The sequence below is a fragment of the Chelmon rostratus genome, chromosome 3 (assembly GCF_017976325.1).
Source record: "Chelmon rostratus isolate fCheRos1 chromosome 3, fCheRos1.pri, whole genome shotgun sequence".
NCBI lineage: Eukaryota > Metazoa > Chordata > Actinopteri > Chaetodontiformes > Chaetodontidae > Chelmon > Chelmon rostratus.
Genome location: NC_055660.1, coordinates 25,379,838 through 25,436,998, shown reverse-complemented (window position 1 = coordinate 25,436,998; position 57,161 = coordinate 25,379,838). Strand labels below are relative to the sequence as shown.

Sequence of the window (57,161 nt, the reverse complement as noted above, 5' to 3'; positions counted from 1 at the left end):
ATACACAGATGCTAATTCATTCACACGAATTTTAAGAAGAAGGCAAAATGTTTCTGTCTTTTTAAACTCTTGGTATTAGTTAATTTGTTAATTAATGTAGAACATCCTGCTCAGGTAACTTGGCCTCTCTCATGAAAAAAAACAGAAACAACTTTTTAATAATTGAAAAAGAAATAAGTAATATAATGCTGTTCATTCTTTATGTAAATAAGTAATATAAAAAAACAAATATGTTGAAGAGGTGTGACGTTGCACACACATCTTCTCTTTGAGCCTGACACTATTTTCTGTCCATGTATGCGACATCTCCAATAATCCCTTATTTATTTCCTCTCTACGTCTCTCTGATCTCAGCTGTTCCGATGCTGATGTAGGCTTGTCCTCAATCCTCTGCACTTTGAAGTGCTTCCCATTGTTTATTACATTTGCCGTATGGGCCTATGCCGTGCGTGTACAAGCACACAAACGGCACACTTCCTACATGTACAGGATGATTACACGCAGCAATTGATACGAAGGAGAAGTGTTTGCTCGATTTGATTTGGTACAGAATAGGTGGAATAGTTGCAGAATTTAAAAGTAAACATGAAACTGAATGACAGTTAATATAAACAGGACACACTTACTACAAAAGTCAAGAATCCCACATGTACAGTTTTTTAAAATGACCATAAAAAGCATGAAACACATAGAAAACATGTAAAATAGATCTAAAATGATGAAAAGAGCTGCACAATATTTGAAACAAAGAGGATGAAGTGCGCACAAAATATTGACCAAGGCATTTTCACAGTATAAAGAATATGTGCAATGTACAGAGAAAAAAAATTAATGTAACACACTGAGTCAGATTTAGAGGTTTTGCTTCAATGTAATTTGTAGTGTCCACAGGGCAGGATGAGAGTCAGCGTCAGTGGGCGTCCTGAGAGCGAAAGGACTCCACAGATGCAGATGGGGCTGTCTATAGAGTGTTGAGCTCCAAGTCGTTCTCTCCTCACCAGGTCACCAAATGGTCAATCTCTCACCTGTCAGTGAGCTCACTCCCACTAGAGATGAGGGAGGTGTCACCTGTAAATTTATGGAGCTTGATGCATTGATGATTGGAGGTGCAGCTGTTCATGCAGGGAGAATTATAATAATAATAATACATTTTATTTGGAAACGCCTTTCAGAACACTCAAGGACACTTTACAGAGCGGGTAAAACACAAATAACACAGGCTAAATAAGAGGAGAAGAGGTGAGGGGGACTCAGTCTTGAGGGGAACTGGTGCTGATATTCTAGGAGTCTGATATGTTTCCTCAGCTTTCCCTGCTGCATCTTGTCAGAGAGGAAGTCTGTGAGGCCTCTCAGCTTGGAGAACTTGTTCTGCAGTAGAGCTGGAATGATGGCGTTAATCGTGGGAAAAAGAAACCAAATGACAAAGAGAGGAGGGAAGGGCTCAGCAGAGCAAGAGCTGACAGGTCAATATGAAAAATAGTGAGAAATAAGTAGGATGTACTGTTTTAGGTGTGGTCTGTGTTCCAAAGTGAAAGTAAAAAAACTGATTTTTCCCTTTAGAAGAGAATCCATGAGACACTTTTGACCCAATGCGATACATAAATTACTACATTATTCTAATTGCAAGCAAATATATACATTGTTCATTAACTACAATTTTACATTCTGTATTTGCTCTCTAGCATTTACATTGCTGTTATTTGGAAAAACACTGGAACATGATGCACTTTCCAAACGGAAAAAATAACTGTCAATATTCTGTTGGTTTGAGCAATACGCCTATTTCACAGAAGACCTTATGTTAACATGTAAGCTTAGGTTCAGCTGGGTGGTTCAGTCTGTACCACCCAATGAATTCACCAGGCCTCTGCATTCCTCCTCCTGTTGTCTATTGATACACCCCACATGGGCAATCATCAGAGAACTTCTAAAGGAGGCCAGACTCTGAGTTCTAGCTGAAGCTGGAGGTGTAAAGAGTAAACAAGAAGAGGGAGAGGACATGCCCAAAGCTACGTGCCCATTTCAAAAGATGTGCTGCAGGACTCCACACAGCTGCATAGCACATACTTTAAGCACCTCCACACTCATTTAATAAGGGCCTGTAGCCCTGAGTGGAGTCTTTGTTGTCCCCTTCTTACCAGGTCAGCTGAAGAGATCTACTGAAGATCCTCCATTTCCCCTCATGACCGAAACGAGATGCTGCTTGTATCTCTTCTTTGCTACCCATCACTTAACCCCCTCTCTGCAGCCATGGTACTTCCTCCTCCAGCTTCTCCTTCGGTACTTTAGCTGATGTTTGGGCCAGGAGTTGCTCCCTGGTGTAAACAAAGGAGCTCGTCCCTCCACTGAAGGTGCTCTTGTAGAAAAGAGTGTCCCAAACTCCAGGAGTGCAAGAAAAACTTGATGAAGTGCATTACGGTAGACTACCCTCGAACTAAAATAAATTAAAATAAAAACAAAAACAGACAATCAGAGGTGTGCTGCCGCATGGGATGGTGGCGGAAGCACATACTGTCTTTAGAGCTTCTGTCCACACAAGGTTACCAGATGGTCATTCTCCACCATTCCCACCAAAGATGAACCCGATGAGGGTGGTGTCTTGATGGACTGATGACTGGATGTGCAGCTGTTAGAGTGGAGGGGAAGGGATGCAACGTTGAGGGGAACTGGTCCTCATGGTCTGATATGTGTTTCCTCAGGTTCATGTGCTGCATCTCGTCAAACAGGATGCCTGTGATCCACCTGCAGGTAGAGTCAGGCCCACTCAGCAGGTTTTTTCTGCAACACAGCTGACATGATGGTGTTAAAGGTGGAGCTGAAATCCACAAACAGAGTGCTGGGAAAAAGAAAAGAGAAGACAGAGAGAGGAGGGAAGGGTTCAGCAGAGCAAGAGATGACAGGTCGGTATGGGAAAAAAAAGATGAATAAGATGTATAAACTGTTTTAGGTGTGGTCTCTACTTTCCAAAGTGAAAGTAACAACCAAACTGGTACCTACAGAGCAGAATCATGTGATCCTGCTTTAAAGACTGTCACACTTGACCTCTGTTACCAATACGATACATAAGACACTACATTATTCAAACTGCAAACAAATATATAAATATTCATTATCAATAACACTTTACATTCTGCATTCACTGTCATTGATGTTATTTGGACAGCAATAAAAGAGGGAAAACACTTCTCAACTGGGACTTTCTGGGAGCCAAAATGTCTACTGTGAAAAAGACACTTTGCTCAAGCCAAGAGAATAATGATAGTTTGCCGTGTAGCAACTGAACACAAATATTTCACAACTGCGACTGACAACGATGCAGGGCAAGCTGTCTGGTTTACCCAGTAAACGATCTGTTTATTCAGATTAAGATGTCTGTACTCTTTGTTATTAGAGCTTGGATTCCTTGCAGGTGTTTCTTTTTTTGGCCTTGCACTACTGTAGAGAGAGACAGAAACCATGGAGAGAGCAAGGGTGGACAAACCATGAATGCTGTGGTTATGTGATATTCACCCTTACCATTAGGCATCAGGGCATCCTGGTATCCATGTGTTTTTCAATACCTTAAACAATACAGCATCAGGCTGAGAGCAGTTAGGGCAGATGTATCGATATAAGTGAAACTGCGATCAGAATTTCCAATTTGAGATAGATTGTGTGGATTTACTTTGGGGCAAATGAAATTATGTTAAGTCTTTGTGAAATCCCTCACATCGTTTGAGATACTAGCAGGTCCCTAAGGTTGCATACTCAAAAAAAGCAGGCTGACATTAACTAATGTTAACAAACTGGATATTACAGTGTAACAATGAAAAAAAAAAAAAAGATAGTTGACCAGCCACTCTGGTGGCTACAACGGTAAAGCTAGCGCTAAAAAAACCCAAAAAACTTTGAGTTCTGGGGCATAGACGTTTATTTTTTTTTTTCACTTTAATGTGAATGCTGTCCCTGCCACAACCCCCACTCAGGACTCTGGATGTGAGCATTGACCTCCCTCTCAATCCTCTCACATTTCACACCTCTCCTGCCCCCGCCTGAACTCGCTGTGTATTTGTCATCCCCTGAGTCAGAGTCCTGGCTGGAGCCGCTGCAAATCACCTAAATTTGTAATTTGATCCTGGGAGGCAGCTAAGCCTGGCTCTGCTGCCCGCTCACCCGGATCCGGTTCTGGTGCCCACCTCAGTGCCAGCACTCCCACAGATCTACCCGGCCTGAAAATGTCCTCCCTGCTTTGGCGTTTGAATTCAAAAAGTCGCCAATTCTTACATACATGTATCTCCTTTAAACAGAGATATTTTATGAGATGAAATAACATTTTTCCCTTTACAAATGTAAAGGTGAATTCACAAGCAATAACATGGAACCCCTCTCAGCTGAGTACATGCAGGGGTTTTGCAGCTACAGCCGTACCTGGCCTGGTTAGACCTAATGTTAGCAAACTGCAGATAGGTATTGCTGTGTAAGGGGCATTACTGAGTCAGTTCGCTGACTATGACTCTTCTCTACTTTTGCATTACCATTATGCCCCAATTGACGCTTGTAGCTACAGTGACTGAAAAGTTACATAGGCTTGCATTATTGGTATTTGTGGCAAGATATCTTTGTATCTGCATATATCATCATCTTTATTTTAATTGCTCATTCCTGATTAATTCTCAATCAGATGCTGAATGACTCCATAATTTCTCATTATGTACACTGAAGTTATTCAAGTGGTGCATCATCCCATCCAATTGACAAGCAGATATTGGGAATGCACCATTACACCAGGCAAAGACAGCACTGTGTAGTTCACCCACATGATGCCCATTAGGCTTTAATCCTTACTATCCAAATCAATAATCTGTACATAAAGTCGCCGGAAATCAGTTCATAATAACCACTAAATAAAATCTACCAATGTCATTATATCGACTGATTCTTAGGAATCAATATGTAGAAGTCCATAAGTTACATAAGGTTTGTCAGTATCCTTAATCAAGTTAACAACAACATCAGTATGTCACAATTTGAGTCACAGTGAACCAGAAACAGAACACAGTACCAGTCACAGAAATAAATAAACACTGTTTGACTTTCTGGGTACCTGAAATGTATTAACCACGATCACTCCCATCTCCTTAAAAATGTTATTAACAAGTCACAACAGCAAACAAATTAACATGCTGCTGCATGTGGCGTAACAAAGCAGTGTGGTATTCTTGCCAGCACTGACAAACGTACCGACTGCCTGACAGTCTTGCCCTCAGATATTTAATATGAAAAGGAGAAGCATAGCAAAGGACAGCTATTGTACTGGAATTTCCTCAGAACCTTGAAACCAAAACAAATCCTGGTCCTGCCTTGGAGCCCAGGGGTAAGTGCGACACTAAACATTTGAGTCATCACATGTTCTTTCTTTTTACTGTATCAGTTCATTTATAATATAAAGGGTTATTTGTGTTTATCGCCATTCAACAGTCAACCATGATAGATGAGACTCTTCATTAATACAATGTTGTAATTACAGACACAATATACAGTATGAATGTGTAAAGATTCACATTCTGTGATAAACTTTATGTATATAAACCATGTAAATACTTGCAGTCATAATAGAGAAGAAACATAGCACATGAGTTGAGGTTTATTACACTCTTCTTCTATCTATAGAAATGTAGTTTGATCTCTTTTTGCATTGACATGATACATGCAAATCCAATTTTTGTGTGCATGTGAGGTTTTTCTGTACAAATGCAAATGCAAATGCATATCTTCTCTGTATGTGTATGCGTGAGTGTATACTTCAGTGCATGATGTTTAATCACTGACGTGCGATGCGCTTTCGTTTTGTAGTCAGCAGCTGTCAGCTGTAAGCAGTGGAAAGCACTGTGGCAGTGTATTAAACCCTTTTAAAGCAAAACCCTCCACATACTCTCACTTTCATTCCTTCCTTATCTCTTATCCGTACCAACTGTTATCATCATTATCATATAATCTCTGTGACTCCATCGCTTTCAACATATGTCGTCAGTGTTCTCACTGTTCTCCTGCGGTTTCATTATCTTTTTCCTTATCTGTGTGTTTCCTTCTTCTCTGCTGTTGAGCGTCAGTGTACTCTCATCTTTCCTACATCATTCCATTCACATCTCCTCACAGAAATTCTATAATGATACCAAGAAATATTAAGACTATTCAGGTGAGTCATGTTTGTTGGCCCTATTCTTGCCTCTTGGATTTCCTTCCTCCTCCATCCACTCATTACTCCATCATTTAGGGACAGCACAAAAATTGTTGAAGTGGGCAGGTAGGTGAACCATTACAAAAAAGCAAAACCCTCCCCAGAGTTCACAATATTTTCTTCAGATCTTATTTAGAATTGGACAAACACATTGTGATGAACTAATTACATATAAGATATGACTTTATGTGACATATAACTTTTTGTACTTTATTATGAAGGTGAGGGTGATCTGTGTAGAGATTTATGACATAATTGTAAAAGCTATATGGTTAGGGTTAACCCTCCAGCTAAATGAACCCACACAACACTTCCCCCAAATAATAGTACGGTGCCTTGCAAGATCCCTTCAGACTATTTTTTTTTTTTTTTTACATATTCTTGTTCTGCAATGCCCCTGTTTTATATTGCTGACTGTAAAAAAATGTATAAATGTACACAGGATGCATGTCAACCTCTGATGACACTTTTCCTTGTGTAATTCTTCCTTCCTTTCTTCCTCTTTCTTTCTTTCCTGTGTCTTTGTCACTTTGAGTTCATTGTGTCTTTGTTAGCTCCATCAAACCAAAGCCAAAAAGACATAAAGAGAGAAATAAATAAATACAGAGAGGGAGAAAATGAGAGATACTCCCAAGGGGAGGGAGAGAGAGAGATAATCTGCTGGAACTGAATGGCTGAAGGGAAAGTGGAGCTTTGTATGTCAGTCTGACCCGTTAGGTTTAATCCTGCTCTGTCTTTATATTCTGAATCTTCACTCTCTGATATTCTCTCCAAATTACAACTACGGTACCTCCATGGTAATCCCACACTGCTGTGGCCTACATTACACCTCATCTTATGTGTGTGTGTGTGGGTGGGTGTCCAATTGAGTGTAATGGGACCAGACAACTGTGACGGCGGTGATGAGACAGTCAATCAAAATGGATATCAGATATGATAAAATCCAATCACTCAGGAATGTTCTCAGACGTTCAGCAGTTCAGATTCTAATGTGCTCGTAGATTATAGGACCTGAAAAGCATAATCCTGCTTTATCGTTTTTACCTGTTTATGTAATCAGAGCTATGCTTCCCTCTGGTGGCCAAAAATTGTACAGCATGAGCCCAGAATCTACAGAACGCAAAGATTTTGGATTCAGAGCCATGAAAAAGTTACTTGAATACGAACTGAAACAATAAACCTAATTTTGTTGGAGTAGAAATCTATTGTGTGTTCCTTTCTATCCCTTAATTCATCTCATGACAACTCAGATTTATCTTTTCCATATTTTCCTGTTCATATTTACAGTTTACTGTGGGAAGGGGAAAAAATAAGGAAATTCAGAGCACAAGAATCAGATGACAACATGTTAGTGTTGAGTGATTGAAGTGCCTGCAAAACCAAACAAACCAAAGCGGACCAATAATTTCTGTTGGTACAAAATACTTTACCATTTAACACTGTAGCGATACAGACAAACAGAAATAATTTCATTTATGAAAGTGAAGCAGCTCAATGTCATGCAAAATATTTTTGACAAAATTTGAATATAGACAAAATGCAAATATTGGGGTGAGTTCTGAGACATGTAGTGCAACAACACAGACAATGCTAACAGGCTGATGTTTAGCAGATATGTATGTTGTTTTCCCTGTTCACTGTCTTAGTTTTAGATGTTTGCATGCAAACATTTGCTCATTTGAATGAACAGGGGGGGATGTGGTGCATGTTCTTCTAGATATTTTGTTATAAAGTGTTGAACAAATTTCGACCTGATGATGGCACTAGATGGAAAGGGATCACCAATTGTTATTACAATTGATCCTAAGGAGGACATTAATATCTGTGCCAAATTTCATGGCTAACCCTAACACCTCTAACCCATCCAATAACTATCGAGACATCACCCTTAAAACCGCAAATGTCATCATCATCGTGGCGCTACAGGAAAAATCAAGAGACCACCAAGGTTAGTGATCTTCACCCATGAACGATGTGGTTTGAGCTAAATGCTAATATCAGCATGCTCACTATGGCAATGCTGACCTTGATGTTTATCAGGTACAGCTGCGGTTACTGGGGATGGCATTAGTTTTGCAGGTGTTTGGTCAGAAACTAAAGTACTGGACAAAAATGAATGTTTTGAATGACCTGACAATAGCACTATTTGTTAAGCAGAGGTTCATCAAAGTTATTACATTTTATCCTCTGGGGAACATACATATCTGTGTCAAATTTCTCAGCAATCCATCCAATAGTTTGCAAGATATTTCAGTAGACAAACATTTCAACCTTATACCAAGTTAAGGTGACCGAGGTCAGTAAGACCACTCTGTGGGCACTGTAAATGTCATAGTAGTCGGTCCTATAATTGCTGAACAGCGGTGTAAGGACCGGCCAGCATATCAACATAGCCATCGCTAGAACCCATAAAGATACTGTATCAAGCATTGTTACTAATTCCTGTTCCAAATGGTGGCTGCAGTTTTTATGTGAATGGTCACAGGGCAATCCACTGAATTGGGCATAAAGACACATGTAACATGACTAATGATAAATTAGCATTAAACTAAATTAAACGTAGAGCCAAAAATCCAGTTGCATCTAGCATGAATGTTCCACATCAGTTTTTGACTCTTGCCTTGGGAAAGGGGCTGCACATGAACCCTTTGGTGACACTGGTACTCCAAGGCCTGTGTCTCGACTGTTCTTCCTCTTAATATGTGCTCTTAAACTTCTCCCTGGTGCCATCAGTAAACCCCCTCTCTCTTCTACCAGACCGTCAAACACTGCACCCAGACTCTGTCGAATCCTGACGCAGAAGTTTGGGCAGCTGAAGGCATACAGAATAGGGTTCAACACTGGATTCAAGAATGCAAAGGTTGTGGCTATGGGCAGCCCCACCTCCACCAGGTTGATATTTTCGCTCCTGTACTGGGCTGTCACTTCGATTATGCAGAAGATGTGATATGGAGCCCAGCACAGTGCAAATGCTGCAATCACAAATGTCACCATCTTGGTGAAACTCTTGGACAGCTGGCTGTGATTGTTCTGATTGGAGGTAGAAGGGGACAAGGCTGTGGGTGTCAGGGATGAAGATGGACCGGAGGCTAGAGGCTTGAGAAAAAAATTAGTGGTTTTTGTGGCTGTAGGGGCATTTGTAGCTCCTGATGCCCCATCTTTGTTTGACACAATAAGTGCATCAGTAAACCTACTGGCACTCTGCTTCCTCCTTCTGCTCCTCTTCCTCAGGCTGAGACCAATTTGGATGTAGCTTCCTGCAATCACCACCAGGGGGACCAGGAATGCTAGCAGCAGCTTGGAGATGGCTGTTGCCGCCTGCCTCACATTGCAATCTCTCTCCAGAGTGGCTTGAGAGGATGAATACAAGGCAAAATTATGGTAGCACAGCTTCCTCCCATCCTCTTTCTCAGTCACTGAGCGGAACAGGAAGTAAGGTAAAGTGTTCATTGCTGCCCAAAGCCAACCCAATAGACACACCTTCCATGCTCCTGCCACTGACCGGTGGTTCTGGCTCCACACTGGCTTGGCGACCAGTAGGCAGCGGTCCAGTGAAATGGCTGCCAGCAGGAAGGCCGACACAAACATGTTCAAGAAGAAGATGGATGCCTGTGTTTTGCAAAGTGGGCTGCCAAGCTCCCAGCTATGTGAGGAGTCCAGGTAGAAGGTGAAGAGGGGCAGCGTCAGCGTTGTCAGGAAGTCAGACATGGCCAGGTTGAGCACCCAGACGGAGGCAACAGTGCGGCGCCGCAGGCGGAAGCCCACCACCCAGAGGATCAGGGCGTTCTCCAAAATCCCCAGGCAGGAGACCAGACCGTGGATGCAAACCACCACCAAATTGGCCTTTGAGTTGTTGTTGAGCCTGTGGTTCCTCATTATCTGTAGCTGGGGACAGATCAGCTGTCCCCCGAAGGCATCTACGGTCAAAGTTGTGTTTGACATCAGTGCTCTGAAAGACAAAAAGAAGTTAATGGAGACAGATTGAAATCAGATTTCGGGTTAGGGTTTGGAGGTGCACACATGCTGGTTCTTGTTTGAAAGCTAAGTGCTTTGTACGTCACCTTCTGCCCTAGCTGATGTTTTTTATACATGTTCTTGTGTACAGTGGGAAAGCTATCTGAGAATCATGCGTTGAACGGTGATGGTGCTGATGATGGTGATGTTGATGATGACATGACCAGTAGGCTTGCCCTTGCTTGTAGAGAGCCGATAAGTCAACATCCCCTTTTCTTGTGTACAATGACTAAATGAGATGAGCACCATAATCGTCTGGCTTGTTAATCTTTATTGCTCAAGTAGTAAATCTACTTTGCTGCTGAGGAAACTGCAAAGAAATCTAATCAAATGAAGTCTCAGAGGGTTACAGTTTGGGATTTTGGATTGTACAGTCACGCCATAAAAAAAATAAGCAAGAAAGACAGTTCCAGGACATTTCACCCATCATATATTCATGTCCTCCTCTACAATCTTTGAAATTGCATCATGATAAGCAAATGCAATGACTGCCCTTGGGATACACATGCAATTGAAAATTTCTGCCTGCTGGTAGGTGTGCACCATGGTCCTGTAATCCACCCAAAACACTATAATATAAGGACGTTCAATTTTTCCTTTAATCATCATTCTCTACCAACCCAAATGAGACAAACACACTTTCCACAGTATATGTTTGGTGAGAACAACATGCCAAAGCATGTCCCTGTGGTCTAGCCACATACCAGCAACTACAGATGCTTAGTTAAGCAATACAGGCAGAGAGAAGGAGATACCAGCATGCCATTGTCAGGATTAGTGTTTATCTATGTGTCTATCCATCTCTCATGGAGATAACCACTGCATGTTATTCTTCTTGGGTCAAACTGCCGGGACACCTAAGTTAACTGAAAGTGCAAGTAATAAAGTAGTCAAACCTTTTTACTAAGATGGTGTCTTTCTGCCCCCTTTTTCAAGTCTGTTTATGATGCAAAGCCCATCAACGTCACCCCATGCCAGAATGTTTCCATAGTAATGTAACTGCACCCATTTCCCCATGTGCCAACAGACCAAACCCTAGTCTGGACTCAGGGAGCTGGCAGCATTGGCTAGCGAGCAAGTCACCAGAACGATGAAGACTGACTTGCTGGGCTGCATGGTTGGCAGTAGCTGTAGGTAAACACTATTTTCATTACTGTGGAACCAGTTAGCTGAGAAAAAGTTGGAGCTCATGTATCTGCTTACAGGAGCTTATTAGCAGTGCTAACATACAACAACACAAACTGAACAGTTAAACCAATGTGACCCCTAAACATACTCGAAAGAAATTTAGCTCAGCGCCACTGTTACATCCCAGAGTTACAATGTATGGTCTGATCTGTCAGACTCTGTGACCTGATGGGGAGCTTCAGCTACTTAGATTCCCACTGCCTTATCCCAGTACTCTTCTCATCTGCAAATTCTCAATTATTTCTCCAATTCTAGATGATATTTTTATGTGACACAATCGTGTTAAAACCGTATTATTCAGTAGCTCAGTTAAGTAATGGTTATAGGAGGTATGGCATTAGCCTATTTGCAAGAAATAGGAGATATGCGGACGTCTAATTATATAAATATTTCAGAATAAAAAAAAAATTGACTTCAAATTAAGTGTTGCCATTGTATTCTTACAAACAGCCACGGAAACATACTTAGTCACATCCCCTTATCCTCGTGGCCTAGATGAGGTAAACACAGCACCGTGTCTCCACACGAATACAGACGCATGAGCAAACGTATCCATGACGCAACACTGATGTGACTCCTTCCCCCCTCAAGTGTAAACTGCATATATGGTCTCAAACAGAGGGTGTTTTTGTGTGAATAAAATTTTGATTTCTGAATGTCTTGGTGTGACAGCTGCCTTTAAAGTTACAAATTGAGAGCACGAATAAGCACAATTTGGGAAACAGAATCCTGAACATACAGAACAGAGGAATAAAGGTCAAGGTGAGCCAATAATACTTCCTTTTTATGATTTCAGTTCCATGAACAGTGCTCAGTGTGCCTGACAAGCTGTCAGTGTTTAGCAGTGCACTCTCATGTAGGAGGTGATTTTAAAATTGCAGCTGGCACCATAATCCTACTCGTGTTTGCCTCTGTAATTGCTCCTTATTAGCTGCTCTGCTGTTTGATTGCTTGTCAGCATTTTTATTTGGTAAAACCAGCAAATAGTCAGTATACAATCATTGATATAAATCAGGTGGACAAGATGTTAGAAGCACCACTAGGTATCAAGCAATACAGTTCAGCAGCACTATAAAATACAGCCTCCTCAGGGGCCATAATGCTGAATAAACACCTCTCTAAACAGCTTCAAGAGCAAACTACACATTTTAGCCTTCCTGAAAGTGTACCTAGTACCTGGCAACTGAGTGTATATAGTGTATATACATGGAAAACTATATGATATAGTACCAGTTTGTAAATGAATTCCTAATATCAATATCTGCAGATTCCAGCTGTACTGGAGCGTAATATGTGGTGATAAGAGACAGTATCTTTCATGAGAAAAGAACCAGCGGTTTGTGTTATAGAGCTGTATGATGAAATGAAGCAATAACCCTTCCAGCATGCATGACCCATGAATTAAATATATTAGAAAAACATACCTGCTGTGGGAGTATTAGGACAGCATGGGCAAAAAGCAGGTCTACAACAACAACAACAAAACCTATTAACAACTGCAAGTATAAGTATAATAGTGTAAAGTACAGTATAGTAAGAGGTACACATTCAACATTAACAAATGCTTAATAAAAGTAAAAGTAGATGGAAACCATGAAAAGTCAGTAACATCATAACATGCTCTCATGCACTAATGTGATTGCGGCTTCATACGATCATCATAGTGCTGTGAACTGTGAATTCGTTTTAAAGCATTTGTAACACTCACCTGTCGGGTTACTTTCACAGCAGAGGGAGAAAGTCACAGTATTTCATTCCAAAATTCCTGTTCTGTCTTCCTCTTTTGTCTTCTTGTGAAAAGCACTCATCCCCCCCAGTTCTGTCACTTTCTACAGCCCTCTTGTTCAGGAGACGCCCACTGAAGCCCTGACACACACACACACACACACACACACACACACACACACACACACACACACACACACACAGACATACCTCCCTTTGCTCCACCCTATATGCAGATAAGATTTGACTCACTGATGGGTGAGGGAGGCTTTAACATTGATGGAAATGGGACTGAGCTTTCAGTCAGGTGTGGGAAGAGGGAAATGTAAGAAAACTGCATCAGAGAAAAACAAAAAAACAGGCAGTCACAGAGCGTGAACTGATATGCTATCTGTGATATGTCATCATCTGTCCTACGTGACCGATTACCATGCTTGTGCTGGACTTGTGTGAACTTGTTCACCTTGTTAACCTGATTCTTTAGTTGGAAGCCCAAGAACAAGCCAAAATATCTTTAGATCACAGATGTAGGATTTATTTAGGTCACAGGTAAGGTAAGGCAGCGCTGGGCTCAGAGTGACAGAGCTCTTGCAGGATCTCTGTCAGAAGGAGCACTGATTTCCTGGTGGGGTTCACAGTTATCTTCTTGGGCTGGGACTGCACCGTACAGAGGTTGGACCTGCATGGACCGAGTCTCATTGGCCAGTTATCTCTGACATGAACAGGCCAGCCACTGTTCATGCTAACTTACTGAAAAGTGATATAAAAAATGAGTGAATGTTGTCATTGAGGCGTGTATCTATTGCAACAAACCTGACATGACAGATTAGAGAGGCCTGCTTATCAAACTTAAACGTGACATTGTTGATTAAATGAGAACATACAGTAAATATCATTAGTTCAGTGAAAAAGTGCAAATCTAACGGGAACAGAGGTCAATTATAACACCCTGATGCTTCATACTGTGTCGTAGTTTCCATGACGATACATTGCATGAATACAAAGTATATATCTATGTGCAGGCAAATTCACACTCTTTGTACAGTTAACATACCAGTCCTAATCTACATTTAACTAGAGCCACATTCAAATATGGCCTGCTGGCCAACTCACCGTCTATCAGAGCAAAGTGTGAAGAGGCCAAAACTGTGTTTTGCTTAGAAGTTACAAAAGTGTCTGTCGCCATCTGGTGGTGAACACGACTCAATACAGAGGATTAAAAATTAACCAAGAATATGTCAACTTCTGTTGGAGTAATGGCATCCCTCAGGGTATAGTCTAACCACTACTGCAATGTAAAGATACTCCATTACAAGTAAAAGACCTGCAGTCCCAGAAAATGTCACTTCAGTGAAAGCTTAGTATCAGAAGCAAAGAATAAGTCTAAAAAGCAAATGTATTCATAATGCAGAAAAACAGGCCCCTGTGGGTGATTTGTTGGTGATTGGGTATTATTACTAATGCATTAATGTGTTAATAGTGTTTTACTGTTGTAGTTGGAGGTGGAGCTAGTTTTAACTTCTTCTTACATCTTACTGCTGGGTTCTTGGATGTATCATGGCATCATATTTTATAGGCACATCACACGTTCATATGTAAAATCTGAATTTTCATGGTATCTATAGTTGTTAGATAAATATAGCGTAAAAGTCCTCACTCACTCACTTGCTCTGCCACTGCTCCTTCCTCCCTCGCTGCTCTTTGGACCTGTAGATTGGGGTAAGAGGAGAACTTGACTTTTCTCCAAGAATGATGTTGAAAGGAACTGCACCGTCTAGACCCTTTGACGGTAAAATGATAAGTTGTTTGGGTGGAGATGAATCAGGTTGTTTCCGACCAGTTACCAGGTTAAACATTAATCTGAGATGTCATACTATAACTTGTTGCATAACGCCGTACAATAAAATGTGATTTCAAAGAAAAGTTGTTGTCTCATAAACAATTCTGAGAAAATGTCAAACTCTGACCTCAGAACAGTTAAGACCATAATCTGTCCCAGGTCCCGGGAAAGCTTTGGCTAAGTCGAGTGTATCCTGGATACAGAGCAGGTGACGGGAGGAGGGCAATTCATGGGGAAACATTTCATGAAAATTTAAATTCATACCCAGTCTGTACAGCAGTTCCCTTGTCAACTGACTTGTTGAAAACAAGTTGCAACCCTGTTTCCAAAAAAGTTGGGACACTGTGTAAAACAAAAATAGAAACAGAATGGGATCATTTGCAATACACTGAAAACTCATATTTAATTAAAAAGCAGCACAAAGACAACATGTCAAATGTTGAAACTGAGAAATTTCATTGTTTTTTTAATTTGATGACAGCAACACATTTCAAAAAAGATGGGACAATGGCAACAAAAGACTGGAAAAGTTGTGAAGTGCAAAAAGAAAACAGCTGGAGGAAGATCTCACCATGAATGAGGTTAACTGGCAACAGGTTAGTCTAAAAAATCTTTCTGCAGTAGAGATGGGGAGGGGTTCACCACTCTGTGACAGACTGCGCTGACAAATAGTGAAACAATTTAAGAAGAATGTTTCTAAATGTAAAACTGCAAAGAACGTGGAAAAAGAAGAATTTAAGATGGACTGAGGCGAAGTGGAAAACTGTCCTGTGGTCTGACGAGTCAAAGTTTAAATTCTTGTTGGAAGTCATGGACGCTGCGTCCTCCGGGCTGAAGAGGAGAGGGACCGTCCGGCTTGTTATCAGCACACAGTTCAAAAGCCAGCACCCGTGATGGTCTGGAGGGGCATTAGTGCACATGGCACATGTGTGACCTGCACACTTGTGAAGGCTCCATTAATGCTGATCCACATATAAACTTTGGAGATTTTGGAGTAACATTTGCTGCCAAGAGACTATGTTATTTTCAGGGAAGGTCTTACTTCATCGAGACGAAGCCAAACCACATTCTGCTCGTATTCCGACAGCACGGCTCTGTAGTAAAAGAGTCACAAAACTGACAAACTGACCTGCCTGCAGTCACCCATTGAAAATGTTTGGTGGATTTGGAAACATAAAAAGCTGAAATCATCATCAAGCAAGACTGGGAAAACATTCCACTTTCTGACTGACAGCAGTTAGTCTCCTCAGTTCCCAAACGCTTACAGAGAGTTGTTCAAAGAAGTGATGCAGCAGAGCTGGATATGATTTTCAAAAACCAATGAAATTTCAACATTTGAAATGTTGTCTTTGTGCCACTTTCAATTAAATGTTTCAGTGTTTTGCAAATCATCACATTCTATTGTGTGTCGTGTAAATACAGTATTATCAATTCAAAGTCTAACCATGCTGGTGGAGTCATTATCTTCTATTCCTCCACCTCTAACTTGACAGCTGAGAAGAATGTATCAAGTGGTCTCTGAACTTGCCCCACATTTATTGGAACCTCCACAAGAAGTAAAAACCTGCGAATGAAAAGTAATTATAATTATGTGTCATTGCACTCAGTTACAAAAATGTGGGAATGTTCCTCAAGATGTGACTTAAATTATGAGTGTTTTCACTCCTTTTAACTGTTTACACCAGGTTTCTATGGGGAAAACCCTTGCGTCTAATCAGATACTACCTCTGTTTGACTGATAACGGCATTACAAGGAAGATAGCACGCACACACCCAAACACGCATACACACCTGGTCCCTTTTGAATGTTCAAGTCTCCACCCATCATATACAAAGTGCTGTATATAATCAGTGGCAGAGAGGTGGTGGGGTTGCACGTTACTCTTCTTGAAGAGTCACTGGAATCATCACAGCCGAGAAGTTTCAAGGTATGATTGTATTTCAAAGTTCAGTTCTGTTCATTGCAATGACATTAGCAACAGTTTTTCCACATTGCTGAGGAAAGTCTGAGGTTTTTGTAGTACAAAATAAACAAAAAACAAAATAAATTCTATTCAGGTGTAGAATGTAGAATAAGTTCTAGAGGAATCAGTGTTAAAAGATGTTTTCTTTTTTTCCAGTTCCAATAAATCCCAGCAATATTGTAAACTACTTTTTATTTATTTACTTTTTTGTATATAGGTTATATATTCATATTGTTGCTTTTACATCTTATTTTAATGTTTTATTTGACAAAATGCAACAGATTGTTGCAAACTTTACATTGGAAGCCATTATGGCTTGTAGTTGGGTGTGGCCCATCAGAACATCAGGTGTATACTAGATGTGAGTCTGCCTTTGAACTCATCATGTCACGTTCAGTACGTTGAATAATTAGACTGGACTTCTGGACTAGAAATTCTTATTTTCTGTGAAAATTGAAAGAATGAATAATGAAGGATGAAAGATAATTGAAAGAATGTCACAGACTAAGCCTCTAAAAGTCAGAACAAACACATGGTGTTTGTTACGTGTTGGTTTCTCTCACCTTTACATTGTTACTCTGGATTTGCCTAATGAAAAATCTCATACACGGCTCAGGATTTAAATTCTCTGGTTCTGAAAAACTAACCTGTACCGAAGCTAATTCCGACCTGATGACTGATGCTTCAACACTTTTCTCTCCCTGTAGATTGATCATGACTTCAGTGCTGGGCATAGCAGTGCTGGCTCTGGCCCTATCAGAGCTCACCGTGGCCTTTGTTCCCATCGGGGGTGGGACATCCACTCACATCAGCATTACGGGAACGGCTCTGTTGCAAAAAGTGACAGAGACATGTCAGGCAGTCGCTGAGGCAGCTGGTCATGAGTTTAAACCCACGGTAGGATGAAAGATAAGAAATCAGCATGCGGAAACACACACCTAGTACTCACTCATACACATTCACACTGATTTTAACACCTCTGTGTTTAAATTCAGCCTGGATATTAACATGAAAAACATTAAACATGAAAATCAACACTCTACTTGTTGCACTGAAACAATATAGAGTGTTAGGGTGAGGAGAGTAGTGGGGGCTTATGGGAGTTGTTTCTATATAGAGTCATAGGCTCCATAGACTGACCGTGTGCTCATGCTCCTGAAACTATTGGAACATGACATGTTGCATAGAAATTTGTGGCTCCCGAATTGTTTTCACCAGCAAATATTTATTGCAAGTGGCAAAGCAGAAAAATCTCCACTATGTAGTAATCCACCTGACATGAGGGAAAAAATCTTTTGACTGTCCTGAGAAAGCAGGACAGCTTGTAATCACAACAGGTTTGATGGAGCTCAGGTCACATCCTGAGGACAGCTGCACTAGTCCAGACGATTTTCCTGTTAAATGTGGATTTCAGTGATCTGTGAAGTTGCTGCTACTGTGCCACTTATGTGCAAAATTGCATACAGTTCATATCAGAAAATGTAGATGAAAGGCACGAATCAGGGAGCCTTTGTCCTCTGACCACAGGGCTCGTCTCCCGAAGAGCTGGTGCAGGCCTGCCTCGGCCCCACAGCGACAGGAGAAGTGTCCGGTGCCAAGTTTCACTCTGCTCTTCAACAAGTCTACATGCAGAACGGACTGGTAGACCGTGACTTTGTCAACAGGTAGGAGAGGGTTCAAAACAATACAGTGAAAAAAATGGCTATTTTGCTTTAATAGCGACATTAAAAAATAAAGGGATGGTGTGTTGCTAAGTTTCAAACTTTATTTGCTTGAACACTTACTACTTGTGAAAATTTGTTTCCAGTGCTCCACACCACTTCAACTCAGAAGCCTTTCTGGAGGGACGTGGCCTGATCATGGAGGGCATGGTGGCCATTAAGGCTAACATCCGCGAGGAGAACTTCCAGGCCGCCAGGGAAATGCTGGGCAGGATCCTTCATACGCTGCAGGTGAGAGGGCTGCAACGAAACAGCTGGGCATAGAGGTCGAAGGGCCAGAGGAGGAGGCAGAATGGGAAAGAAATGAGACTGGAAGGAGGAATGGTCCTAAAGTCTACTTTACTCTGTGTCCTAAATGTGAAATCTTAACTCTGTGTGTATGTATGTAAGTTAGATCAATGTGTGTGTTTCCATGCACTGTCAGGACTTCTACAGCCACAGTAACTGGGTGGAGCTGGGATACACGGAGCCATACATTAACCTCATACGCCCAGACCTTCCACTGGAAAATCTGGCAGGTGTGTGTAATACACATGATTAGGAGGAGGACTACGCATATATTTCTGTGGGATTTATTATCAGTTTGGTAAAAGTCCATCTGTGAGCATATCTAATTTATTACTTGTTTCTGATTGGCAGATGGGTGCATAGTTATGTTTAGATATAACCTCCGACACAGCACTCCTGTCAGTGTTCTGACATGTACCACACAACAGAAGTCAGTCTGATGAAACAAGGTGATGTTTACTTGTCTAGGTTCGGAGTTAAATGTGTTCAACTCGTCGTGCCTTTTGCTTGTGTAGATGTCGACACAGCCACCTGCAGAGACTGTGCCAGTGGAACATGCCCCAATTCCATCCTCCCCAACATCCTGAACGAGAAGAAACTCACATCAGGCTACATGGGAATCTTCTCAGCAGCCAAGCCTAAAGGTAGGCTACCAGTGACAAACATATCTCCAAAACATATTCAAATACCACATTAGGACCACATTCATTCACAGTCACAAGCAGCAGGACTGGCTGTGAGGTCACATGCTATCACTAGAGCCTGAGGATTGTCTTTCAATTGCTCTCAAAGAGGAAATGTAAACGGAACGCCTATGTAAACATTTCTATTGGACCGTTATGACTTGGACACATGATGATAGAACGACATTAAACGTAAGTGGTCTGAAAATTCTTTAAATCCTTCATCGACACTGTCCTGGAATCGTGCAGGCAGTGTGTCATACTGGGTCGGTTTGGAGTTCAGTCGGACCCATCAGCTGCATACCTGGCTCAAAGGATATTGCTGCAAAATTGGAATTCCTTTTTTTGGCCAATTTTTATTGCCTCCTCCAACCCCCTTTGCTCATGATTGTCTGCACTCAAACACAGAGGTTAAACCTCTTAGCTGTAACGTGGAGCTCACACTGAAGTCTAAATCAACAAAAAACTTGGAAAAATCTTGGAAAGCAGGAACTGACTTTGGTTGTTTTTTCAAGTCTGATCACACCTCCACTGTCGTGAGTAACAACTGACCACTTTCTGCTGTTATTACCCATTACAACAATAAGGAGAAATGCTGTCATGCGCTCTACAAAATGATTTCTGTTGAGATGCTGCATAGGTACCCTGGCCACGAATTGAAACGCATGATTTTGCACAGCGTCACAACTGCTGATCGTTATCACAGGAATCTAAAGAACCGTGTGAAAATTGCCTTGATTCCATCAATTCCTGCTTCCCCCAAAACCAAACTGATAAAGTTAGCGCTTTTGAATATCTGATCCCTCTCAAGTATGTTTTTATATTAATGATTTTATCTCATGGACTTGGTTTTCTATTTTTCACCAAATGTTGGCTTTCCTCAACTGCCTCTGCCAAACTATTAGAGTCATCTCCTCCAAATGATGAATGTTTCCTGTACTCATGCAGACCAGATGGAAAATAGGAGGAGGAGTTGCCAGTATCTTTACTTGCTCAAAAGTGTTGGAGACTTTTTAAGCTTCTAACGTGTATCTTTTGGTTATTAATTACATAAGTGACTTTGCTAAGATTGCATTTGATCAACAACATGATCATGTGATTACGAATAATATATTGGATATATTCTAGTACGGCTAACAAACCGACCATAGCACTGGAACTGCTTTCTTAAAGGGAGTAAACAACCTGAGAATTTCAACCGATTCAGACACTGGCCGTCCTCTTTTTGCGAGATTTGAGTGCTGCATTTGACATGACTGCTCATGGCTGTCTGGCACAGTGCTTGAGTGGCTTCAATCATACCTGTCAGACAGAAATGTTTTTGTTAGTTTAGGTGACTTTGTGTCACAGACGTTTGTTATTGAATACAATGTTCCTCAAGGAAGCGTTCAAGGTCCTATTAGCAATGTTAGCACCTCACTTACCACTGTCACGCTGATGATACAAAACTATATATCTCTGTTTGCCAGACCACTGCTGTTCTTTAAAAGCTCTTTTTACTTTTTGTCTTACTGATATTACCATCTGGTTGAGTTAAAATGTTATTTTAAAGAAATGAGCAGAAAACAGAAATACTACTTTTAATGTTGTATTGTGTTTTGGTCAAATTGTTTTTTTTTTTTATTGCTATTATTTTTTTGCAATGTTTTAATCTGATCTTGTTTTGCTGAGCACTGTGGCTTACATCTTTACATTAAAAGGTACTATATAACTAAAGTTATTGTGATAGAAATACAGATAATGATATATAATGATGATTTTTATTTTTATTTTGTTTTATTTTTATTATAATTTTATATTTGTTATCAAGATTAGATAAGAAGATCAAAACCATTCTATCATCTGTCAGTTTAATATGTAGCAGTCACTTCCTGGAGTCCTGTTGTCACCGTGAGATTGCCAGGAAGGGAGTGCTTCTGGCCAAGAAGCAGTCATTTAGATATAAAATGTTAATCAGTGAGCTTTATAGGTGGTGGTACATTTGGACAGGCGAGCCGTTTCCCTCATTTCCAGGCTTAAGTCTCTAAGTTAACTGGCTGCTGGCTTTATTTTTGTATTTACTGGACAGATATGAGAATGGTGTCAATCCTCTCATCCAACCCCCAGCAAGAAAGCAAAGCATATATCGTTAAATGTCCACCTTTTCCTTTAATGCCCTGTAAGGAATGTAGATTTTATGCTTGACCATTAACTGACATGCATAACATGCATAATGCATAATAATAAGTGCAATACTCACATGCTAATTGCTTGAAAACATGTTTGTTCTACCTGGGGTAAAAGACATGATTCAGTTCTGCCAGCTAATTCAGTCTACCCCGAAAAGCACATTTGAGTACACAAGAGGCACAAGTCCACTTTCAATAGTTATTTGAACCAAGTCCCAGTTTGATGTGTTCCTTCTGTCCTGCACCAGGTAAATGCAGCCACGGAGGTGAAGCTGACTTGACGAGCGCAGCAGATCCTCGCGGAGGCATCAACAAGGACGAGCGTCGCTTGGACAACGTGGCCCTCCACACTGCTGCTGTGAACGCAGCCACAGCTGCCAGCCTGCAGCTGCTGGAGGACATCCGTTTAGCTGCAGGGGACAACGCCTTTCTGAGGTATGCCATTCAAAAATGAAAAACGTCTCAAACTCGATTTTCCAGACCTTCAATTGTTCACTCTCGCTTTCTTTGTCACAGAATGATGGGGATCGCCCGCTCCTCTGTCGTGTGCTTCGTTATCGACACTACTGGCAGCATGTCAGATGACATCGATGAAGCCAGGGCAGTTGTTTACGAAATCATTGACAGCAAAAAAGGGACGCAGGATGAGCCATCTGAGTATATTCTGGTGCCCTTCAGTGACCCCGGTATGAACCTTACTGCTCATGTTTAGGAAACCATTAGTGGTGTTAGACCCCTGGTGTGTGATAATGCCATAGACTGTTGTATACGGGAGGGTTGTAATAGTAGTTACATTACAGTGTATGATCTCATGCAGAGTAGATTTAGTGTGGCAAAGACAGTACATCTCCACAGAGTAAGATCTGTGAGATGAAAAGTAATTTGAAGAAAGGTAGATTTAGTACAAAATACTTCACACTAAGCCCCTTGTCTGTGCTTTTTGTGTAGATTTTGGACCGATGATCAGGACAACAGACCCTGATGAGATGAAAAGAGAAATCTCTAATCTTAAAGCAAGAGGAGGTGGTGATCCCCCTGAGATGTGCCTGTCAGGACTTCAGGTATCAAATCTACGCCTTTTTCCAGATTATTACAAGGGTGTGTTAATACAGACTGTGGTAATCCAGAATGAACTGATTGGTTTCATTATTTTATTCCTCCAGTTGGCTCTCACTGGTTCCCCTGCCTACTCCCACATCTATGTTTTCACTGATGCTACAGCCAAGGACATCAGCCTCAAGGACACGATTATTGCTCTTGTCAGAAGCTCCAAGTCAACGGTAAATACTGACTGACACCAATGCCCTGTTCATTCAGTTTATTTTAGTGAATTTACCTTAAAGGACTGGGCGTATAGTCTCCACATTAAATGATTCCCACAGGTGTCATTCTTCATGACTGGGGTCACTGGTAGGCGTCGTCGGTCCCTCAGAGCTTCTTCCTTTGAAGACTACAGGGACCTGGCTTTAGCCTCTGGAGGACAGGCCATCCAGGTGTCTAAACGACAGTTGCCTGAGGCCACAGATGTCATCCTTGACACATCCACTTCAGCTCTGGTAAGTTTTAATTGTGCATCTGTACTATCTGAACCATGTACCAGGCCTTTAGTGGTTGGACCAATTAGTTAACAGAGATGTAAATAATCCATTTTGCTCCTCTTGTCCGCCCAATCAGGTGACAGTTCTTCAGCGAGCAAGGAACCTTGGGAAGGAGGAAACGTTCCCCTTCACATTAGATGAATCTCTGAAAAATATCACTATATACATCACAGGAAAATCCATTACTTTCACACTGAGTAACCCTGCAGGTAACACACACTTGATAAGTGTCCGCTTTTTTGTTTGAGAATGCCATTTGATACATATTCATGACTAATGATGCATGTTACCAAAATCCAGGTGTGACCCAGAGCCACAGTGAGACCAGTGGTAAACTGGGGACCATACAGACTGTGGGCAACCTGAGGAGAATTCGTCTTAACGCTGACATGCAGACAGGAACCTGGAAGATACACATAAAGACCAACCAACCATACACACTAAAAATCACAGGTCAGAAATAGTTGAAATGATGTCTTCTTGCATATACACTTAATTTGCTGCTTAAAGGAGCAGTTCAATTTTCGGAAATTTGCCGATTCGCTTTCTTGCTGGCAGTTAGATGAGAGGCTCAGTACCACCCTCACTTCTATCTGGTAAGTACAAGGCTAAATCTGGCAGCTGGTTAGCTTACCTTAAATAAAGAATGAAATCGGGGGAAACAGCTAGCAATGCTTTATTCAGCGGTAGTCACTATGAGGTAGCAAGAAACCTAACAAAGACCAGTAAACCATGTAAATTAATTCTGCATCTATTGCCAAAATAACGTAGTGTGTATCTGTATTGACTCTAAGTCTGGTCTTGTGTTTCCAGGCCAGAGTACCATTACCTTCATTTATGACTTTGTGGAAAGCTTCAAGGGACCTCACCCAGGTTATGCCGTACTCAGTGGGCGTCCACAAGGAGGTACAGTAAATCAATAAAGTCATTTTACTGTTTCGCAATGTTGTAGGTTTATATGACCTTTGGGATAATTACTAAAAAGTGGCAGTGTAGTTAACTGCTGCACACGCGTTGTCTGAGGCAGGTGCCACAGTGTGCAGTCGAAGACCATACGGTAGTGATGATGATGTTGATGCTACTCGCAACTGGTTTTCCAGGTTTGGGTCGCTCAACCAATACCTGCATGTTGCATTCAGGGACCACTCGGAAGGAAGAAGAAACAAAGAGAAAGTTAAAATTAAACGAACACAAATGGCAATGTTCTTGTTTCAGGCCTAAAAGACCTCCTGTGAGCTAAACCCAAAATAATCAGTATTTGATAGTATGGCCCAATCAAGCACTCAAACTTTAGAGAACTCTTTCACCACCCATTCCTAAAACTACCCAGTGTTTGCTGTTAAAATAACCACTTGTTGCCATGAAAATAAATTTTCCTCTTCCCATGTTGTGCTTCCTCATTTCTTTCTACTGGAAACCCAGGCCAGCCAGCCACCCTGATGCTCTCAGTACTTGGCAGGAAAGGTCCGTCCTCAATAAATGTTGAAGATGTTGGCCTGGTAACTGTATCTGGTCCTGAGACTATTAGCAATAGCACAACAACTGACATGGGCAACGGAGACATCTTAGTGACTGTTGAATCAGTCCCTGAGGGGGAGTTTGTAGTTTTTCTGAGAGGAACTGACAAAGTGTCGAACAGCAACTTCCAGAGGCAGTCTACCACCCAGATGTCCGTCTCCAAAGTGATTATCCAGGTTGGTCTCTTCACTTCCTCTTCATGTCCTGTGTACAGGTTCAGATTTTTTTTGATTCAAAGTAAAATAAAAGAACATTTACACTTTTGTGGAGCGCTTTGAACTTTCTAGGGGCATAACAACATTATAACTAGTCTTCACCTGTTTTATATGCTTCTTTCTCTTTTCGATTTCCCTCTAGGCTGTGGTAGACAGCAGTTTGGAACCAGGAAAAGCCTTCAACCTCACCTTCAGTGTCATGACCCAGGGCTCTGATGGTCAATACTCCATTGATGCCAGAAATGACAAAAACTTCCCCATGTCCTTCCCACACAAGTAAGGAAAAGCAACTACAAACAGTTCCTTTGTTAAATATCCTTATCCATACTGACAGGTCTCAGATAAAACACACCATTCCCACTGCCTCACTGACTGAAGTTTAGGGCAAACTTACATCTGGGTGGAGTAACGTGCAACACACCTGTTAGAGTAAAGTTATGGTCATACTTTAGGTGCCAGTATACTCACAACTGCTTCTTGGACAGTCAGATAGCTTTGGAAACCTCCTACCCTTACACCTTTCTGACATGGGATTGGGCGGGTTGCGTCCAAACTTTTTCTGTAGCATTCACACCCACTTCACAGCATGATTGGTCGGTTGTGTAGAGATGGGAACGCAACCTGAGTTTGACCTTTGTGCTATCTTTTCTTTATACAAAACCATTTTGGTCAGTTTTCATGTGACCTACACCATGAATGCCTGCCAGTTAAAGGGATTTGGTATGTTTTGACATATAGTATGTGTATGTACTGTATGTACTGTATGTATATACTATGTACCATAAAATGTGGCACAGATACAGGTGGTAATCACAATGACTTTAGTGATCCTCCTGAGTCTTCCTGTTATCCAGTGAAATATCTCACCATCTACTTGATGACTGACAAAAATCTGGTGTACACATTCATGGTTCCCACATGCTGATTCCTCTAGTAGTGCCACCATGAGGCTGACATTTGTGGCTTTGAGTGACACTGGATGAATTTATCCAGCACCATCACTGGGTCAAAATTTCGATTCCTTCAATACTTTGGTTTATGACTAAATACTAATATATTAATACTAAAAATCAATGGCTTTGCCATTGGATGTACTTGGTGTTTACGTATTCACAAATATCAGCATGCTAAAATGATGAACATGGTAAACATTATAATTGCTAGCATCAGCATGGCATTATCAGTGTTAGCATGCTGACATTAGCATTTAGCTCAAAGTATCACTGTGCCCAAGTACACTCTCACAGAGCCACTAGCACGGCTGTAAATTCTTGTTGCTATTTCAGTCAAACTCAAACGCATCAATTATTCACAGCAATAATCATGAAATGTATTTTCTCTGCTCTTATCAGCATCATCTTGACATCTGGAGAATATAGTAACGCGACTTTGACCATTACGCCACCTGCCGACACACCGTCAGGCACTGATGTCACTCTGACTATGGAAGTGAAGTCGTCCAATGGTGTTGACTCCAATTACGTTGTTTTGAGATTCTCTGTTGTTACCAAGGTAACCAGACACATTCTGGATCACACTGTTGGAAGGAGTGAAACGCATAAATACAGTAAAAAGTTTATGAATATAGTCACAATCATATGTTTTACTGAGGAAGTTCTTCACATGTCATGCAAGATCTAAATTGGTGTTTGGTTCTCACTTTCATTATCCTGTTATCTGCCCAGATTACAGATTTTGTTCCACCTGTGTGTGAAGTGGTCAGTGTGCTAGCTGGTGATTGCCCTCGAGATATGTCTCAGTGTGGACATTTCCAGTGGCAGCTCTCAGCCAGCCTTACTGATGGAAACGGCACTGGGATAGAGAGTGTTTCCCTGCGTCAGGGCGATGGAACACTCTCATACACCCCCCTGACTGCTCCTGTCATTATGGCAAACTACACAGCCTCCTGCTGCTCACAGATTATGGAGTTGGTGGCTGTAGATAAAGTTGGCAATGTGGGCAAATGTTATCATTCCATTGAGCCTTCTGCTGGCCCTCCTTCTTTGACCCTCTCCCTGCCACTGTGGTTGTGCCTGCTGGCATCTGTCTTCGTAACAAGGCTTTGAAGGGCTTAGGTTAGGTTGCTCAGATACCCTGCTTAAATAATAATAAATATGAGCACTGGTTATGAAATGGATGATGAATGTGTACTGAAGTTGTCCGATAAAACGACAATGATTAAAAAAAAATTCATTCAGTTGTACTACATTGTTGAGGATTTTTCTCTCTCTTTCTGTTCGAAACACATTTCAGTTCCGCTGCCAACCATCTTTGGAAAACACCCACATCTTCACCCATTAAAATGCACAATAACATGCCTGTAACATTTTTTTGTGAGGTGCTAATGCTTTCAGAGAAGACAGGAAAAAAATAACATAAAAAATATGCATGTGTAGCAAATTGTTATCTATAGACACATTTGATATTTTTGTGTAATAAAAACATTATGTTGTCCAAAGTTAACCAAAGTCTCTTCCTTTTTTTCAGACGGCAGGATTTGGTGTTTTTTTATTTGTTACAGTTTGCAAACAAATCCAATAATATCGTAAGACAATCAATGGATGGACTTTCCCTGGGTGAATGATCTTCTTAAGGCAGTTAGGCTCACACCTTAGGAGGACAGAGAACCTGAGACAAATATGTGTGACAGAGCGGATGCAACAATGAGATCTGAAGAGACAATGATATTGCTGTGAAGTGAGGGTTTTTACAGACAAAATCTGCAGTAGAACTTAAATTTAGATGTAATTTTTCATTGTACTCAGTTCAACTAACTTCTATTGTACTGGAATGGAAGCAGAGACGTGTTCTGTGTGATCTGTAGGGGTAAGACTTCTGACTGACTTGCAGACAACCTGACATCTGAAGGTATGACCCTGACTTTGTTAAGTTACCAACAGAAAGGGCTTGTATTAGTTCATTTTTTGTAACACATAAACCACACGGTATTATTCTTCACTGATCTGAAACTAATCACAGCTGTAAAATCATAGCTGCTGTTAATTAATTCTATTTGTGGCACATTATCACAAAGGCTCGTACTTGACACAGTTGATATCCTGAGCCCTGAACCCTGGATTACTGTATTCACTCTGCGTGTGCTTTCTGACATAAAAGAAAAAAAATAGGGAAATAAGGGCATTAGTCCGACAATCTTGCATTTATTACCCGTTTTCTCAAATGACAGGTCCAATAAAATATACATCTTGATTTGACAGCAATCAAATCAATGTAAACTCTGACGATGCACAATTTCTTAAATGAGGTTTAGAATTGTAGAGGGGTCAATGTCGTCACACAAATGTTCATATGTTATTGGAATTTAGAGAAAATGGATAACACGCTTCAAACATGTCTTTCAATGGATAATGAGGATTTACCAAAGCAATGTCAACATTTAAACTGTCTTTTGTCATACAGCACAATGTGAGACAAAGTGACAATGAACATCAGTTGAAATCAGACTTTAATCTGCTCGGATCAACAGTGACATTTCCTCTTAAGATGAGTGAAAAGATTTGCACTTATAATGAGCTGTATGACAACTGTAACTGTAACATTCATTGTCTTCTCGGGGATTAAACACGGACTGCGCAGACATTTTAACGGTCACAATATGGCAAGTTGAAAATCCACTTTATGTCCAGTGTCAACTCGCCTTTACAGTCCTTCTTTGAGGAGATCATTATTAACCTTTACTGCCATTTTTGTAACAGCAGGGAAAAGCAATGCAGTAAAACAAACAGCAATATATAGAATCTTAATTGCATAATCGTAATTGTATTGTAAACAATTCAAATCTCCTAATCTCAACCTACATTATATTTTCAATCAAAGTGACATTGTGTGCAGAGTTTCCAACTGCTGCCAGTTAACGTGTCCTGGAAGATTTCAATGTCCCAGACAAATGGGACAAATTCCTATCGCATACTGTCTGTTAACGGCTAAAGCCAACGGACTACATTTACAGAAACACAAATATTATCATCGTAAAGCGCACTTTAAACTTGGCAGAACAAAAACAAACAAACAAACAAGAACAACACCTTCTTGATTTTTCTTTCACTGTTCGAACAATCATCAACAACTCTGGTTTGGTTGAAATAAACTCTTAATTCAACAAATCTGGAGAGGGTGGACATCGGAGAAGCAGCAGGGAAAAACAGCATGTAGAGCTGGGATATTTTCACATCTAATTTGACAACTATTTTCTCTGGACACACAGTGCATACTAAGTTACACAATTTAAATGTCTAGATTTTTTTCATAATTCCTATATTCAAATTTTGCACATTTGTGAACAGTGTTAGCAAGAAGGGTATTAGTTCCAATGTTGATCTACGGAAAAGCCTGCAATCTCCATTTATATACTTTACGATAAAGAAAAACCAACAGACCCCTTTCGAACCAAAAATTCTCACATTAGGCTTTACATCTGTCATTACAGAAAATCTTATTTTTCTCAGTGGAACAGGGTGGCATCTTGGCTGTCCATCTCTCACTGGATTTTATGTACATTTTTAACATGCTTTTTCAGGTGGCCGGACTGTGTGAAGTTCTTGGGGCAGTATGGGCAGGAATGTGGTTTCTCCCCTGTGTGGATATACTTGTGCCTTTTCAGGTTATTAAAGTCTAAAAATCCTTTCCCACAGTATGGACACCAGTGCCGCTTCTCCCCATTATGCCACCTTAAGTGTACATTTAGTTCTACCCTCCTTGCAAATTTTTTTTCACAGAGGTTGCAATGGAATGGTTTCTCTCCAGTGTGTATTCGTATGTGTGCTTCCACATCTCGTTTTGTGAAGAATCCCTTGTCGCACATCTGACAGACAAAGGGTTTAATCCTGCTGTGCACCATCTGGAGGTGTTTGGTGAGGCAAAATCGGTAGACAAAGCCCTTCCCGCACTTCTGGCAGATATGGATCCGACCATTGCGGTGCACCCGCCCATGCCGTTTTAGTCCCTTGGAATCTGGGAAGCCCTTCCCACACAGTGTGCACGAGAAAGGTCGCCGACCTTTGTGGAGACTAACGTGGCTTTCCAGGGCAACACTGCTGCTGAGAACACGACCACACTCTCCACACTGGTTCTTGAGCAGACGCCTACCAATGACTGATAAAGGCTGTAATGGTGAAACAACAGGTGGTGCTTTAACAGGTATAGGGTGAAGAGAAACACTCGGAGGGTATACTACTGTATGATCCTGGGATCTTGTCTCTTTCTTTACAGGTAAGTGCACTGACATCTTTCCTCCTGCTGGAAGTGTTTTATCGATGGGCATTCTAGGAGGAGTCCACACAGCTTTAGGCGTACATTTCTTTACAGCGTTGCAGCTAGGACTGTTCTCTGCCAACTGGCTTGTTTTAGCTCCATTCAGCAATTTTGATTGCTGAGAATTTCTCATTTTTGGTATTGTTTTGGCTTTTGCTGCTTGAGCTAACTTCTTAGCATTAACCACTCTTACCTTGCTTTCAGGACTGATACCATCTTGAAGTAATCTAGGTGTCTTAACAGAAGTAGATTTCCCAGACTTTCTAGGACTAACACCATCTTTAGGCAATTTAGGCCACCGAACACTTTGAGAATCCGTCTCACTCTTGTTTTTAGTACTAGTACCATCTGTAGTTGTACTACACTTCCTAGGACTGACTGAATTGAATTCCCTTTTAATCTGTTTAGTGGTAGAACCATCTTTAGTGAAGGTGCACCTCCTATGGTTGACAGAAGTTGATTCATTGGTGGATATTTTTGGACTAGTACTGTTTTTACTTAAACTAGATGTCCTAAGACTAACAGAAGTATATTTAGTCTTTTTAGGACTAACACCATCTCTACTCGAACTAGTCCTCTTTGGTCTCACATAGCTGGTTTTAGTATTGTTAGGACTATCAGCAGTTTTTGAATTTTTTGAGCTAGCACTATGTCTCGTTGAAATAGTTCTCCTAGGACGTGTGTTTTTTGTCCTTTCACAGGTAGCACTTTCTGTGGTTGAGGCAGACCTCCCTGGTCTCACAGAAGTTGACTCATTTTTAGCCTTAGAGGTCCTACAACTGACAGATGATTCATTAACGGTCATCTTTGGCTTAACACCATCTATACATAGCCCAGATGTCCTATGATTAATGGAAGCAGGTTCATTAGTTGTCTTTTTCAGAGATGTGACGTCTTCAAGTGCTCCTGGGTTTTTTGGGCTAAGGAGAGCAGGTTCACTAGTTGTGTTTTTATCAATTGGATGGTCATTTTCTAATCTACATTTCTTCGGGCTAACAGAGCAGGTTTCTGTTTCTGTGTGTGGTTCTGGATTTGTTTCACTTCTTCGAGCTTGCAAGTGCATTTTGATGTGACTTCGAAGTTGGGCCAATAGGGATTTTTTCTGTAACTCTGTCTTGTCACTAATGCTGGGCCCTGCACAAGAAGCTCTGGTGTCTATAGAGTCATTACAGGGGGCCTATAACAAAAAGGAAAGCAGAAAAATAACTTTAGCAAAAAAAAAACCCATGCACAGCAATCACAATACTCTTTGCAGGAGTTCCAGTTAAGTATGAAAGACAAAAAAACAAACATTCATCTGCACATGATGAGCATTCAATGCTATTTACAAAATGCAACTGTACCTATATAATCTACAAATATGAAATTCCAGACTTTCTCACACAGGTTTGACATAACTTTCAAAGACATTACATAGCTTAAAATTATTTTTATCCATCTAGCTGCTGGGGTGTGCATTCCTATCTCAAAGATGACTAAAAAATAATACTGTCACAACCCTGGTTGATTATCCTTCCTTTAGGCACCCACTACAGGCTCCCTAAATATGTAGTAACCAGTGCAAATATGTTTATTCCCATAACAATTATATTGCTAAACAAACTGAGTGTTGCATTACCTTTTTTGGGACTTGAACAGGTGACACTGCCAGCTGTGCCAGAAACTGGGTTTTCAACATCTGTAAATGAGGATTTGATGTGTCCTTGGTCATGATGGAGGTTGGATGTATGAGGGCAGCTGATTGTTTCTCTCCTATAGGTCGGCCGTTAGGTAATACACCATCTTGCAATGCAATGCTGATTTCCTCATCCAAATTAAAAGTATGTTCACCAGGTGTACCAGATACAGCTGAAGGCCCAGCCACTGCAGATTTCTCAAAGACTGGTTGTGACACCTTGGATGATGTAGATGGCTGAACATGCCCGCTGTTAGATGACTCTTCCAAAGGGATGCAGTTTTCAGCAAATACTGATACCTTCTCTTCGATAACATTTGGCTCTTCTGACATCTGAGAGGTATTTGCAGACACAGCAAGAGAAGTTTCTTTTAAATTGGAACGAATGTCAGTGGGTAACACAAGCGTCTCTGATGGTTGCGTTGATATGACAACACATGATTGCTCTTGTGTGGTACCTTCTTTCAAAATGGACTGAGAGTCAGAAGATCCATTTGGAGGTAGTCTTGAAACAAAGACTGAGTCTTTGGTTGATATTGGAAATGGGAGTCTGCTTAATCTGACCACAGCGGAAAGTTTTTGCACAAAAGTCAGTGGTACTGCTGGAGACTTGGAGGGTGGCACAAGCTCAACTGACATATTTAAACTGGAAGAGGTTTCTGTCTGCGCATTTATCGTTTCAGAAGCAGAGGCAGTTTGTTTGGGAGATTCTAAGTTGTCAGGTGTATTATCCACATTTTGAGGCAATATTGTGGCCACTTCATTTGAAGCCATATGTGTATCCACAGAAACACTTAACTGCTGTGATGAAGAAATTAACTGTGATGATGACACCATAACAGGTGATGATCTGGCGGACTCTTGCTGTGCTGTCGGAACAACGGTGTGTAGCTGATGTTTCCTTGACGGTACAGCTGAAACCTGTCTTGGAATTATAATCGTTTTTTCTGGGTGTAGTCCAGGTGTTCTGAGAGGTAAGCCTGCAGCTGTAGAGCATGGAAGTACATTATTATTTTGTGCCGCAACTACTGCTGACACAACAGCAGGAGTCTGGGTTGGAGACTGTGCTGCAAGTTTATGAGGCATTAATGAGGATACTGATCTTGGCACAACAATTATTTTATGAGGTACTGTTTTACCCTGTCTACTGGGTGCTACCGATGTTGTCAGAGAAAGGGGACGGTGCTGATGAAGTGACTGCACACTTGTTTGAACTGCAGCATTTGATGGGGGCACTGAAGATGTAGTAGTATTGGATAAAGACACTGCATGCTGTTGTTTTTGTATGACAACCTTAATGTGGGCCTGAGTTTCATTGGTTGGTGTGGTACCTCTGGTCTGAGGAGGGGCAGTAAGTCCTTCTTTTGTCGACTGTTTTTTTGTGGACAGCTCTGTTATGGGTAGACTGCCTATAGCTTCATGGGTTTCAACAGGAAGCGATGGCTCAGCTGGGACCTTGTCCACAGTTTGTAGGGCACCCACAAGGGAAACACACTGGGCTTGGGAAGGTGCAGCCATTCTTTGTGGAGAGGAGAATGTATTTTCTACCATTGACTGATTCATGGCTTCAACAAACAGCATTGCATCCTGAAGAGTTACAGGGGTATCTTCGGGCTGAAATGATGGTGTTTGTGGTGACTCAGCAGAGGATGGAGCCCGAATTGCTCCTTCTTCAATAACCATGGAAAGTTGTTGAGATTCACGTGGGCTTTCCTTTTCAGATGAACATCCTTTACTTAAAGATGGTACTGAAACTAGCAGAGAACCAACCTTACTCTTCTCCACATCTTCTAAAGCTGGGTTTGGCTCTTTAGGCTGAACTGGACACACCGGTGGAGACTCAAATGAAGTGATATGAACTGTGTCAACAGCAGATGAGACCTCAACCTCTTCCACTCTCATTGCAGGGATTTTTTTCACTTCTTGCTCTGCTGGAATATCAGAAGAAGATGACTGAAGTATTTCTTTCACTGGTTGTTGCAGACGTTTAGCTGGTTTTGGCTGCCGTCCTCTTCGACGTATTGACAATTCAGGCTGGTAACTACCCTCAACTTCTGCCATGCCATTTTTTAATTTATCACATATTTCTCTGCTGTTGAGTGGTGTGGTCTGTGCAAACTGTTCCTGTGTAGATTGCGTATCTGCATTTTGTTGCAGCCTAACATCAGTTTGTTCATTTACGGACGTTTCGTTGTCTCTTTGACATTGTCGGGGGACCATTAATGGCTGTTCTTCAGGAGGTTCATGAGGCTGAGCAACCACCAACTGGTGTTTTTCAGATGCCTTGAGTTCTCCCTGTAAACCAGCTTCTGATATCTTCTGACTGGCTTCAGACTCTATTTCAATGTCATCTGTTATTGCTGAGCGTGAGATGACCAATGAATGCTCTGGTTCGGATGATTGGTTCTGGGCTCCTTGTAAACCACTATATGTTCCCGAAATAGGTAGTTCCAGGGCCACTTGGGTCTCTTCATGTCTTTGATGCGAGGGTATTTCTCCAGTTGAACATACCTTGTTAATGAAAGGCCCTTGATTTTCAGTACCACAGGCAGAGGCCCCAGGAGGAAACAGAAGAAATAAAAAGGTGAAAATGGTGAGATTTACACCTTACCAACATATGTTGGGTTTATTAAACATTAAGAATTATTACTCATTAGTTGAAAATTTCAGAAAAACTAAGTTTTAATTCCTCACCTCCTTTGTCACTCAGGACTTGCCTGCAGACCACACTGGATTCAACTTCGTTCTGCTTTAAGACAGATTGTAGAGAAGAATCATAAGAGTCATGCAGAGGAATGACAAAACCTTCAATTTCAAGAAGACAAAAATGGAAAAATAAATTTAATTGTTGCTAAGACACACACACGCACCTCCTGTTTGACAAGTATAATTTCCATTTCAGAATTTTCATCTCCATGGGTATAGTTGTGCTCCTGCAAATGGTACTCCATCTCCTCATGACCGCATTGTTGCTTTTGACTTTGCGATGAAGAGTGCCTCAATGGTTGACACTGCTCAACAATCATTGTGCAGAAAGGAACAAGGTCTGTAAACATAAACACATAAAAAACAGGACAACTGGTGATTTTTACAGACTAAGGTGCTAAATCTGATAAAATGAAAAAAAAGCAACTGTGCCATGCCTATGGACCTGGTGCTTGATTATTTACTTGCGTTTCACTGATGTCTTCCTATGCTCATGTCTAGAGCTGAAACAATTGATTAGTCGATTGATAGAAAATAAATCGGAAGCTATTTTGATAATCAATTAACCATAATTTTCATTGTTTTTAGCAAAAAGGCAAACTACTGGATCATTCCAGCTTCTCAGTTGTGAGGATTTGCTACTTGCCTTTGTCTTATGCAATAGTAAACTGATTATTTTTGGGTTTCGGGCTGTTGGTCAGATAGAGCAAACAACATGAACATATCACCTTGGGCATTTGAAAATTGTGAAAGGCAGTTTTTGCTACTTTGTGACATTTTAGAGACCGCACAAATAATCAGTTAATAAAGAAAAAATCAATTCAATCAATTATCAATAATGAAAATAGTCATTAGTAACAACCCTATTTCTTTCAATCTATGTTTATAAGTACATTTGTTGTATTCAAGCTGTGAGCACTTCAAATATTTCTGAATACACAACAGTACTGTAACTGAACAGATTTTAGGTGCTGCTTGTAATAATCACCAGAGTAAATTTGATTTTTCTTTACGGGAATGTGTAACATATAGCACACAGGTTTAGAAATTGTGATGCTGTGTAAACGGAAATATGCAAATCCTTTGGACCTATATTCAATTGTATACAGTGCAAAGAGAAGATATTTAATGTTCAAACTAACAAAATTGTAAAATGTTTTTGAAAATATACACGCATTCTGAATTTGATGACTGCAGCACACTTCAAACAAGGTACTGAAAAAAAGTCTTTGAATCCTGGGTGATGACCTCAGACTAGTGGGCATCACACTGTGTGTGTGTGTGTGTGTGTGTGTGTGTGTGTGTGTGTAAATTTACCAGCAGACTGATGTGCAGAACCTGTTAAGAAATATCAGTGGCTACAGCACAGAGTATAGTGAGCAGCAGTTAGTGGTGATATAGTGTCAAGTAATATGCTGTTCATATTTCTTTGGAACAACCTTCAAAAGGTTGCCAGTTTTTACAAATCATACCTTTATCAGACACTTATTCAAATGATAATCTGGTTGCTCAGCGACAGACTCTCGTTCAGCGAGCTAAACCAGTGGCACAAAGAAGCCAGCAGCAGCAGAGAGGCTGGATATTTTCACATTTAACTTCGTGAATTAAGGGCTTATTTCAATCAAACCAGAGTTGGTGACTGGAAAGACTAAGCAAGATGTTTTGGGTTTTTTTTGTGAATTTTATTTTGTTTCTGTCAAGTTTGAACTAAGTATGTTTTAACATGACTTCAGTGTCATGTGAACGTTGTCACCACGTGGGCATGACGCTGACATGACATTTGCTTTCTAAACATGGAGCTACAGTAAATGCGTTCCTGTCACAGTTAACAGGATTGCTGCTAGTCAAGTTGAATTGCATGTCAATAATACCTGGTCAGTCACACTGACACACTAGTGCTAGCACTCCTCTTAATAAATGTGGTGAAAAACCCCTGTCCTTTTATAAAGTAATATATTCATACTGTTTCTGTATGTATATCAAAATCAGCATTACTGGAAAAAAACACTTCATTCCCATGGGATGATACGGAAGATTAAGATGAAACAATTTGCTACAAGTCCTCACTATCAGAATGTTTGACATGGCAGTCTGTGAAATGTTTCATGCTTCTCTCATAATGAACATTTTCAAATATTTTATTACCATATGTATCAGCTCTTATATAAGAGAAGTGACTTCACTTCATGTCAATTTATAATCGACCTCACAGTGAATATAAGGCGTAAAATTAATTCAAGAAGTCATGAGTTTATGTTTTCCTCAAGTGATTTTGAGCAGTTCAGCTTACTACACAGTTTGTTGTTGGGACACACAACCTCTACGGTTAGCCAGGATAGCATGGTATGGTTTCCCTATTCTGGTCCACGCGCCTGTGAAGCGACTAAGCTAGGCTAAGCTACTGCTAGCATAGTATGGTTTCCCCCCTGTTTTGGATCCCACGTTTTAGAACAGACTAAGCTCGGCTTCGCTAACGTTACTGCTACAGCAGCAGACAGGAGCTGCTATGTGTATCGCATATAACACGACTCCACGCATAATTTTGGTTTAAACTTCATACGGCATTAACAGCCATTTCTATCAGTGAAGACCACTGAGCTGCTGATGGGTAACTGGGCATCTCAACTCACCACACTGAACAGCGGTGTCACGTTTCTCAGAGCCGTCGCTTCTCCCTGGAAGAGACTCGCTCTCTCTGGTGTGAACAGCCGGTTGGCCGCTCGCGCTCTCAAACCGACTGCATCTTGTTTTGAGGTCCTCGTTCTCCTTCTTGATTCTGGTTATTTCTGCCTTCAGCTCATCGACCATAGTTTCGAAAAGTTTCGTGGTCTCTGCGATAGCACTCTTGAGCATGCTATCCATGACAGAGGCGTACTTCGTCTGGAAATCGTCCGCTGACATTTTGGTATGGTTTACCATTCGTCCGAGTTTCAATATGAATCCACTTCTGACAATATATTTACTGTAGCGATACTAAAAATGTGTCATTTAGAGCTTAGCTATTTGCTCAACATGGCTTCTTGTCAAACAGACGCGGTATCCGCTTTAAGTGACGCACGACAACTGTGGGGGGAGTTGAGCAAACTGTCCGGTGATCCACTTAAATCCCAAAGTGTATATTTTGAATATATGCAATCAGTACCGAAACAATAAACTGGTACTTGTGTGAGTAATTCACCACAATCAATGCGCCACACACAATTCCTTGTCCAAGAAGCGTAATGTTAAGTAGAGGTTCATACAGCTGAAACGATTAAGTTTGTCCCATCTCACGACCTGTACTTTATACCTCGGAAATGCGGTTGTTTACGGAATCAAGAGGAAATGCGACGCTCCACGGAAAACAATTTGTATCGTTATACTTAAGCTAAGGAATTGAATTAGTTACTTTTACTAGCAAAAGCATCTCACACTAAACATAAACTATATCTGTGTTTAATACGGCAATTTTATGTTTGCTATAATAGCTTGTGACATAGTGGTCGGAATCTGCAACGTTAACTCTGAATTAAAACTAGTGCTGCAAGCTAGTAAGCTAACGTTGACATCACAGGCAACCTATTGTTTGTGTAACATTAAGTTTGGTGGGATGGAAGTAACCGAACGGTAAACGTGGACCAACTAACATACGTCTACGACCTGTTTAGCGTTCTCTACACCGAAAAACGAGTTGAAGAAACTGGCACATCCAGTTTAAAGAAACCAAGATTAGCTGTGCCCGACAAATGCCACTCTACTGCAAGTGCCAGTCGAAAGCTGCCTTCTGTTCGGCTTACTGAAAATAACAGACTTTACAGAGTTAGCACACATTTTTGGGATAATGGCCGAGGCTATAGTGACGTTTCAGTCCCAACTTTCTGGTGTCATGGAAACGGTATTCAAAGCTGCCATGTACGAGATCACCCGGCTGGTGGAGGACAGCTTTTTGGAAGAGGTAACACGGTGCAGGGAGCAGGTGGAGTCCCTAAAGAGGCGGCTGAAGTGGTCAGAGAGTCGACGTAAAGAAAGAGAAGGAGATAGGAGGGGGAGATGTATTGACTGCGGAAAACTTGGAGTCTCCAGTGAGGAAGAACCCAGACCGACAGGTCAGTCTGATGTTACTCATTTACAACCTCCAAATGCTCCGAAAACACCTGTTTGAAACATTCCACAGGTAAACAGGTTGATCGGTAACAGGTGATAGTATTATGATTGGGTATGAAGGGAGCATCCTGGAAAGGCTCAGTCATTCACAAGCAAGGATGGAGCGAGGGTCACCACTTTGTGAACACATGACTGTATAAAAAATGGTACTACATGGGCTCAGGAACACTTTGTAAAACCATTGCCGGTAAACGCAGTTTGTGTGCAAATGATTGCATTCTGTTTTATGTGTGTTTTACACAGCATCCCAACATTTTCTTAAAACGAGGATTACGCTGTTGTGGTAGTGTGGGTGAACCAAACAGTAAAGTTGCAGCAGGAAAACCAAAACAATGAGCTGAAAGTTATTATAAAGGTTTGAAGAGTGGTGGGGAGCTGCAAGTAATTCTCTGTGGGTTTATTACTATGAATGACCCCTTTTACACTACACATTTGATCCATAACAATCGTAAGGAACCACCAGGATGCTGTCAAGTGTGAGACCTTCTATAGACTGGTGTGTGCTTTTCCAAATCATGCCCAGTCAACTGAATTTACCACAGATGGACGCCAATTAAGCTGTAGGAATATCTCTCTCACTTTTTTCACATTGTCATAATGGGGTGTCGTGTGTAGAATTTTGAGGGAAAATATGAATTTATTCCATTTTGGAATAAGGCTGTAAGATAACAAAATGTGGATGCACTGTAGCTGTTTTAAGTATCTAAAAGTGAGACACGTTTTCCTTATCTTCTGTTACAGAGAAAAGTCTTAAACAGGAGAGTGTGCTGCAAGAAGAGATTAATAGCTCCCAGGATACTGATGGAGAGACACTTTGTCATGAAGCGGAAGATGCCCACAGTGCCATGAAGGCACCACAGGTAAAGGACAGTATTACGCTGTTTAAGCTTCAATGAATTAGACTGTGTGTAGACTACTGTAATATTTTTCAGTATTTTCTTTTTTTGCGTAACTTTCACATGCTTTAGCATCAAGTCAGACCTGCCTGTTAATGTTATGCCGTCCTTATAGTCTGTCTAGAGGTGAGTAGAGTTAAACTTCCTGTATTAATGGTGTCTTTTTCGGCTTGTCTGCCAGTCTTCAGGTGTACAGAGTGAAAAGCTGGATGGACTGCTCAAGGAGGAAGCTCTTCGGATCACTCCAGAAACTAATGAGTCCCAAGAGAGATGGGGAGTCAGCTTGGAGGGTAAGTCTCTTCCTACATGCAGATAGATTCAGGAAAATGGTGTCATTGTAGTCCCTGTCACCATATATCGATAATTGTTTGAAAGTCTTTTCCCCCTTTCATTGGTCAGAAACAGAGGCAGGTCTACCGGGGCCCAGTAAACGTTACAGTGACCAGAAGATCCCAAAGTGCCACGTGAACTGGGAAGTTGGCTTTGACCAGACGCCAGAATCAGGCCAAGACGGACACTCAGGTGACCCATCTGCACCACTTTTTCAGAGCAGGTATGGTATGGAAGACTTGGGTGGCTTTGACAAGACTGGCTACGGAGACGGCAATATGATGGACATGGGTAACTTGGATGGGTTACAAGGATCCCCATCGCAGCTGGGTGAGGATCTGAGTTACATGGGGCACTATGAGGGGGATGTGGAAGCACCAGAAGGAGCTGAGCATCAAGCTTACCAAGCAGGTGCTCCACGAACTAGAAGGGGTGGGGCCAGTTCACCTGCAGGCTCACCCTCAAAGACTAACATTGATGTAAGTGGAGAGTTCAGCTGTTTATTGATCAATGAAGAAGGATATCTACAGGACCCGGGTATGTTGTACCCTGAACATGTGTCCAGTGAATCAGGCGGCAGGTTGAGCCTCCGGGGCCCAGGCATTCGCATTGACCCGTCTTTAGACAGCACAGCAGATATGTATGGGCCATCCGATACATACAGTGATAACTTAAACGTGGGGGAGAGGTTGCAACAACAGGCGGGAGGGAGAGGAGGGAGGAGACATGCCTGTAACCTGTGCTCCATGTCCTTCTCTGATTCAGCCTCACTGAAGGCCCATAAGCAGACCCACAAAGGTACCGGACAGGTGCCACCATACTCCTGCACCCAGTGCGGAAAGACCTTTGCTCAAGCCTGTAACCTCAAAGTCCACCAGAGGATTCACTCGGGGCAGGGGCTCCACCTCTGCAGCCATTGCGGTAAAGGTTTCCCTTCTTTCTCCGACCTAAAGGCACACAAGTGCGGTCAAACAGGTGACAAACCTTACTGCTGCACTGTATGCGGGAACAAGTTCAGCCGTCTCTGGAATCTGAAGTTACACCGGAGGATTCACACACAGGAAAAACCTCACCAGTGCACCATGTGTGATAAGAGCTTCACACGGGCGGACATATTGAAGGTTCACCAGCGTACCCACACAGGGGAACGACCATACTGCTGCACTGTCTGTGGCCTCAGTTTCAAACGTCTGGATCATCTGAAATCACATCAACGCAAACACATGACAGATCTATAAAACCAGGGAAGTCTTAGCAGGGGGAATTCATTAGAGAATTAAAGGTTGTTTGTTATATTTACGAGATTTAAAAATTAATGATTTTATTTATGAGCCATTTATCAGCCAAAGTTATGTTTAATTTTTGTCTTCAATTCCAAGTTCTTGTGTTTTTATTCAAAAACTTTTTGTTGGTATGAAAAACGTAGGACAAAGATAACATACAGGTTTCTTTGTTAAATACGTCTTATCTGTACCCATTTATTGCTGCATATTTTGTTCCTGAGAAAATAAAAAAAGGCTGAGTAGCGCTATTGATGTGAATACAGATTCAAAAGAAAAATACTAAAAATGGTATCTGTAAATGTTTTCTGTAAATGAAACAATTGAACCCAAAGCCATGAGTTTTAATCCCAATTTCATAGATTTTTGACCTTGGAACAACTTTATTTAAAAATTACATTTTGGTGATTAGGCCTGATGACATTATGATTATTTTTTTTATTATTCAAGGTAAAAAACCTAACCCTTATTTTCCAATAAACTGTTATAGTACTTGCACTACACAGTGATGGTGTGTATTTTCACAGGATTAATTTCATAATGAGTGTCCATTCTTGAATTAAAGTCTAGAATTAAATTAATCTGTTCAGTGAATTCCATGTGGCAAAAGGAAGAACAAAACGCATTTTAAACTGCCTTTTTTTTTTTTTTTTTACAGAAAACCCAAAATACATCCAGCAGCAGCTGGCATAATTATATCTGAACTCATTAAGTTTAAATTCATATGTTGAGTCTTCAGTATTTTGAGATGTTTGCTAAAAGGAAAATCATAGGGGAGCAAATGCTTAAAATGAGAGGGACAAGATTTATTGTGGAAAGTGAGAAGTGGCAGAGAGGCCAGCCCAGTGCGGATCCATGTTGTTGTGCTTCAGATTGGGAGTGTGACTGTAGAGACACATCAGCATAGTATGATCAAGAGTTTGGTAAGTGTCTATTTTTTTTTTTTTTTTAAAGAGTACTCTGCGTGGCATTACAAAGGTTTCTGTTTTTGAATAGAAGTCTGAGGTTGGTGTAAAGGGCGTCAGAGGCATCTTCTTATCTGATTGGCCCTAATCTCAGGAAAAGGAAAGAGGTTACATGTCAAACCCCTTTTTTATGAAAGAGGAAGAGAGAGCAGAGAGCGTAAAAGAGGAACACTTCTGTGGTTAGAAACATTGGAATTCACAGTGGTAACACTTCCATAATCTAGTACAAGTAGTTCATGTTTCAAAACATCCATCACAGCAACTTTGTGCAGTGTGTGTCGCAGCAAAGCATACCTTGGTTTGAACCTCTATAAGACCAGCTGGGGTTTATTTCTATGTTCTCTCCATAGTTGTATGAATTTTGCCAGATTTCTACAAAATCTGGAATACTTTCATATTTAGGCTATGGCCTCATACCTCAAGTTTGCCGCTGGTCACTGTGCTGTGACTGTACACTGCTCCTAAATAGTTAGCATATATAGGCAAAATCTAATCTAATCTAATATCAAACTGTATGGGTCCAGTACTATTGAAGTGTCACATAATTTTAATATCAAACATCTTTGATCTCCACATCAATCATAGGCACGCCCTATTGGCTAAAAAAATTGTGATCACATTTTCTGCACAACGTTTCTATAGTAAAAAAAAACAAGAGGTTTAGTGAGAAGCGGCTGCTTGGCGCGGCCTCTGGGTTTCACTTTCCTAAAACGCGTTTTGTTATTCACACGTTTAGGCCACCGTACTCCGCTGTGAATGACGTCGCGAGGAATAACAAGGACCACAAGCGATTGTTGGAAGGCTAGCACGGCGAAGGGATTAGTGCACATGAGTGTGCTTAGCCGAAGAGTCGCTCATTAACCCAAGTGCACGTAGATGAACACGTTCGGCTCGACTATGGTTCATGTAGTTTGTAACTGGATGACTCGATAACGTCGCTTACGTTAGTCAACATACTATTGCTTACGTTGTGCTACGAAGTCACGTTAGCCAGCTAGCTGACGGTTAGAATTGACATGAAAACAATTCGTGTCAGTAAATAGCTCGTTGGCTACTGTAATTGCAGTCTTTTAACATTTATATGTTCGTAAATATGTTTGTTTCTCTTTATTCAAAATACATCAACAAGTGGATTGCTTAATTGAATAGAGACTGTCTTGCGATGATGGTGTGCAACCTAAACCACTTGTGGTAGCTTTTTTAAGGTAATAAGCTCAGCGAGTCCTACTCCTTCACTGTGTCTCTCTCACAAACACGCGGAATCCCGCCGTGTAGCGGTTGTCAGACGCGGGACCCTGACAGCGCATCATGTCGGACCTGGACACCCTCATTGTCACTTTCCAGACCCAGCTCTCGGATGTGATGGAGACTGTGGTGAAGACAGCCATGTACGAGGTCACCAGGCTGGTGGAGGACGGCTTCTTGGAGGAGGTGAAGCGCAGGAACCGGGAGGTGGAGTCCCTGAGGATGCAGCTGCAATGGGCCGAGAGGAAATTGAGCGACCAAGAGGGGAAAGAAGGAGGGAAAACTGGGAGGTGTGTTGACTGTGCCAAGGATGATGTGGAGATATCCAGTGACACCGCAGAACAAAGGACCAAAGAACAACAAGATGGTAAGATCAAGCAGATGCAGTATTTATTTAGGTATAAAATGCTGTATTCTCTTATACTACTCCAATACTGTTTTTTTCCAGACATCTTGAGGGACTGTGGTGTGAAGAAAGAGGGCGACTCTGTGGAAAGGTGGACAAGAATCCGACAGGAAGTCATATCAGAGGCAGCACAGGCATCAGATAATCCTGCAGTCGCTCCCAGCCCTGAACCACTGGTGGGTCACAAGACTGTCTCCGAGCAGAATTACTCACTGCTGCTGTCAGTGATGCTAGATCAGTGTTGTTCTGAGAGGCCTTATGCATATCTCTTCTGACGGGCGCGTTCAGCACACAGCTCCCAACTAACAAATCAGAACGACACCATATTCTCAGAATTCTCTGATGTGTTATCTGTGCCATTTAGGCGACAGAAGAAGAAGATGTGCTGACAGCGGTGGACGTAAAGGAAGAAGAAGCGAATAAGCTGTCTTGTTCTGTGCACTTGGGAGGATGGAGTGGTACCCTGGATGGTGAGTGCTCTGCTGCATCACAGAGGTCCACTGTTTTCATCGCATATTCAGTTTGAATATGGTATGCCTTGGTACAGCAGAGAAAACAAATGTAGAAAATAACATTTTGTCACTTATTTTGAAAAATGAACATTAAACAGTGGCTCATTGGCCGTAAGTCTTATTGGAACAGTTAAGGTGCTCAATTACTGCCATACAAATGTAGCAATGCTCAATCGCATTGCAGGGACAGGACATAAGCTTGAGTAACCTGGCTAAGCTCACTAGCATACTAGTTTACAGAGGTCGTACTGAACCAGGAAGTCGCATACTAAAGAGCCTCCTGGACTGAACGGTGGGGGATGAATATACATAATGTAACAACCCTATTATCTGTTAATGAAGACACATGAAACATACCATTTAGCATATGATGTTTGATACTACTACTATCACTACTACTCACAAACTAGTAAAAGAAATATCAAGGGGTCTTAGCAATGCGTAAAACAAAATGAATCAGTTTGATATTAGTAGTAAATAATTCACGCAGTAAAAAAAAGAGAAATGTGACTTAGTGAGCTTCCATTTGAAAATGAGCCTTTTTATTGGCAATAATTGACAATAATAATAAAAAAAATCAGATTTTTCATTTATATAGTACACTCTTAATACAGTGAAGTGTCATTGTTCCGAGCACTTAACATAAGTAAACATATATGTCACACGTGGCATAACTTTTTGGTATTCAAAAAGAGCTAATTTGACCAAATTTGTCTCTGTTCTCAATAAAGTATTGTGTGCAAAAAAAAAAAGTGATGCTCAGTTCTTTAAGTTATGCCGACAAATATAATTTCCCTTGTGCCCATCATGTAAGTAGCTCTTGGCCATTGAATTTATTTGCCACAGTGGCTTGAAGACAGAGATATTGTCCTCTCATGCAGGCAGTTTCTCAAATTTATATTACATCAATAAAATGTCCTTACCAAGAGCGCTTTTTTGTACCTCTTACCTTCTGTAATTAATAGAATTGGTTTAACATCCTCTTACATACAGATTTTTGTAGTTATAACACTTTAGTGGAGAGAATATTGTGTTTTCAGACCAGACCAGAGTTTACGGCATTTACTGTGGCAGCAACCAGCTTGAATATACCTCCTGTTTCCATTCATTTTCTAGGTGAAGCAGGATCTGAATCCCACAGCACTACTGAAACGACTGAGGCACAACCAAAACAGACTCAAGACAACAGTGAGGACTTATTGAGGAATGTCATTAAGCAAGACCCTCAGATCTCTACTGGATATGTCTTTCATGAAGAGCAGGAGGAAACACACATGGCTTCAGATCCATCTCTGGAGGTGGGCAGTGGTTGGGCGGGCCTGACTGTCACAACAGCTGGATTGCTTCAGAATCACAGACTCGCAGCAGAAAAGGATTGTGATCCAGCTAAAACTCAAGGTTCTTTACAGCAAACGGAACACGAGCTGGCCGGCTCAGTCGCAGCAGAGGTTAATGTTCTGGCTCCAGGTAGAGATCAGATGTCATCCTCAGCTTCGCCTCCGGCAAGACTGCAAGACTGTGGTGCGCTGGGTGTGACCATCAAGCAGGAGGTCATTGTCGATTCTGATGGGTGTGCGGAAAGCAAGCATAAGGAAAAGAGACTATCAAAGTCTGGGGTGGCGTCTCTCTCGTGTTCAGCAAAACAGCACAGAGCTGGATCAGAACCACTCAAGCAGAACCACATTTCCCATAAATCCACTGTGCAGGAGGTTATGAAGCTGCATTCCAAAGTGGGTACAGGTCTCAGGCTGCAAGCTGCTATACAGCACCTCCACCGGCCGATGAGAAAGCCCCCCCACGTACTCTCGAACTGCACCAGCGCAGCTCTGTCCATAGCTCACTCTCAGGTTGTGAACTTAAACTCCCTCAACAGAATTCCCTCCACATCTAAAGCCGCTCCTCCTCCACTCTCAGTCCAGCGACTTCACCTGGGCGACAAACAGGCCGCAGCACACAGCCGAACCGGTGGCCCGTGGGTCAGCATCAAAACCCAACTTCAGTCTGCAAACTCCCATCACACCAACCCCTTACCCCACCCAGACTCTCACCTCCACGCCGGCCCCAGGCACCTCCTGCGCTGTGGCCAGTGTGGGAAGTGCTTTCCCCACCCCAGCAACCTGAAGGCCCACCTGCAGACTCACACGGGTGAGCGGCCTTTCTGCTGCTCCCTCTGTGGTCGCAGCTTCACCAAGCTGAGCAACCTGAAGGCCCACAGACGGGTCCACACCGGAGAGAGGCCGTACTGCTGCTTGGCTTGTGGCAAACGCTTCACCCAGAAATGTAACCTGAAACGCCACCAGAGGATTCATCTGGACGTATGCTGATGGACAGCCAGTGAGGAAAGAGACACGTTTGGTGTGTTTGTTTCTTTTAGATGAAGATGCTACAGTGTTTCCTCCGCAGTGTAGTACAGTTGCTGTGATGCATTGCAAAAATGCTTCTTGTTTAGGCGTCTCTTGAAGTGATTGTTCTGTGCATTTGAGAAAGGTTAATCTAGCAATTTTAAAAGGTGTTGTAGTGCTATTTAAGGACAGAAACCAGTGTGTTGTGAAATGTAGCATGCACAGAGAAAGGTCAGTTGTCACTTTTGCTCAATAAATAACTATTTATTCTGTGAATACTCTCATTCTTCCATTATGTGAATTGCACCATGAGCACAAAAGCACTTACTATCTATTTGACCATGGATCAGGGCAGGTATTTGTCAGCCTGCCGAAAGTGGAATTTTGGACATGCATGAAATGTAAAAGTGATTCACGCTTAAGTCTTGGACCTTGACTGAATTACTTATGGCTCTACTTTAATTACATTGAAGAGCACTTCAGAGGTCTGTTAAGTTGTTTAAGAGGATGTCTTCGATGGCTGCAGAACAGGAGCAGGTGAGCACACAGCTTCTAATGCATGTTCATCATTGGTCAGGATGACTTCCACTTGAAATTATATTCAGGATGGTGCAGCCATAGCCTATTATTTACATTTACTTTTACATTTCATAGGGCACCACTTTTTTATTTCTGTAATGTTGGCTTGGTTTTCTTTTTGTTTGCATCTCCATCAATTTCATATTATTGTATCGCTACATGTATATTTATATATTCTAAATATATTAGATTGTTGTTATTTTGACATGTTAATTGCTGCTATTTTTTAAGGAAAAAAGTAATTTGCAGATGTTGAGAAAATCCACGTCATTTCTTCTTCATGTGTCATGTTTTTGAAATTGATTTTTGCTCCGAGCATACATGTGATTGATCATGCAAACTGTTATAGATCACATTTCTCACATTTGATCGTGAGTAGGAGTAAGTAGGCTGATAAATGTCTAATACTACAGATTCAGTGAAGAACATTGTTCCTAAAATCCTCCCAAACTGACTCTTTAGAGCACTACTTAACAATGATACGAGCCTAAGTCATGTGACTCTACAAAGAACAAGGTCATAAAACAAAGATTGCCGTTGTCAAATCTTGAAAACTGCAGCTTTTAAAGAACTGAGAGTACTTAGACGATGTATCATGACTGGTGATTGAATTTACACACTCGACTGATAAAAGTAAATGATCATTAAAAAGCTCCTGCAAGAATACCTCCATCAGGTTTAAACAGTTTTAGTGCAGTGTCTTAATCGACCGCTTGGTGGCAGCCTTTCACCTTACTGTGCAAATATCAGGACCACAGCAGATATATTAGTGTTCCTGTCTGGCTGCTGTGGAATAGAGGAGGACTCCTAAAGAAAATCACTCCATTAGAGTAACACATCATAATTACAAATGTCTGTAGACACTGTTTTAGTCGATCTGTGTGCGTGAGTGTGTGTGTTACATATGTTTCTCATGTTCAGGATTAGGCTTGATGTGTTGTATCTGCAGTTAGAGTCAGAGCAGCGCTGTGCAGGTGGTACAACTGATAACATTTTAATCTTATTTTCAAGGTGAGGTAAAAGCTAGCAGAGGCTAAACTCTCGCTCTCTCTCTCTCTCTGTGTGTGTGTGTGTGTGTGAGAGAGAGAGAGAGAGAGAGAGAGGAAATGTGGATTAAAGCAATGCTTCTGTTCTAGATGCTATCTTCTTTTTGATGTTTGAACCCAATAACAAGAGAAGTTATCTATGAAGAGCAATTGAAATACCTACTTAGCTGAATCTGCAGTGAGCACAATAGATAGGGTGGCCGTGTGAGGGGATTGTGAAACCAGCCGGTTCTCAGTTGAATGTGTGGGAGTGCACAGCATACAGTATATGCACGTATTCCTGTATGTTAGCCAACATACACCATGTGTCTGTGTGTTTCAAACCGATGAGCTAAAACATGAGTTACAGTGTCTATGAAGCTCATGCAAATCCTTAGCTTTTCCTCTGATTGGACCAGTAATATAAGAATTTCTTCTGATGTGTTCAGTTTCTCTTTATAAATAAGGAAAGCAAACCCCCGTTCTCCTCTGTTTAGCTTGCCATTTGCTCACGCTCCCTGTTCTTTGTACAGACTCTCTCTTTATGGCCCTTCAGTGAATTTTAAGCCACACTATGGTGAGTGTTACGAGGAATTAGAGCCTGTGTTTCCGTTTTAGAGGGTGGGTCTGTTTGGTTTCTCTAAAGTGCCACTGTTCAGTTGCATTTGGTTTGAAAAAGGGAACGTAGTAGAAAATATACAAAGAAAGAACGTTAACCCTTTGACGCCTGCATTTATTTAGAATTATGTTAAATATCCGACGAGAAAGCAGTGCTTGCAAAAGGTTCCTAGGTGTGTGTTGACACACACACCTAGGAACGATGCTGCCCTGCCCATCAGATCAGAAAACACATCTATGTGTTGCCCTCGAGGGCCTGGACAAAACAGTGTATTTTGTCATTTAATTTGAAGGACATTTTGGAAAATACTGTCCCTATACGTTTGAGCTGCTGAATAAGCAGCCAATACAACCCTCAAGTACGTAAACCAGGAGCAGACGACAGCTTGTGCCAAAGGGCCACCCCTCATCCACTCCATATGGCAAAACACACCTCATGGTGAACATGAAAACCATCTTTTTGGAGTAAATATTTAATTTCCTTTTCATTTGTAAATATCACAAAAAAAAAATATATGACATCGAATAGAAATATGTGGTGAGAAAATAAAATACCCCTCCTGCTCTCCCATAATAAAGTCCCTAAATGACCTAAATGTAGTACTTGTTAGTCCCTTACAGACATGAACCTCCAGTGTCTTCCTCCACAGCTCAGCACCGTCTCGTGGTTCGAGACACTGCCTTTCATTACAGAGACGTTAACGTCTCCCTGAGGTGGGAGAGACAAAGGAAAATGAGGAAAGGGGCAGAGAAGACAGAAAGCATTTGGTTTTAAGGCATAATGTCACTCTGAATAAGAAGACAAAGAATTGCAGTTTCTTGAAAATTCTCATCTCAAATCCCAGACATCACATGGAATTGTCACCCCCCCATTTTTGAAATCTATGAGGCGATCGTTAGCATTGGCCGTTCCTGACTGGACTTGGGAAATAATGTCTCTTCCTACTTGAATTGATATTTCAAAAGAAACTTCTTTTCTCTTCTGAGTCAAATCACTCTAATATTAAATTCAGTGCTTAACAGGCCACGGAGTGCACTGTGGAAGATTTATGGCAAGTGTTGCAAGGCTAGTGTGCCTTATTCATAACACCTTCATATTTCATAAAAGCAGCTCAGGCAGAAGAGATTGAACTTTGATGTGTTCTTCATTCTAACTTTCACTTTCACCATTTGTTGTAAGTCCAGTAAATCCATTAAGAGGGGGTTTAAGTCCTTCAGCTTCACCTTCTCTTTATTGTGTATGAAAGAATAAGTGAAGCGATGAGGTCGATGCTGCTTCCCTTGTTTCTCGTCAGATAGCCTACTATGAATGAGGGCTGTATTCACGAACATTTAGAGGATACCCCCAGAGGGCTCCTCAGGTGGCCACCTGCTGTATCAGACTTTTCACAGCTGTTGCTGTGATTGGTCAATCGAGAGGCGTTCACCACCCGCTGCTTTGTTAGTGCACACAGAGACTGGTGATGGCAGTTATGATTTGATGTGACGATGCATGTGCGGTAGTCAACAAAGGTGGTGGAGCAGCTGACACTGCCATAGAGCAATGTGACCATATTAAAGTGGCCAGATTTTATGAGCATTCAGGATCTCTTAAAATATTAGTCCAACAATTTCGAATTGCACTCTTACATCACTCCCCACAGACGCGTTAAAAAACGATAATCAGAAATCTAATTTCTAATCATCACCAACCAGAGATTTCATGTCCTTCTTACTTATCAAAACCTGGCGCCTACATTACCCACAATGCAGCTCGACCACTGACAGTTTGGTCGGAGATGCTAGCGGTGGCTAATCTAGCCTTGAGCTGCTAGGGGTGAGGAGCGGGCTGCAGGGGTCTGACATGTTCACGTCTTTCTGACGCCCCAGTGTTCAGCCCCAGCTGACATCACCTGAGGCAGATTATCAGACTTCGTGCAGCTCGGACTCACACAACCTTTTCTCACATATGCAGTAGTGCCTCCCAAGACCTGGAAACAGACTTGGTGGAGCTCCTCCTTGATGCTGTGATTGCATGTAGACTTTTTGTACAACATCTCACATCTTTGCTGGTAGAGCGCTGCTGCAGGGCTTTTCAGCTCATTCACCTCAGTGTCTGTGATCCATGTAGCAACTGCTCTCTGATGCTACCACAGGCCCTGCTATGAAGAACACTTTTCAGTATTTTGATGATCAATGCTATCAGGAACCCTAAACTGGAACAACAAAACATTCATTCATCCACCAGAAACACATTTTTGCAAACCAGATTTCCCAAAATATTGCTTATCTATGATTTATTTTTATTTATACTTATAGATGTACTATTTACTGTCAATTTCTTATTAGGGACACGGGGCAACGTCCCGAGTCACTGGCTCCTACAGCTATTTCATAGCTGCAGGAGCCAGTGACTCGGGGCGTAGCCCCGAGTCACTTATTACTATCCCGCGCGTTTCTTCTTCTTCTTCTTCTTATTAGGGACACGGGGCAACGTCCCGAGTCACTGGCTCCTACAGCTATTTCATAGCTGCAGGAGCCAGTGACTCGGGGCGTAGCCCCGAGTCACTTATTACTATCCCGCGCGTTTCTTCTTCTTATTATTATTATTATTAGGGACACGGGGCACGCTCCGAGTCACTGGCTCCTACAGCTATGAAATAGCTGCAGGAGCCAGTGACTCGGGGCGTAGCCCCGAGTCACTTATTACTATCCCGCGCGTTTCTTCTTATTAGGGACACGGGGCACGCTCCGAGGCACTTATTACTATCCCGCGCGTTTCTTCTTATTATTAGGGACACGGGGCAACGTCCCGAGTCACTTATTACTATCCCGCGCGTTTCTTCTTCTTCTTATTATTAGGGACACGGGGCAACGTCCCGAGTCACTGGCTCCTACAGCTATGAAATAGCTGCAGGAGCCAGTGACTCGGGGCGTAGCCCCGAGTCACTTATTACTATCCCGCGCGTTTCTTCTTCTTCTTATTATTAGGGACACGGGGCACGCTCCGAGTCACTTATTACTATCCCGCGCGTTTCTTCTTATTAGGGACACGGGGCACGCTCCGAGTCACTGGCTCCTACAGCTATGAAATAGCTGCAGGAGCCAGTGACTCGGGGCGGAGCCCCGAGTCACTTATTACTATCCCGCGCGTTTCTTCTTCTTCTTCTTCTTCTTATTATTTTTCATCTTCCTCCAAGTTTTCGTCCTCAAACTCGCCCCGCAGCTTTGAGAAAACCCTCGCAAATTATATATCAAAACGTGCGTATTGTTCGGGATCGGTGTGCTATTACTTTTCTCAAATTTATCGCAGTTTTTCGCGTCGTAAGACGCGAAAAACTGCGATAAATTTCCCATAAGAAATGAATGGGACGGGCGAAAAAAACAAGATTGAAATTGGAGTTTTTCAAACATCTGTAGCTCAGGCATACATTCACCGAGAGACTTCATTTCAACTTTAAAATGTAGACCCAAGTCTGGTCTATTGGTGTGTTCATCCACATTTTGATTGGTCCTATAGTTTTTGATCAGTCACTGTTCAATGACAGTGATCGTTTGGCGGGAAATTTTGAGATTATAATGGGTGTGTATTGCGCGGAATGTTCGTGCTAGAGTGCGTGCTAGAGTGGCACAGAGTCTAAAAACGATCTGAAAATCTTCTCTTTTTCTCGTCGCTACGGCCACAAATTACACTCTACACGCATAATTTTGGGATCTTTTGTAGACAAACTTGTCCTCTTTCGTGTGATGTCCTCGAAAAAGCCGAGAGACTTACTGAATTTAAATAGTGAGACGTTTTGTGCAGCCAGCGCTCTCCTGTTCTCCCATTAAGTCCCATGTTAAAATTCAGAGCTGTTTTGTGAGCAAAGCAGAAATGCCTCCTGTCTTTAGATCGCCATAAAACGAAAAGTTGTTGTGTCAGGAATAAAACGAGGAGATGGTCGGACTCAGGAAGTTCTCGGGAGTCCGATGATCTATAGTACACTCTGATACGAGGTACGGTTCTCTCACCAGAGGATTTAGTTCAGGAGGTTCGCCGAACCCAAATCTCACTGCATACAATACAAACTCCTGTTCTCTGAGTCGCAGAGTCTTTTTAAGTCGACCATTTTGTCATTTTTCTAAAGAATATCTGGACATAAAACACACGTACATCTGGCCCAGACTTGTCCGCATCTCACAGTGTAATCGGTTTTTTGATAGCAGCTACGGTTTTGACACAATCGCAAGTTGTTCGGAAGAAACCGACAGCGAAAAAGCCGCTTTTCAAGGGAAGAGTTTAACAGGTGCAACTGTCATTTACACACACACCGGTCAATAACCCACGCACACACATCTGCAGGACAACAAGCCTGAGAATGATTATCTTAACGAGCTCAGTCAAAACAAGGGCATTGTTTGAAAACAATCTCCATCCAACAAACAGTTAAACTCAGCTTCACCAAGCGCTTTGCCAAAAAGGTTGACACAGTAGTCACACAAACACACACCAGCAGGGCTAACCAACAGCTAAAAAGTGATTAAAAACAAGCACGTCAAAACTGAACAGGAACAGGTAAAAAGTGGGAGAGGTAGAGAGGTAATTATCAGCAGGTGGGGCAGAAGTTACACACGCACACAAACAAACACACACACACACACACATTCAGACACACATATACCAGACACATCTCCATGTAGGAGCTGGTTGGGCTGCTTGTGTAGTTCAAGCAGACACACACACACAAACAGACGAAGACACACACATACGCAGTCACACACAACGACAGATACATAAACACACACACACAGACAAATGCATAATGAAAACCCCATCCCCCCGCCCCCTTGTTAACGCCGTTAGCTCTGTTAGCTCTGTTAGCACAGTTAGCTCTGTTAGCGCTAGCGCCGTTAGCTATATTCGCACCTTTAGCTGTTAGCTCAGTTAGTGTTAGCTCTGTTAGCTCCGTTAGCATTAGCTCCATTCATGTTTATTGATTCAGTTCATTAATTCATGTTAACAGAGACATGAAGCAGAGGAGAAAGCCACAGAAACACAGCTGGGACCAGTTCATTAATCAGGGACTGACTGCCTCTGATATCTGCTGTTTTCTCAAATTGCAGCCTTTTTCAATTGTCCGCTGCTTCGCCATAGTTTCTCCTAGAGACTTCATTCAAACTTTAAAACGTAGATAATTTTGTCGGCTCAAAATGACCCTCGGCACATTTTGATATCTCTTACGGTTTTCGAGCTATGACCATCGAAGGCCGACGTAAGACGCAAACAACTGCGATAAATTTCCCAAAAGAAATGAATGGGGAAATTTCCTCAAATTTCAGCCTTTTTCAATTGTCCGCTGCTCGGCCATACTTTGTCCTAGAGACTTCATTCAAACTTTAAAACGTAGATAATTTTGTCGGCTCGAACGCACCCCGTGTCCCTTTCAAAATTTCCCAGGGGGAATTTTCTAGTTATTATTATTTTTCATCATCCTCCAAATTTTTGTCCCTGAACTCGCCCCGCAGCTTTGAGAAAACCCTTGCAAATTATATATCAAAACGTGCGGTTTGATCAGGATCGGTGTGCTATTACTTTTCTCAAATTTATCGCAGTTTTTCGCGTCGTAAGACGCGAAAAACTGCGATAAATTTCCCATAAGAATGAATGGGACGGGCGAAAAAAAAAAGATGGAAATTGGAGTTTTTCAAACGTCTGTAGCTCAGGCATACATTCACCGAGAGACTTCATTTGAACTTTAAAACGTAGATAATTTTGTCGGCTCCAAATGACCCTCGGCACATTTTGATATCTCTTACGGTTTTCGAACTATGACCATCGAAGGCCGACGTAAGACGCGAACAACTGCGAAGACTTTCCCATAAGAAATGAATGGGGAAATTTCCTCAAATTTCAGCCTTTTTCAATTGTCCGCAGCTCGGCCATACTTTGTCCTAGAGACTTCATTCAAAGTTTAAAACGTAGATAAATTTGTCAGCTCAAAATTAATACCGGCACATTTTTTGATATCTCTTACGGTTTTCGAGCTATGACCATCTGAAGACCATCAAGTTTCTCACAAAAATGCTCAGAATCTCTCCCTCTACAGTGGGTGATGTCATAAGTTAGAGTGAGACAGCCGGTGAAAAATCGCCTGAAATGTGTTTCTAAAATTGCCGTAAAATACAAACGGTGAATAGGAGACACATAATTTTGGGATCTTTTGTAGACAAACTTGTCCTCTTTCATGTGATGTCCTCGAAAAAGCCGAGAGACTTACTGAATTTAAATAGTGAGGCTTTTTGTGTAGCCACCTCCCTCTAGCTCTCCCATTGACTCCAATGTAAAAATTCAGAGCTGTTTTGTGAGAAAAGCATAAATGCCTCCTGTCTTTACATCGCCATAAAACGAAAAGTTGTTGTCTCAGGAATAAAACGAGATGATATTCGGACTCAGGAAGTTCTCGGGAGTCCGATGATCTATAGTACACTCTGATACGAGGTACGGTTCTCTCACCAGAGGATTTAGTTCAGGAGGTTCGCCGAACCCAAATCTCACTGCATACAATACAAACTCCTGTTCTCTGAGTCGCAGAGTCTTTTTAAGTCGACCATTTTGTCATTTTTCTAAAGAATATCTGGACATAAAACACACGTACATCTGGCCCAGACTTGTCCGCATCTCACAATGTAATCGGTTTTTTGATAGCAGCTACGGTTTTGACACAATCGCAAGTTGTTCGGAAGAAACCGACAGCGAAAAAGACGCTTTTCAAGGGAAGAGTTTAACAGTTGCAACTGTCATTTACACACACACCGGTCAAGAACCCACGCACACACATCTGCAGGACAACAAGCCTGAGAGTGATTATCTTAACGAGCTCAGTCAAAACAAGGGCATTGTTTGAAAACAATCTCCGTCCAACAAGCAGTTAAACTCAGCTTCACAAAGCTCTTTGCCAAAGAGGTTGAGACAGTAGTCACACAAATGCAGAAGTTACACAGGCACACACACACACACACACACACACACATTCAGACACATATATACTATACACATCTCCATGTTGGAGCTGGTTTGGCTGCTTGTGTAGTTCAAGCAGACACACACACACAAACAGACGAAGACACACACATACGCAGTCACACACAATGACAGATACATAAACACACACACACAGACAAATGCATAATGAAAACCCCATCCCCCCGCCCCTTGTTAACGCCGTTAGCTCTGTTAGCTCTGTTAGCACAGTTAGCTCTGTTAGCGTTAGCGCCGTTAGCTCTATTCGCGCCGTTAGCTGTTAGCTCCGTTAGTGTTAGCTCCGTTAGTGTTAGCTCCGTTAGTGTTAGCTCTGTTAGCTCTGTTAGCATTAACTCCATTCATGCTTATTGATTCAGTTCATTAATTCATGTTAACAGAGACATGAAGCAGAGGACAGAAGCAGACACAGACAGCTGAGGTGATCAACAGAGACAGACAAGGAGAAAGCCACAGAAACAGACGAAGACACACACATACGCAGTCACACACAACGACAGATACATAAACACACACACACAGACAAATGCATAATGAAAACCCCATCCCCCCGCCCCCTTGTTAACGCCGCTAGCTCTATTAGCTCTGTTAGCACAGTTAGCTCTGGTTGCGTTAGCGCCGATAGCTCTATTCGCACTGTTAGATGTTCGCTCCATTAGTGTTAGCTCTGTTAGCTCCGTTAGCATTAGCTCCATTCATGTTTATTGATTCAGTTCATTAATTCATGTTAACAGAGACATGAAGCAGAGGAGAGAAGCAGACACAGACAGCTGAGGTGATCAACAGAGACAGACAAGGAGAAAGCCACAGAAACACAGCTGAGAGCAATTCATTAATCAGGGACTGACTACCTCTGATATCTGCCGTTTTCTCACATTGCAGCCTTTTTCAATTGTCCGCTGCTTCGCCATAGTTTCTCCTAGAGACTTCATTCAAACTTTAAAACGTAGATAATTTTGTCGGCTCGAACGCACCCCGTGTCCCTTTCAAAATTTCCCAGGGGGAATTTTCTACTTTAAAACGTAGATAATT

General features: G+C 41.7%; 4 protein-coding genes across 7 annotated transcripts; 2 read left to right on the top strand and 2 right to left on the bottom strand.

Moving 5' to 3' along the window:
• Window positions 1-4,782: 4,782 nt before the first annotated feature.
• On the bottom strand, window positions 4,783-13,249 carry LOC121603860 (prostaglandin D2 receptor 2). Of its 2 annotated transcripts, XM_041933122.1 has the most exons (3): window positions 13,128-13,249; window positions 12,844-12,884; window positions 4,783-10,166 (listed from the first exon to the last, which is right to left on the bottom strand). In XM_041933122.1, exon 3 carries the CDS (start codon window positions 10,157-10,159, stop codon window positions 8,801-8,803), a length of 1,359 nt encoding a protein of 452 aa, XP_041789056.1. In that variant the 5' UTR covers window positions 10,160-10,166; window positions 12,844-12,884; window positions 13,128-13,249; the 3' UTR covers window positions 4,783-8,800. The 2 variants fall into 2 exon arrangements, with proteins under 2 accessions (XP_041789056.1, XP_041789057.1); XM_041933123.1 differs by lacking the exon at window positions 12,844-12,884 and having other exon boundaries at window positions 13,128-13,241.
• vwa11 (von Willebrand factor A domain containing 11) lies at window positions 5,282-27,475 on the top strand. 2 transcript variants are annotated; one of them, XM_041933121.1, is made up of 18 exons: window positions 5,282-5,353; window positions 17,656-17,845; window positions 18,476-18,612; window positions 18,756-18,900; window positions 19,094-19,187; window positions 19,473-19,601; window positions 22,057-22,243; window positions 22,325-22,494; window positions 22,757-22,869; window positions 22,972-23,088; window positions 23,191-23,364; window positions 23,483-23,615; window positions 23,707-23,859; window positions 24,220-24,312; window positions 24,829-25,100; window positions 25,282-25,415; window positions 26,492-26,651; window positions 26,825-27,475. In XM_041933121.1, the coding sequence occupies exons 2-18, from the start codon at window positions 17,663-17,665 to the stop codon at window positions 27,203-27,205; spliced, it is 2,775 nt and encodes a 924-aa protein (XP_041789055.1). In that variant the 5' UTR covers window positions 5,282-5,353; window positions 17,656-17,662; the 3' UTR covers window positions 27,206-27,475. The 2 variants fall into 2 exon arrangements, with proteins under 2 accessions (XP_041789055.1, XP_041789054.1); XM_041933120.1 differs by lacking the exon at window positions 5,282-5,353 and adding an exon at window positions 11,328-11,365.
• Window positions 27,476-28,282: 807 nt separating this feature from the next.
• LOC121603867 lies at window positions 28,283-38,005 on the bottom strand. 2 transcript variants are annotated; one of them, XM_041933134.1, is made up of 5 exons: window positions 37,422-38,005; window positions 34,956-35,131; window positions 34,780-34,834; window positions 32,029-34,613; window positions 28,283-31,587 (listed from the first exon to the last, which is right to left on the bottom strand). In XM_041933134.1, the coding sequence occupies exons 1-5, from the start codon at window positions 37,708-37,710 to the stop codon at window positions 29,638-29,640; spliced, it is 5,055 nt and encodes a 1,684-aa protein (XP_041789068.1). In that variant the 5' UTR covers window positions 37,711-38,005; the 3' UTR covers window positions 28,283-29,637. The 2 variants fall into 2 exon arrangements, with proteins under 2 accessions (XP_041789068.1, XP_041789069.1); XM_041933135.1 differs by having other exon boundaries at window positions 34,780-34,831.
• si:ch73-109d9.2 (uncharacterized protein LOC565042 homolog) lies at window positions 37,704-47,595 on the top strand. Its single transcript, XM_041934237.1, has 7 exons — window positions 37,704-38,876; window positions 39,676-39,794; window positions 40,012-40,120; window positions 40,230-41,389; window positions 43,708-44,232; window positions 44,421-44,526; window positions 45,685-47,595. The coding sequence occupies exons 1-7, from the start codon at window positions 38,612-38,614 to the stop codon at window positions 46,890-46,892; spliced, it is 3,492 nt and encodes a 1,163-aa protein (XP_041790171.1). The 5' UTR covers window positions 37,704-38,611; the 3' UTR covers window positions 46,893-47,595.
• Window positions 47,596-57,161: the final 9,566 nt, after the last annotated feature.

What these genes read in the sequence shown, in the direction of transcription:
- si:ch73-109d9.2 (XM_041934237.1), top strand. Translation starts at nt 38,612, where the DNA reads ATGGCCGAGGCTATAGTGACGTTTCAGTCCCAACTTTCTGGTGTCATG. An exon ending in GGAAGAACCCAGACCGACAG is followed by an intron (nt 38,877 to 39,675) that starts GTCAGTCTGATG and finishes CTTCTGTTACAG; the next exon opens with AGAAAAGTCTTAAACAGGAG. An exon ending in ATGGAGTGGTACCCTGGATG is followed by an intron (nt 44,527 to 45,684) that starts GTGAGTGCTCTG and finishes TTCATTTTCTAG; the next exon opens with GTGAAGCAGGATCTGAATCC.
- vwa11 (XM_041933120.1), top strand. Translation starts at nt 11,346, where the DNA reads ATGGTTGGCAGTAGCTGTAG. An exon ending in GGATCCTTCATACGCTGCAG is followed by an intron (nt 18,901 to 19,093) that starts GTGAGAGGGCTG and finishes ATGCACTGTCAG; the next exon opens with GACTTCTACAGCCACAGTAA. An exon ending in GGTGCCCTTCAGTGACCCCG is followed by an intron (nt 22,495 to 22,756) that starts GTATGAACCTTA and finishes CTTTTTGTGTAG; the next exon opens with ATTTTGGACCGATGATCAGG.
- LOC121603867 (XM_041933134.1), bottom strand. Translation starts at nt 37,710, where the DNA reads ATGGTAAACCATACCAAAATGTCAGCGGACGATTTCCAGACGAAGTAC. An exon ending in TTATACTTGTCAAACAGGAG is followed by an intron (nt 34,835 to 34,955) that starts GTGCGTGTGTGT and finishes TCTGTCTTAAAG; the next exon opens with CAGAACGAAGTTGAATCCAG. An exon ending in CTGTTCAAGTCCCAAAAAAG is followed by an intron (nt 31,588 to 32,028) that starts GTAATGCAACAC and finishes TTTTTGTTATAG; the next exon opens with GCCCCCTGTAATGACTCTAT.
- LOC121603860 (XM_041933122.1), bottom strand. Translation starts at nt 10,159, where the DNA reads ATGTCAAACACAACTTTGACCGTAGATGCCTTCGGGGGACAGCTGATC.